Below are 52,344 nucleotides of genomic sequence, written 5' to 3'. Positions count from 1 at the left end.
TCCTCAAAATTGGCACATTATTATTACTGATTCACAAGATTGCTTTTTAAATATACCTTTACACCCTTTAGACCAGGAGAGATTCACTTTCTCTCTCCCTTATCCTAATCATATCGGGCCTCATAAAAGATTTCAGTAGACTATGTTACCTCAAGGTATGCTTAAAAGTCCTGCTACTGCTGCTGCTAAGTCACTTCGGTCGTGTCCTACTCCATGCGACCCCATGGATGTCAGCCCGCCAGGCTCCCCCATCCCTGGGATTCTCCAGACAAGAGTACTGAAATAGGATGCCATTGCCGTCTCCATAACAGTCCTAGTATTTGTCAAAATTTTGTAGCCAAGGCTTTACTTCCTATGTGACAGCAATCCCCTCATGTATATATCATTAATAATATACTATAGCTACAAAAAAGAAAAATGATATTTTTGACACTGAATGGCTATGATATTCTTTAGATTCCGGAGGAAACTGATGAAAATAAAATATTTTTTGAAATTGCAAAACCGGTTCTTCTTGCACGTGCAGTTAGGAAAAGGTTAACTTGTTAAAATTTTTTTTTTTAGAGCTCCAGTTCTGCCTGGGAAACAAAAATAGGCCTAAGAAAAAACCTTAAGTTAACTCTTATCATGTCCTTGGGATACACAGCCCACTCTATGTAGGACTCCAGCCATTAACAAATTGGTGGAGCTCAAAATAAATAAATAAAACAAAAGGATATTTTAAATTTCAAACGGAGAACTATGCCTATGTATTTAAAATTATCTATGTCTCAATGTATGTCTTTGTTTTTAGATAGTGTGGAATTAATGAGCTCTATTTAGATTCAGCTTTACATGAACTGAAGGGTATTCAATGTTGGGTATAATGTTTATTTAAATGTAAATGTGATTTAAATATAATTATTTGTTAATCTAGTTAGGACATGTCTTGAGTCATCAACATTATATAATACTTTTATTATGCCTTGGTTTAAGGTAAACTAAGTTTGTCAACAAAAGGGTAACTCTTTATATATATATATATATATATATATATATATATATATATACATACAAATATATAGATGAGATAAAAACTTTTAGATAAGCTCTATTAGAAATAATTGTATTTTTGATAGAATGATCTATTATCTATAATCTGGAGCCATCTCTTGGGATTGGAGTGACTTAGGTTTCTAGAGTTGTGCTGAACTAAGTAGTAGAAGTTTGTTGAATGGCTGGGTCATTTCCAAATGAAGTAGGATTTTGAAACGTTAATTGCTGAACATTGGCTTACTCTTAAAAGGGGTTTTTCTTGCAGAAGAGCTGAAGAGATTTTGAGCTGTTAATGAATATAAATATACATTTATATATGAATGGATATATATATAATATAATATGATTTGAGAAATATGTTCAATGGTCTATAAAATGCTAACATACAAGACATTTCATGGTTGCTATAGAAAAGTAAAATATATGCTTTTAATAGAAAGATATAAGAAATGGCAAATAAAATGATGAATACAAAAATATTTTTTTAATTGTTGAAACATTTATTATAGAATAAAGTGGTATTTACATAAACTTTACTAGACTAGTTTTTCATTGTCATTCTAGCTACAGCAAATGTTCTTTCTCCAAATTAAACCAAATTGGAAACAAGAAAAATTCTGGGAAAACAATATTTAATAGAATTAACTTTGGTCAGCAGATACATTCAGACTGCAAATATATTAGAAAATGCAGTTGAAATGCTTGGGTGGATCACAATGAAAACCACAAAGTATGGTATGTTTATTTAAAATGAACATTGGATTTGGGGGTTCCACCGAGATTATTATGCTATTATTATGCTATTATGTTTATTATGCTATCATACTTTGTTTTGGCCTTTTAACTTTTAAAGATATTTAGTGCTAGAATTTTAAAAAGGCTTATGACAAATGAAGGAAAATTTTATGGCAAATTGATGTAACTCATTGTCCTGAACTTTCTTCCTCTTCCTTCTTACATGTCTCGATCAATACAAATTCTTCTTTTCTAGGGGCAACACCTCTCTAAGGTAAGACTACACAACATGTTATAACTCACCTATCAACTTACTTCACAATAATGAAAACACCTAATTCTATAAAAACAGACAATGACTCTGCCTATATTTCTAAGCAGTTCAAATAATTTTTACATTCATTCTCTATTAAACAGATTACAGACATTCCTTATAGTCCACAAACACAAGACATGATTGAACAAACACATTACACACTGTAATTGCAAATAAAAAATTAAATAAGAGAATATACACAGAAACACTTTTGTCTTCCTTGTCCAGAGCAAACTTTGCTAGATTCTGGTGTAGTGTAGACTTTAAGCCTATAACTATTGTTGGTGTGACTATTTCTGTTCCCAATGTGTAGGATTCTTAAAGCAGGGAGAAAACAGCATTGAAAAAAAAAAAAAAAAGACACCATTTCCCGAATGGATTATTTGTTCCTAAAAATATCAGAAATGTGGAATGTTTGCCTTCTTTTCAAGTCTGTCTTGGAAGTGTAGTCATCCTCTTTAACACACTGAACAGTGAGATTCAACAGTTGCTAAGCTGCATTTCTTTTTCAAGGACAAGGTCAAATATATTTGGATATGAGCAACATTTCATTTGTCAAGTTGTTCTGCATCACGTTTTCAATAATTTCACTTAGGAAAAAATATTTGAATGGTTACTCCTAATCCTTTGCCCCAAATAACACAAACCACAGCCAAATACCAGTCCCAAACAGATTTCTGAATGATTTTTTTTCTTTTAGACTGAAATATTTCCTAAGAATGTTTTCATCGTTATCGCTTTTCTCTCCTTTTGTAACTGTTGTTAATATAGCCTTATTTGTTTTATAGTTTTTAAACTTACCACAAAGAGATGTTTTGACAAAAGCAAAAAACAAACAAACAAAAAAAGAAGTTTTGAAACATTATAGGACACTTCCTTTCCTTTGCCCATTTGATATCAAGACGGGTTAACTAATCAATAGAAATCTAAGAAACTAATCTTACAGGAAAAAGATATGCTTCTATTTCTCCAGATGGATCCAACGAGCTCACATGACTTCCTCTTCAGAAGATTCAACCTAAGGGGGCCCCCAGCATTCAGACTAGAGATGAAACAGCAAAAAACCCAGGAAGAAAGAATTCCAATATAAGCCATGGCGACATTAAAAATTTCCAAAAACTGCCGCACTCGACATCATCGACCTTATGATCTCCCTATTTGGGGACAGATAAAAACCCTTACTAACTAAACTGAAAACCTGATTTCTCAACAGGGAATGCCTCGGAATCCTAAAAATATTTTTCTTCGCTATGCTTGCTTTGCTTGCTTTTGCTTCCCCCGCTCAGGCTGACCTATTGATCATACTTACTGGGCTTATATACCTAACCCCCCTTTTTTATTGTAGGTTGTAAAATGGACAGATATAAGACCAACCATATCTACTAATGAGTCAACACATATGCCTCCTCCTTAAAACTTGGAGGGGCCCTCTCATCCTGAAGAAAAAGAAAAACTAATTAATATCGTTCTAGGTTATGAAGTCCTTCCTTTATGTATGGGCCCAGCAGAATTATGTATAAACGTTAGTCGACAAACTTGGGCTTTCGTCCTGCCTCCAGAAAAGGATTTTCGGACACTACTTAGATTATTTACTGCCCTTTCTTTGTCAGTAAACCATGTTTATACTACTGAAACTTTAGAGAAAGAATTAGGGAAAGAACAAAGAACAACATGCCAAAGGTTTACTAATAAGAACTTTAAATATATTCCTGTTCACTGGGACAAATGTCAGGCCAAACCAGGAAAATTAATGTTTATAGCTAATCATACAATTGTCAATTGGGGACCCCATAGTATGTGGTTATTGAACTGCTCAGATGATATTAACAATACTATGTATGATTATATTACTCAAGTAACATGGAAGGTTACTAATACTACAACAGAACATTACCATGACAGAGGACTTCTTGGCTAGCTTGATGATGGAATGGCCCCCGCCTCGTCCTCGAATCATCCTTGATAAACAGATTGGGCCTAAACAATGGGACATCTGAAAACTTGCTGCATACACCGAAGAACTTGGGACTTGGACCAGACATTCCACGGGGACCAATCATAGCTATAGCAATTATTTCTTTCACTATAATCAATCATATTTTATACAAGCCTATGTTCCACTTCCTTTTGTTGTAACTATAAAAAATTTACAATTCAATAAGACTATATGTTTTGTAACTTGCATAAATTGCAGATTATATACTTGTCTTAACTCCTCTATTTCCTTAAGATATGATTCTCTTTTAATTCTTTGATCTCGACGTAGTCTATGGTTACCAATAAATCTCCAACGGCCCTGGGAAGAAGGTCCCATGGCTGGACTTGCTTCCCGGTTGCTTACTAAATTGCTCTAGCGATGTAAACGATTCATTGGATGGCTGATTTTTGGCATTATAGGATTAATAACTATTTGCACCATTGCTGTCATCACTAGCGTTACTTTACAAACCTCAATTCAAACACATAATTTTATCCAAAATTGGACTAAAAACGCTTATAATATGTGGGCCACTCAGTTTCAAATAGATGAAGACATTCAAAAAGAAATACAGGAACTGAAAACAGCCATCGAATGGGTTGGAGATCAATTAACAGATGTACAAAAACAGGTGATGCTAAAATGTGACTGGAATTCTACTCAATTTTGTGTTACTCCTGTTCATTTTAATAATAGTACCTACAACTGGGAACAAATCAAGTTTCATTTACAAAACATACATGATAATGCCTCTCTGAATGTACAATTATTACAAAAAGAAATATGTAAAACCTTTTCTAATAATCTGCTCTCTTCCACTAGTATGAGAACTTTAGCTATACAATTGGCTAATCAATTATCTGGGCTAGACCCACCTAGATGGTTTCAAAGCCTTACTCATAGCATTGGGTCTAGAACTATAATTTTGGTGATTGTCTTAACAATTATATTTGTTGTCTACTGTTGCCTTCATGCAAAGATTGTCAAAACTAAACAAACTCTGATGGTCAGAACTCTTCTTACAAATATTATAAATAAATAAGGGGGAATTGTCAGGGAATGTTTGACGGGAGGATTCCTACGTGCTGTCTCTCATGAGTCCTTTGTCCCTCTTCAAGCGGAACAGCACGCTGCTCCCAGGGACTGAGGTCATTGTGTGAGGCAAGCATGAGTCTCCTTTAGTAAACATTCTCCTTAGGACAAAACAGCTTAATCTCCTTCCCCTTACTTGAGATATAGTCTCCTGACCTTGTGACTAACGTTACCCTTTGTTCCCTTGGTAACGGTTGCTGTACATTTGGTTTTCTGATCTCTATCATTCCCGAAAGAAGTTTCTTGTACTGCAGCCTATATATACTCATAGAAAAATCATTAAAGCACCTTTGCTCCATCAGAGCTTAGGTCCCCGGGTCTTTTTTGTCTCTCTCTCTCTCTCTCTTTCTCTCTCTCTCTTTCTCTCTTTCACTTTCTTATCGTCGACTCAGCACCACAAGGTTCCGGTCCATTAAAGGACCCCAACAAGTATGTAGGGATTTGATGTGGGATCAAATGCATGTTCCCTGCAGTGGGGGTGGGCTGTCTTAACCACTGGACCACCAGGGAAGTCCCTACTATTAATCTATATGCCTGTTTGTATTTAAAGTGAGATTCTTGGAGACAGCATATAACTGAGTCCTGTTTTTTGATCCAGTCTGATAATCCTTCTTTTAATTGATGCATTGAGACTATTGATGTTTAACATATTGATACAGTTGGATAAACATCTAACATATTTGTTACTGTTTTCTTTTCACTGCCCTTGTTCTTCCTATTTAATCTTCCAGTCTGCTTTTTGTGGTTTTAATGACGCATTTTGTATGATCCTTTCTCTCTCCTTTGTTAGCATATCAGCTATCTTTGTTCCTTTTAATTTTTAATGTATTTGCACTAGAGTTTCCAATATGTATTTAAAACTAATTCAAGTCCACTTTCAGGTGACACTTTATGGCTTCATGCGTAATTGCTTTCTCTCCATTATATTATTGTTCTCATTTTAGTTTTACATAAGCCTACATATATGAGTGTGTTTAAAAATGCATCATGAGTACATTGTTGCTAGGTTTTTTTTTTTTTTTTTTTTGGTATAAACTGTTATCTGTTAAATCTGAATACACAGCTTTTTGGAATAGATACAAAAATGGGAATCTTCTGCATGAAAAGATGCTCAGCATCAATAATGGTCAGGGAAATGCAAATCAATATCACAATGACATACCACCTCACACCTGTTATTATATCTTTTATGAAAAAGACAAGAAATAAGTATTGGTGAAGATGTGGGAAAAAGGGACCCCTTGTGCACTGGTGGTGGGAATGTATATTGTTGCAGCCACTGTGGAAAAGAGCATGAAGAATCCTTATAAGACAAAAATGGTACTATCATATAATCAGCAATTCCATCACTGTGTATTTATCTAAAGGGATTGAAATAATCATCTCAAAAAGATCTGTACCCCATGTTTATTGCTGCAGTAGTTATAATATCCAAGACTTAGAAACAACCTAAGTGTCCATTGATAGATGACTGGATGACAATCATGTCATATATATGGAATACTATTCAGTTTTATTCAACCATAAAAAAGGAGGAAATTTTCCCATTTACAACAGTATGATTGGATTTTGAGGGCAGTGTGCTAAAGTGAAATAAGTCAGAGAGAGAAAGACAAATCCAGTGGTCCCTCAGTTTCCACAGAGGATTGGTTCCAGTTTCCACAGAGGATTGGTTCCAGGATCCCATGCATATACTGAAATCTGTGGATGCTTAAGTCCTTTCTGAAGTTTCCCATTTGTGGAAACTTCGTTCATGCAACTAAAGATCATCTAGTGCTCTGTATTTACTGAAAAATATCCCTCTGTGAGTGAATCCAGGCAGTTATAACCCATGTTGTTCAAGAATCTTAAATAAAAAATCAACACTACCACCAAACTCAGATGCAAACAACAGATTAGTGATTGCCAGAACAGGAGAAGATAGGTAGATAAAATGAGTGAAGGATATTAGAAGTTATAGATATCTAGTTGAGAGATGACTAAGACTTGTGGATGTAATTCACAACTTTATGACTTTAGTTAACAAAACTAAACTGTGTATTTAGAGGTTTCTAAGAAAGTAGAAGTTGGCTAGGGTATGAAGGATTTGGAACCCTTGTGGTATTGCTGGTGGAAATGTAAAATGGTGGAGCTGCTATGGAAAATGGTATGACAAAATCTTAAAAAATTTAACACAGATTTAACATATAACCCAGCAATTTCACTTTTAAGCATATACCCAAAACATTTTAAAGCAAGGACATGAAGATACATTTGTACAGCCATGTTCACGTCAGTGTTATTCGCCATATCCACAGGTCAAAACAACCCAAATGTCCATGAACCACTGAATGGACAAACAGGTGTTGTATACATACACTCGAATATTATTCATAAAAAGGAAGGAAATTTTGATAACTGCCACAACATAGGTGAATCCTGTGAACAACATAAATGTACTTTATACTTTTAAAGAATGTACTTAGAGATGGCTAAAGCAGCAAATTTATGTATGTCTTTAAAAAACAGTAAAGGTGAGCTAATTCTGCCCACAGGATTAACACTTCAGGAAATGACTTTGGTGTAAATAAAGTGATGAGTTTTTTAAAATTTGGGTACTTCTTATCTGCCTTTTAAGCATTTAAGAAAATGTGATATTTAATAAAAATGCTTGGTCCTTTGAATATCTACCAGTTTTGCATCTGCAGTCAAGCAACCATGGATCAAAAATATTTAAAAATCCCAGAAAGTTCCAAAAAGCAAAACTGGTATCCTCTGTGGGTTTTGGAACCAATTTCAATCAATTACTAAGTCCAGCCAGTTCTAAATTTGAAATTTCCTGAGAAAGCTGAGGCCCCTCTGTTCATAACTGGGCCCAGGCTGCTCCACAAGCCTGGCTGACCTTTTCCTTGTTTACGGGGAGTGTATGTGAGTCTACTGAAAACAGGAGCATCCACATTTCCCAACAATATTTCCATTCCAGGCATGGCTCTTTACTTCCTCCTGCTCTCCCCTCTGGCAGATTCTTCTTGTACCAGAGTACTCCTCCCCACTAGAGGCAGCCTGAGGGAGCCATACTCAGTTCAGTTCTGCCCTTCACCACATTCCTCTTCAGAATCCATCTGACAGTGAAACCTGGTCTCGCACTCTGAGCACCAGGCTTGATTCTGGTCCAGGCCTCAGGGTCCCTCCTCAAAACTCCAGAGCTGGAATCCAGTTGCCTATGTGCCAGCTTCACTTTGGGGATCTCAGAATCCCCATATCCAAAATCCAACTCATAATCTTCCCTGAATCCTGTTTCTCCCACCAAATTCCCCACCTCCATTCTCCTAGGTGTTTGGGCAAAATATCTGACTGGTTATATACTTCGATCATTAAGATCCATCAAGAACCTGCATTAATCTCCAGGCTACTGCCACTTCTAGAACTGTCCACCGCCAGAACTGCCCTCCTGTGGCCTTGTCACTGGTTTTCCCCCTCCACTTTCTCTTTTTTTTTTTTCCCATTTATTTTTATTACTTGGAAGCTAATTACTTTACAATATTGTAGTGGTTTTTGCCATACATTGACATGAATCAGCCATGGATTTACATATATTCCCCATTCCGATCTCCCCTCCCACCCCACCCCCTCCTCTTTCATCATGCCTTGTCCCTCCCAGTCTGCTCGCCCTGAGCAACATCTGAAATACTTTGAAAACCACAGCTCAGAGTCCCTCCTCTCTTCCAATATGATTCCCAGGAGCCCCCTACTGAAGAGGCAGCTGCTTGGACTGCTATCCCGGTGTGCCTCCTTTCACACTGCTTCCTGCGGACACGAGAGGGAACCCAGGTTTCCAGAATGCTCTTGACTCACGTGTACCTCCAAGGCTTTGAATACGCATGTCCCGCTGCCTGTAACACTCTTCCACATTTCATCATTCCCTGTCAGAACTGGGGACCCTATATCTATAACTGCCCGGCTGTTCTGGAAACAGGAGCATGCACTGCTATAGCCCGAGCTGGAGACCCTTCGTTTTTAAGTAGGGTTAAGGCTGAGGGTTTGGATAACCGACATTCACCTGGGCCTGGGCCTTCCGCACGGCCGTGGGAACGTGTGGGCGGAGCAGTGCGGGGGCTCCCCGGGAGATAAAGGGTAGACCTGAGCAGGTCACTGCAGATGCTCAGCAGCGCCCACAGTGAACGTCAGACCCGCCACTGTGCAGTGGGGACCTCTTCCTCTCTACCATTTTAAGTGACCTCGAACCTCTGATCGAGCGAATGGTATCAAAAACAGTCATAATAAGCGCCATATGCAAGATGCCGGAAGTCCCACACCGACACGTTTCACGCTATCGGAAATGCTCCTCTTCTGGTCTTTAGCTCATCCCCCACGCTGTCTGCAACCTACTGAGCCTGTCAGTCTGGGAAGTGTTTCCATCATGGCGGCATCCGCAGGGATGGTCGGTGTATCCTAATATCCAGAAATTAGCTAAGTGGGTAATAAATTAGCTAAGTGGGTAAATAAGCTTGTGGGCAGACAAGGATGAAATACATTAAAGATAAGAGCAAAGCCTACGGTTAATGGAGTAAAAGAAGAGGCCTTAAACTCAGGATTCTCAACGTATAAACGGAGACATGATTATAGTCAAAATGTTGAAAGAGCGTTGGCACAGTGCCTAGTTTTTATTTTATTACATGTTTTGTCTATATGACTACCTCGATGAAAATCTTGGAGAGAACTTTTAACTGCACTGAATCTTAATTGTGTCATATGGGATCTAGGTCTAGCAATGGAACCCTGTCCCCTGCAGTGGAAGCACAGTGGCCTAACCGCTAAGTCCGCCAGGGAAATTCCAGTGCCATTCTAAATATTAGTAGAAATTAATGATTTCCACAGGAGGCACCTGACTCAGATCAACCAACCCCTCTACTTCTTGGGCAGAGGAATACTTAGTCCCGAGTACCTTCTCCTGCCAGCCCCTCCATTTACACCACAATTTCCTGCTCTGTATCTCCGACCATGACCACTCCTTCCCCTTAGTTAAACCCAAATATCACCAATCTTTACATGAACTTTACTAAATCATCATCTTTCACCCTCCCACAACACCACTGCTGGGCCTACAAACTTCCCTTGAGACATAAACCAAGATTTATTGTAGATCTCACAATTTGTGTATACTTTACAACTCTACCAAGATAATATTACTGATCCCCCAAATTACAGATGTTTTCTTGGGTAATGCCATAAAAAAGAGTAAACCTAATTATGGGCCGACCTGTAAAAACTCCTTTTGTCTGGAGTTATGGTCCTTCTCTTCTTCCCTAATGGATACTTTCTTAGATTCTGTATCTGTCAGTTTGGCAGCGACTGATCACAGGGCCAACGAGTTGTGTTTCTACTATAAATAGCCTCCCTGGAGCACACCATTCAAGTGTAGATTCAGGGCTCTGCCACCTTCCACTTACACGCATGCGATTGTTTCTCCTGTCCTAAATCAACCCAGGGCCAGGAACGAGAAGACTAGGAAAAAGGCTTTTAACCCAGCCCTGCCTTGCCTTTAATGCAGAAACCCCAACAAAGCCTGTGTTTTAGGAATTCCCATTCTTCCCCCTATTTCTCCCTCCCGATTACCCTGGTCACCAAATATGGGGATATGGTATTAGAGGTGGAAAGGACCAAATGAACACAAATGATAGGGCAAACTTAATGTCTTTTGGACACAATATTAGTAATTATACAAGTGTCAAGAATGGTGTGAATTCTTCAAACTTTCTGAAAACTGCATAAACTGATACAAAGGAAGATAGAGTATGTGGATGTTAATGGTATTTGTGAGATAGCTTATTTTTTAAAAAACTATTAACCTAATTTAAGATATTAAAGATTCCTATTGCAAGCCACTTAACAAGAGGTGGGCTCTCTTCTGAGTTATCAATACAAGGTTCAAGAAAGTTGCGTTAAAAATAAAAGAATGAAAAAATATAGAAGAATGGTCAACAGAAAAACACAAATCAGTATCATTTTTTTTCCAGGTTAACATTTAATAGAGATCATTGTTTATAACTGATTGGAAAAGGAAAGGGGGCTGCAGAGGATGATGGTTGGATGGCATCACCTACTCAACAGACGTGAGTTTCAACAGACTCCGGGAGATAGTGAAGGACAGGGAGTCTTGGTGTGCTGCAGTCCGTGGGGTTGCAAAGAGTCAGACATGATTAAGTAACAGAACATCATTGTTTATAAATTGGACCTATGACATGCAAATTAATAATTCCTGTATAAGACACTCTGAAGAAGGGAATGGTGATCCACTCCAGTATTCTTGCCTGGAGAATTCCACGGACAGAAAGCCTGGTAGGCTATAGTCCGTGGGGTCACAAAGAGTCGGACACCACTGAGGGACTAACACACGCACACACACACAAGACACTGCTGCACAGCCCACTCACAGTGCCTACCAGCCCTGCTCTGGGACACGATCTCTTCTGGTTCTGTTCTTCACTTCGTTCATATCCTGTGCTTTGTGGGAGTATGTGAAATGCTGCTCTGACATTTCAGTGAGCATTTGTCTTTATACTGAGGCCCTCGCTCACTGCACGTGTCGCTTACAGCAGCAGTTTAATGGGCTCTTCAGGGCTGGAGAGACCATGCGTTCAGGAAGCCTGTGAGCAGTTGATAACAGACCAGTTACATGCCTTATGAAGGTAGTCAGGAGACAGATCTGTAGGTTTGCTTCTCCATATTTTGATACCATGAGCTAATGGGAACAAGGTTTAGAGGGTCTTAGTGTGCTAATGGGCTTCCCGGGTGGCTCAGTGGGCAAAGAAACTGCCTATAGTGCAGGAGACACCAGAGTCATGGGTTCGATTCCTGGATTGGGAAGATCCCCTGGAGGAGGCCATGGCCATGGCAACTCCAGTATTCTTGCCTGGAGAATCCCATGGACAGAGGAGCCTGGTGGGCTACAGTCTATAGGTCGCAAAGAGTTGGACACGAGTGAAGTGACTGACCGCAGCATACTGCTTTTAAATGTTAAAAAAAATAGTATAAAATAAATGATAGTTTTCTCACAGACTTTAAAATAAGCAAAGGAAATCACTGAACATGTGTACATTAACTTTAAAAAACAGCAATAAAATAGATTTGATAATTTTGGAATTAAGTAAGATTAAAGACTCATAATTTAGGTATGTAATAAATGCTATTGGCAGTTCAATATAGATATTTACACATGTATATACATTATATCTAGACTTCACTAAAATTGCTGGTATTTCCAATTACAAAAATTGAGTAAGACTTTAAAAAATAGAGCACACTCAATTATCCAGAGAGAAAGAGATCTTTAAAAAAAAATAAGCTATCAGTATTTAAAGTCAGAAAAATTTGAAATTATTTGAGTGAAAACAGCTGATGAAAATAAGTTTTAATTATTTAAATACTTAATGCTGGCCATTAGAAACTGATAATATATTTCCTTTTAGGGTTAATTAATATCCAGCACTTAAGAGGTCCCCAAAATATTCACAGATGTTGAGATAAATATTTGAATGCCACTGAGAACAGACTCATAGAATGACAATCACGTTAGCAAACTGTTTTCCTTGCCCTACAGGCAAAGCAGAACTGAGAGATACGAGTGTCCTTGATAATGAGCACAAAGGGGCTGAATGCTGGAAAACTTGTGGCCAGAAGGACAGAGGTGTTCACCATCCACTGCCCTCGGGTCGCAACTAGAGTCAACCAAATTGTCAAAACAATGTAGATTGTATAGAATGTAACGAAGGCGCTTACCAGGATCAGGACCGTGCCTGTGGCTCTGACCACGTGAGAGGGTCTTGGGGAGAGTCGATTGCTGCACATGTGTTGGAGTCGCTGTTTGTGTCTGCACAGGAAAAGAACTATAGTGCTACTGGCCCAAACCATAAAACCTAAACTTGTAATATCAAGGGAAAAATATGTGACTGTGTATAATGCGCCTACAGAACCCTCTATCATATGCCAAGAACAGTATCCATAGTTATTTCTCATACTGAAGTTCTTCTCCTTCAGTGGACCCTTTACTACCATAAGAATACATGAATTTATCAAGATGTGCACAACCCAGCAAAGGAAACAGCAGAAGGCAATGAATCTTAGAGCTCTCATCTGGCGTTCCATCCACCTCCAGATACTGGGCTTGAGCTTGATGGCCTGGAAGCCATTGAAGAGGCAGATGGTGCTAAGGGAAACTCCCGTGCCTACTCTGTGGAAATAGAAGACAAGTTTACATCCGGTGTCATCCAGGAAATACCTCCATCCGAAAGCTGCCAGTGTCTGTGGTATGCCTTTAGAGAAAAGAACCGTGGCATTGGCGATGACCAGTTGCATGAGGATTGGGTCTATGGGTCTCAAACTATGTCCAGTGAGCAAAGTGAAGTTATAAAGACAAAAGAGGGAGATATTTCCCATGAGGCCAATTCCTGTCTGAATGAGAAATATAGTCCCCATTTCCAAGCTGGCAGAAAACATCACATCCGTGCCTAGAGGGCACTCATTTTACTGAAGTTAGAGGAATGAAGAGTTAAAAGGATGAAAAGAAGTGTGTCATAATCACCATGTCCCTCAATTTTCAATATTAAGCCTGCATGTCGTATAATCTCACGTTAAGTGGGCACTTAGAATTTTTGCTCATGTGTGCAAAGGCAATAGAAATGAAGACTACAATCCTGAAGTCACCTGCTGAATGAGTGGAAGTGGCCAAACTGACAACAGGAAACTCTGAGGCTGCGGAGATGTGTGAGGGAGTTATCTACGTACTGATACAGCTCTTCCCCCACAGTACACTCTGAGAAGAAAAATGTAAGATACAAAACACGTGTATGTTTCCAGTTTTTTCTTTTTAAGAAAGTAGAGGAATATAAATCGAGGCAAAGATTTCACAGGATAGAAGGATAAACTAGGCTTCGTGAAGGAGTTTTACACATATAAATATGTCACATAATTGTTGAAAAATATTAATCAAAATTAGATATCAAGATTCAAATAAAAAAAATCTCCCTGGTTGTCCATCAGCATGATGTTCTATGTATACTTGTAAAAAAAACATTGCAAGTTACACAGAGGCATATATGAAAATAAAAGTGAAAATAATGAAAAAAATGAAAATAAGATATATTAAACATTTGTCCGTACTCACATTTTGCCAGTTATTTGGCATTAATTATTACAAACATACGCAAAGTGTATTAATAAATTGGCAAATAAGACTTTCATCATAAGGCAAAAGAATATACAAATATTTTAAATGAAAACTCGAATTCCTATACATTTTTCAAAGAAATAAGGCATGTATTAAAATACATAATTTTAAGACACGTTTCTTGCCCCCGCCCCCCGCACTGAGTCTTTTTAGACACTGAACAAGTCTATGGTTAGCAAATGTAAGCTTTTGAATCCATAAACAAGGTCCTACTGTATAGCACAGAGAACTATATTCAGTATACCACGATAAATATAGTGAAAAAGAATAAAATATATATGTTTATATATATATATTTGCTGTACAGCAGTGATTAGCACAACATTGTAAATCAACTATACTTCAATTTTAAAAAATCTGTGGTAACAACCACCTAAAATACCAAGATTATGATATCTAAAGCCATTTCTTGCTAATAATAAAATATCTTGAAGATACATAATGCTTCTGGTGTGGGGCGGAAAACATCCAACATATCCCTATAACTTCTTGTCAAACACAATAGTTAGCCACACGTTTCTTTAAATAATTTCCCTGACATTGGGAGATGTCAGGAGATGAAATGAACCTTACTTTTCTCTAAATAAATATTAACTTTCATTTAATAAGAACAGAACCTTATTATTATTATTATTTTTAGACTAGAACTTTAAAGGCATATTAAGACAGATTGCTTTTAACCCAACATACTCTCTCCCCCCGCCCCAAAACAAAACACAGACACCAGATGTCAGCTCAGCTGCTGGGAGCTCATCTTCTCTTATCTTATTTTTGGCCATTTGCCTGTAGCATGAAACCATGACAGTGAAAACTGCGAGGCTCCCTGTGTTGAGTCAGAGACAAAGGAGAAAGAGAGATGGCAGGTGGTCTCAATACAGGTGAATGAGGGTAGCACTATGCTGAGGGTATCCTGGAAACAGCCTATCCTGCCTGCTGTATAGCACAGGGAACTCTACTGTGTTCTGTAATAAACTACATGGGAAAAGAATCTGAAAAACATATGTGTATGTATAACTGAATCACTTTGCTGTGCACCTGAAACTAGCACACTATAAACCAACTATACTTCAATATGAAACAGAAAAAAAGTAAAAACCTGTCCTGAATGTGCCTGTATTACACGTGTGTGTATGGTTTTATATTCCAGTCCCCCAAAACAGATTTTTTTTCCATATGGATGACTGAATTTTCTAATGAAGTTTGTCTCAAAATCTGACACTTACCTGAAACATATCGCTACTTACCTGACTGGTGTTTCCCGTCAACACAGTAGATGCCTGGTCAGCAGCTGTGCAGGTGTGAAAAAGGGGCATCTCAACCCTGAAATAAGGCTTTGTGTTTCTATGACCTCATCTCCTTGTTGGGAAGTAATTACCATGTCACCTGTAATAGCAGTGACAAGGTCTGCAAAGGGACTGGTGAGTATCTGTGAAAACCATCTGTGAATTGTGCACATGAGCAAAGCTATTAAGGTGAGAAAGTTATCTAACAGAAATGGCAGAAACAGAGGAGTGAAATCACTTGTTCAAAATGAACAATAATCCCAGTGGAAGTTAAATGGAGGACACTGAGGTCCCATAAGTGGGAGAAGTCGTACACATGGCTGTGTGAAACTTTTAGTTCCTTTGTTAGTCTTGTCTTCAAAATACAATTGTTGTTTTTATGCCTGAGACTCTGGGGTACTGAAAATGAAGGGAAGACAGAGAGTGGTTCAAACAGACAGGAATATTACAGAGACACTGAGTGCTTCATGAAACATTCATTCTATAGCTTATGTGGGTCATGCCCTTTCCTGGGGTGCAGAGGCTAGGTCAGTACACAAACCATTACAATGATTTTGCCACCTTGAAATTTTTATCCTGGTTGAGGGAAACTGACCATAAGTGAGGTGGTCAAGTTATTACACTGTACATTATTAGATACTGATGGGTTGTATGCAAAAGAGAAAAGGACAGGAGTGTAGTAAAACACAAGAGTAGGCATGGGTCACAAAACTGAAAAGGATATCCATAGTAGGACTCAAACTGATTACGCTATTTTAGAAAATGCTTTAGTAATGGAAATCAACCCTAAATATTCATTGGAAGGACTGATGCTGAAATTGAAGCTCCAATACTTTGGCCACCTGATGAGAAGAGCCGACTCACTGGAAAAGACCCTGATGCTGGGAAAGATTGAGGGCAGGAGGAGAAGGGGGCGACAGGATGAGATGGATGGATGGCATCACCGACTCCATGGACATGAATTTGAGTAAACTCTGGGAGATGGTGAAGGACAGGGAAGCCTGGTGTGCTGCAGTCCATGGGGTTGCAAAGAGCTGGACACGACTGAGTGACAGAACAACAAGATGAGAAAAAACAGGTTTATTTTTTCCTTTGCAGTTTTCTCTCTATACATATGTGCATGGACTCAGTCGCTTCAGTCATGCCCAACTCTTTGCAACCCTATGGACTGTAGCCTGCCAGACTCCTCTGTCCATGGGATTCTCCAGGCAAGAATATGGTTGCCATGCCCTCCTCCAGGGGATTTTCCCAACCCAGTGATTGAACCTGCGTCTCCTGAACCGCAGCTAGATTCTTTACCTATTGCTGAACCACTGAGGAACCCCCTATGTGATACAGTGATAATTCTTTCATCCCTGAGCTTGGGTGAAATATTTTAATAATGAACCTTTATTTTTGATGTCTGTGGTAGGGTTCTGTTGTTAATACTTATTAGAAGTTTACGGAAGTTTCCTTCTATTTCTAGTTGGTTTTAAAAATGTCAAGAAAGGTTGAAATTGCATAAATATTTAATTCACTTAGGTTGATTATATAAAAGATCTCATTTCTTACTAAGTAGTGAAACACATGAAACAATTTTTCCATTTAAAAAATTTTGATACAATTTCCAACTTACAGAAAAGCCACAAGAATTTTAAATATATATATATGTGTAAACACATTTTCCAAATTTAATAATTATCTTTTGCTGCATTTACTTCTTTTTTCTTTCACCACGCACATATCATATACATGTATGTATATGTTTATATATACATATATATTTTTTCTGAACAACTAGCATATAATTTAAATTTTTCCTATATACCAATGAATAGTTCAGTGCATAATTCCTTTAGGCATAGAAAACTTCTTATACGTAATCAGAGTTCTCTAATAAAATCAGGAATTTCAATATTGACACAATACTATTATTTAAAACACATACATATTACATTATCATTTGTCCCAATATTCCTCTTTGTATTTTTCTTTCTGTAGGACCAAATGAAATTAATGCATTACATTTAGTTTTCATGTTACTTTATAAAAGTCCTTTCACAAAACAGTTCCTCAGCCTTCAGCTGAGTTCTTTAGACTTGTCATTTTTTACATGACAGGCCCACTAGTTTGAAACTTTCCCCTCTAGTTCTCTAATGTTTTCAACTTATCTGAATAAGTTTTTAGATTTTTTGCAGGGAAAATGTCTTTTTTCTTTATTTTTTAGGGAAAATGTCTTTCTCACAGTTTTGTATAGGAGAAAGATGTTCATATTTTTCAAAACTGATTATTTTTGTCACTTAAATTTTGTCAGGCTTCTAGACTTTAAATATAATACTTTTTCTATATTTAATAATTAGGAGATATTTTGAAAACATAAATATCCTGATCAGTGACAATTTTCTATCACTAGTTTTAAAAACCACTGAGTATTTTCTAACTCTCTCAGTCCATACATTTTACCTGATATTCTACTGATCTCCCATTTCCTCTATTAATCACTCATATAGAGTTTCATTAATTTATTCACATACACATGAATTTGTGGATTCTTAAATATTTGATTTTTTTCTCATTGCTCCATTAGGACAATTTCTTGTTGTCTAATTGGTTCAGTTCAGTCACTCAGTTCAATCGTTACCAACTCTTTGCAACCTTATGGACTGCAGCACACCAGGCCTCCCTGTCCATCATCAACTCTCGGAGTTTACCCAAATTCATGTCCATTGAGTTGGTGATGCCATCCAACCAATTTCTCATCCCGTCGTCCCCTTCTCCTCCTGCCTTCAATCTTTCCCAGCATCAGGGTCTTTTCCAATGAGTCAGCTCTTCACATCAGGTGGCCAAAATATTGGAGTTTCAGCTTCAGCATCAGTCCTTCCAATGAACACTCAGGACTAGTCTCTTTTAGGAGGAACTGGTTGGATCTCCTTGCAGCCTAAGGGACTCTCAAGAGTCTTCTCCAATACCACAGTTCAAAAGCATCAATTCTTCAGCACTCAGCTTTCTTTACAGTCCAACTCTCACATCCATACATGACTACTGGAAAAACCATAGCTTTGACTAGATGGACCTTTGTTGACAAAGTAATGTCTCTGCTTTTTAATATGCTGTCTACGTTGGTCATAACTTTTTTTCCAAGGAGCAAACATCTTTTAATTTCATGGCTGCAGTCACCATCTGCAGTGATTTTGGAGCCCCCCAAAATAAAGTCTGTTTCCATTGCTTCCCCATCTATTTGCCATGAAGTGATGGGACCAGATGCCATGATCTTAGTTTTCTGAATGTTGAGTTTAAGCCAACTTTTTCACTCTCCTCTTTCACTTTCATCAAGAGGCTCTTTAGTTCTTCACTTTCTGCCATAAGGGCAGTGCCATCTGCATGTCTGAGGTTATTGCTATTTCTCCCAGCAATCTTGATTCCAGATTGTGCTTCATCCAATCCAGCATTTCGCATGACATACTCTGCATATAAGTTAAATAAGCAGGGTGACAATATACAGCCTTGATGCAGTCCTTTCCTAATTTGGAACCATATCAGGGAATGTTTGACGGGAGGATTCCTACGTGCTGTTTCTCATAAGTCCTCTGTTCCTTATCAGCTTCTGCCAGAAGCGAGTAGAACTGCACACAGCTCTCAGGACTGAGGCCATTGTGTGAGACAGGCTTGGGTCTCCTTTAATAAAACATTCTTTTTACGACAAAACTGCTTCGTCTCTCCCCCTTTCTTGAGATGCGGATTGTCTCCTGACCGTGTGACCATTATTATCCTTTGTTCCCTTGGTAACAGTTACTGCGCATTTGGCTTTCTGATCTTTATCACTGTCGTAAGAAACTTCTTGTACCACAGCCTATATATACTCACATAAAAACCATTAAAGCACCTTTCCTCCATCAGAGCTTAGGTCCCTGTGTCTTTTTTGTTTCTCTTTCTCTCCTTCTCTCTCTCTCTCCCTTTCTGGCTGATTCTCTGGAGCGTGGGGACCCGTCGTGCTCACTTTCCTGCCCGGGCTTCTAAGACCCTCTCAAGAAGGCACTTTGTGCCTTCACCCCCTCGAGGGGGCGCCTGGTGCCTTCGTGAGCGATGCAAGTCCTGTGTCAAGGGCTTTATTGATCTTCTGCGTAAACCAGGGAATATCAGCCTCTTTCTCTCTTTAACTTCCTTATTGTTGACTCCATACCACCAGGTTCCAGTCCATTAAAGGACCCCATCAGAACCAGTCTGTTGTTCCATGTCCAGTTCTAACTGTTGCTTCCTGACCTGCATACAGATTTCTCAGGAGGCAGGTCAGGTGGGCTGGTATTCCCATCTCTTTCAGAATTTTCCACAGTTTGTTTTGATCCACACACTCAAAGGCTTTGGCATAGTCAATAAAGCAGAAGTAGATGTTCTCATGGAACTGTTTTGCTTTTTCGATGATCCAATGGATGTTGGCATTTTGATCTCTGGTTCCTCTGCCTTTTCTAAATCCAGCTTGAACATCTGGAAGTTCATGGTTCACGTACTGTTGTTCATGTATTGTCCATTATTGTTAGTGATAATCTTTCCCCAAAGTGTCCTTGCCATTTCACATTCCCAAATCAGTGACTGTTATATTCTTGCCAATGTTTGGTGTCATCAGTGTTCATTATTTTATGCTTTCCTCTGCATTTGGAATGATCTGTAATTGAGGTTTTAATTTTCTTCTTCTTCTTTTTTTTTTGGTACCAAATTACTTTATTTGAAGGAATGGTACTAAAGAAAGAACTTAAGTAGATGTTTTGCTACAACTTATAGAAAGGTGAAGGTAACCCAGATATGCATGCACTGCCTCGGTGACCAGGAGTCACCCCTGTGGCTGTGGGAAGCCAGCCTGAGGCTTAGCTCTCACTGTGTCCCAGGGTGTGCTTGTCGAAGAGGTACTCTGCCATGCCAGATACAGGGGCCCCCGTCTTGCGCAGGTTGGTTATGTGGTCACCCAATTCTTTGATGGCTTCCACCTGCTCATTCAGGTAATGAGTCTCAATGAAATCACACAGTATGGGGATCATTTTTTTCAGTGGCCAGTTTGTGCAGTTCCAGTAGTGATTGATTCACACTTCTTTCCAAGCACAGCGCACATTCCATTGCATTCAGCCCATTCTCCCAGTCATCACGGTCTGGTTTCTTGATATCCTGAAGGAAGATTCAGCCGCCTCACTGGTTCTGCAGCTTCATTGGTCTCTCAGCACGTTCCCTCTCCTCATGAGATGGGTGAAGGAAGTACTTGGCAAAGTTCTTCAAAGCCACGTCATCGCGGTCAAAATAGTAGGACATGGACAGGGACACATAGGAGGCGTAGAGCTCCAGGCTGATCTGGCGGTTGATGGCGGCCTCCGAGGCCTGGTGGTAGTTCTGGCGCTCCTGCGAGGGGGATGCGGTCGTCATGGCGGGCGGCGGAGAAGGGGCGGCGGCGGCGACGGCTGCGCTGCGCCGGAGCGGCGGCGGGGACCTTGGGGCGGTAGGAGGGCGCTGTCAAGCGGTGACCAGGGCTGGCTCCGAGTGGCCGGCCGGGGTTGGGGGCCGAGCAGCCGGGTTCCGTTCAAGCACTGTTGAAGCAGGAAACCGCGGCGACTCTCCGCGAAGGCTGTCGGTTTTAGTTTTCATTTCCCTTATGACTGATAAAGTGAAAACACTGGAACATAGTTTGTGAAACATATAATGCACTTGCTTCAACATAAAATTTCACGATTTTGTTCACTGTACTCAGAATATGTGAGTTACTGTTCATTTATTTAGGAACTATAACCAAAGTATTCATTGGCCAAAGGTTTAATGTTCCCAATTTACTCTCAAAACATTAAAAAGAAAATGTGTACACATGGAGAGAAAATATTTATAAAACCAAGATAAAAGAGTCTTCACTCATAAAGAATATGAACTAATTCTATAGAAAATATATCTCAAACTTGATTGTAAAAATATTCCCTTGAGATCAGGAATCAAAAGAAGATGGCCACTCTCTGCACTGATACCATATGTTACTGGAGGTGCTACTGGAGGTCTTGCCTCATACAATAAGGCAAGACAAAAAATATGTAACAATTCCTCAAAACTTCAACTACTTCCACAAATGTCATCTTCATTATGAGTCCTACTGGGGACACTATTTATTATTTCAACCCATCCTAATCCACTGTCCCTACTCCTGTTTCTTTTTCTATAGGGTCTTCCATTGCCTTCTGAAATACAATGCAACCTAGTAACTGAGGTGCTCTGTTTATTATATGTTTCCAGCAACTACAATTTAAGTTTCATGAGGGGAATTTTAAGTTTTGGGTACTGATATATGGAAAAAAAAGAAAAAAGTCCCTGATACACAGAAGATATACAATAAATACTTGCTGAAACACAGTATTCCCATTGACTTATACCAATCTGGAAACTCCCTTTGCTCTACTAACACTATTTCTGCTTTCAACTTCAGAAAACTCCCTGCACTTTGGGAAAAAACCAAACTGTATTTTTGTGTCAAAACTCTCCTGATGGTTCAACATCCATTCGACAGTCTTGTGTTTACCTCCATTACCTTACTTGGATCTCAATGTCCTCTGCTTAGCTGCCCTTGAGATTGAGTTTTCCATTTTCATTTTTCCTAGTTAAGGTATTCCCCAGCTACTTTGGTAACTCGCATTGGAAATTTTTAGTTGGAAATTAATAGTTTCCAGTAATACACACAAGTCACAACTGTTTTTCACAAGCAGTCTCCACTCCCCTTGTACATACCACCACTGCCATTATAGGTGAAATGATAATCACTCCCTAGCAGAGGGATGACATCATGAAATCAAAATCCTTTTCCTTGGGTTCAAATATCCACTTTCCACTTCTGCAGAGATGCTACCCCTGTAATGCAGAGTCCTGACAGCAAATACCCATCAAGTAAGTAACACTTCTCTTCAGATAACTTTCACATTCTTAGAAGGAAAATATCTCAGGGAATCTAACAATGCCTATTCGGGCTAAAATATTTATGTCTTCTGAGTTTGAAACAGAAGTATTTTTATATTCGTGTATGTTGGAAGTTTGTTTGATGAGAAAACAAACTATATTACCACCCTTATCCAACTCTCCCCTCCCAATTTGAGCCCTCTCTGAAGTGATCTCTCCCTCAGCGAGATTTGACTAATTGAAATATTAGGGGGGAAAAAGTTATACTATAAAGGCTTATTTCTATAAATCTTATATGAAATACACCCCAAATTGGAGGGGTTTTGTAAAAGAGGTAAAAGTGGGTGAGGGGACCATACACATATAGATATATAAATCTCAGAGTATTCAGGTTTTCAACATCTTTCAGAGTTTAGGCTAGTATAAAGAATTACCAGTTGTAAAATTAATAAGTCCTGGGGATGTAATATACAGCATGGTGACCGTAGTTGTTGTTCAGTCGCTAAGTTGTGTCCAACTCTCTGCGACCCCATGGACTGTAGTCCGTCAGGCTCCACTGTCCATGGCATTCTCCCAGCAAGAATACTGTAGTGGGCTCCCATTTCCTTCTCAAAGAGTTTAATACTGTATTTGAAAGTTGCTAAGAGTTTCTTAGCAAAAGAGTTTCTTTAGTTTCTGCTAAGAGTAGATCCTAATAGTTCTTATCACAAGAAAATTGTGATTATGAATGTTGATGGATATTAACTAGACTTACTGTGGTGATAATTTCCCTATACATGTAAATGAATCATGCTGTACACATGAAACTAGTATGATGCCACATGTCAATTATAAACATTTAAACAAAGAATTGTTAGTTATAAATCATGCTTAATTTATTATGGTTTGTGATAGCAAGTGAAAGATAAGTAAAACTTCTTTCAGGGGAATTTGATCCAAAATAATATATGTTATAGTTGAAAATAATAGAATGTCACCTCAAATTCATTTGTTTTTCTGATGATTTGTGAGTCCTATGTTAAAAGTTTTACTTTTTCTAAGGACTGCCCCATCATACATATTAGCAGCATTTCTAACTGTATAGTGTCAACACTGAGGTGATTATTGATACTTTATGTCTTACTATGTTCTATTCTAATGAATATTTTAATAAATATTTTACTTAAACTAATTTTTAACGTGTGGCCTGTTCCTTCTGCCTTATTTCACTTTTATGAAATAATCTTTTGACTGTAGCATATACAGTATTGATGTACTCTATCAAAGATTGTAAAAATATAGCCTGTATTTTATCTATGAGATTTGTTATTCATCATTTTACGTCCTTTAATTTATTATTATTATTTCTTTAGGTCCTGTTTTGAAAGCTCTCTAAGGTGTGAGATAAAAATTTACCTCTAATTTCAACCACTGTTATTCTAATACTGTGTGACAAAGTGAAATACTTCATTCCCCAAATAATTAAAGATGCTACAGTCCATAGGGTCGCAAAGAGTCAGACAGGACTGAAGCAACTTAGCAGGCACGTGTGTGATCTTAGCTCCCTGACCATAGATCAAACTCCTACCCTCTGCATTGGAAGGTAAAGTCTTAACCACTGGACCACCAGAGAAGACTTTGCCTTTGTTAGGGAAAAGTTCTTTTAATTGCACGTTTCAAATCTTATTAATTTTTTAAAGTATTTTTAAGTTGCAGATAAAATTTAGAAGGATTTTCATTTGAATGATATTAAACCATATATTTTCTCTGGTGGCTTAGAGGGTAAAGCATCTGCCTGCAATGTGGGAGACGGAGGTTCGAGCCCTGGGTTGGGAAGATCCCCTGGAGAAGGAAATGGCAACCCACTCCAGTACTCTTGCCTGGAAAATCCCATGGATGGAGGAGCCTGGTAGGCTACAGTCCATGGGGTCGCAAAGAGTCGGACACGACTGAGTGACTTCACTTTCAAACCATATATTTACATAAATGAAGCTTCCCGTAGCTTAGTCAGTAAAGCTTCTGCCTGCAGTGCGGGAGACCTGGGTTCAAATGGTTCAAATCTTGGGTTAGGAAGTTCCCCTGGAGAAGGAAATGGCAACCCACTCCAGTATACTTGCCTGGAGAATTCCATGGACAGAGGAGCCTGGCAGGCTACAGTTCAGTGGGGTTGCAAGAGTCGGACACGACTTAGCACTATCTTTCTTTACATAAATGAAATGGTTTGCAATATTTTAATTCCTTTTTTAGTCTCAAGTGTACCTCTACTGTCTTCATTTTGTCCCGAAGTCAATATATAAAATTAGTTCTTACTTTTGTTTCAATATCCCTTTATCAATTTATAGAATAAATACTCTATTCCTTAATTTCCTGAAAATTTAACCACTTAGTAACCTAAAGTAATCTCAGGTGTTTGAGAAAATTTCCTTGCTTGATGGTCTGAGAAAATGTTCCAGGCAGCTTTTATTTTACTTTTTTTTTAAGATACACATTTTTTTTCAGTGAGGAACTGTTTTTGTGAATACAGTTGTAGTAATGGGAATGGGAGTTAGTCAAAGTATGTAAATATGTTCAATGGAGTGGTATACAATATATATTTATGCTTCAGATAAAATACAGATCAAGTTAATGATAATCCTTTCAAACAAATGTAAAAGTATAAAATTTTCTCTTAAACTCTTTGCAGTTTTGTTTTTTCTTAGTTTTACAGGAAGCCTCATTTTCCAACAACCTTAAAATACTAATTTCAAAATATTTATATCCCTGTTTTTATTAATATGGTCATAGGAAATTTTAACATCTTTGAAGGTATTTTTGCTTTGATATTATAGTTCAGTTGAAATATATAGTACAAAAAAAAAAAAAGAAAGAAATATATAGTCCAGCTGTGATCCTATAGTGGTTAGTACTCTGTGGTGTGAAATATAGAGACCAAACTTCTTTTTCTTTTCGCTGTACCAAGCAGCTTGCAGGTTCTTAGATTTCTGACTGGGGATTGAATTGGGGTCCCAGCAGTGAAAGCATTGAGTCCTAACCACTGGACAACCAGGGAATTCTCCCCATTTTTTTTTTTTTAATGACATGTTTTTATTGCTATATTTGCAGTGACTTTTTAGCATACTCAGGGTGTCCCTGCTGGACCCCCACCCCAACCCTGCCCCAACCCTCCAGCCCACGTCAGAGTATGAGGGAAGCCTTTCCAGGACTCCCTTGGCTTTCTCATATTGGACATGACACAGATGTGGGCTAAACGAAGCTGCTTCAAGGAAGAATTGAGTCATAGAAAGTGCATATGCCTTCAGTTCGAAGGCCCCCAAACATTTTTAAAAGTATTTATTTATTTGACTGAGCCAGGTCTTGGTTGCAGCCACAAGATCTTTAACTGCAGCCTGTGAACTCTTAGTTGCAGTATGTGGGATCTGGTTCCCTGACCAGGGATTGAACCTGGGCCTCCTGCACTGTGGGCATGGAGTCTTAGCCAGTGGTCTACCAGATATGTCCCCCCCAAACATTTTTTAAGTTAAAGTCTTACTTTGTTGTAAGGATAGGACACATACCTATTACATAATATACTGAGCCATATATGTTTAATTATAGATTTGCCTTTGAATTTTAGTAATGTTTTAATTCCATTTTAAGTGAAATAAATTTTTAGTTTTTAAAAAAAATTTTTTTTTAGTTTTTAAAACTGTAACACAAGATCAATCCATATATATCTAGCTTTCATTTCTGCCCTTCCAGCTTCTACTTCCTATGCATTGCTATGTCATTCATCTTAATATGGGTTTGGGGTTTGTTCTTACGTGGATTATTAAAGCAGTTTAATACACATACATGTGTATTCATTCGGAAGCCTAAGAAAATTGTAGCCTACTATGCCTTCTCTTCCCTATCTCTTCTTTTACTTAAAAACTATATTCTGGAAATAATTTCATACACGTGTATAGAGAGGTTCCTCATTCAGTTTTACAGATGTCAGTATTCTATTGTGTGAATGGTGCATTACTTATTTCAGTGCAGTTCAGTCGCTCAGTTGTGTCCAACTCTTTGCGACCCCATGAACCGCAGCACACCAGGCCTCCCTGTCCATCACTAACTCCCGGAGTTTACCCAAACTCATGTCCACTGAGTCAGTGATGCCATCTAGCCATCTCATCCTCTGTCATCCCTTTCTCCTCCTGCCTTCAATCTTTCCCAACATCAGGGTCTTTTCAAATGAGTCAGCTCTTCTCATCAGGTGGCCAAAATATTGGAGTCTCAGCTTCAACATCAGTCCTTCCAATGAACACCCAGGACTGATTTCCTTTAGGATAGACTGGTTGGATCTCCTTTCAGTCTAAGGGACTCTCAAGAGTCTTCTCCAACACCACAGTTCAAAAGCATCAATTCTTCAGCGCTCAGCTTTCTTTATAGCCCAACTCTCACATCCATAGATGACTATTGGAAAAACCATAACCTTGACTAGATGGACCTTTGTTGACAAAGTAATGTCTCTGCTTTTTAATATGCTGTCTAGGTTGGTCATAACTTTCCTTCCAAGGAGTAAGCGTCTTTTAATTTCATGGCTGCAATCACCATCTGCACTGATTTTGGAGGCCCCTCCCCCCAAATAAAGTCTCTCACTGTTTCCATTGCTTCCCCATCTATTTGCCATGAAGTGATGAGACCAGATGCCATGATCTTAGTTTTCTGAATGTTGAGTTTTAAGCCAACTTTTTCACTCTCTTTCACTTTCATCAAGAGGCTCTTCTTCACTTTCTGCCATAAGGGTGGTGTCACCTGCATATCTGAGGTTATTGATATTTCTTCCAGCAATCTTGATTCCAGCTTGTGCTTCATCCAGCCCAGCATTTTTCATGATGTACTCTGAATATAAGTTAAATAAGCAGGGTGACAATATACAGCCTTGACGTACTCCTTTTTCTATTTGGAACCAGCCTGTTGTTCCATGTCCCGTTCTAACTGTTGCAAGCAGGACTAGGGCTTAATACAGCTCTCTCCACTCCTACCCCTGCATTGCCAATATGCCTGGAGTTAACAGGAGAAGTAAATTCTTGAGAGAGCTCCCTGAAGCATCAAATGCCTGTCAGATCCTGCTGAACATCATATCCTGTAAAAATCCTAAGTATGCAAAAGGAGCGTCAGGCCCCTACCCATCTCCGCATATCCGTGACTACATCCAGAATTCACGGATACAAAGGCTTTCCGGTGAACTTTCTTGTGCGAAAGTCCTTGTACACGTACTTACAACGCATTTAGCGTTAAATCCCTAGGAATGTAAAGTGTTAAGCACAGGAAAATACGACAACCATCGTCTCTGCGCGCTCCGCGCAGGCGCGCTGTGACAGCTTGTCTCGCGAGATAACAAGGTCTCGCGGAGGATGTGAGCCCTCCCACCACGGAACGTAGCGAATCCCGGCTCGAGATGGGGTGGGGTGGGGCCTGCGGCTCCCGGAAGCAGTTTCTGCCTGGAAACTAACTTTCCCGCTTGAATGGATTCTCGCTGTGTCGCTGGGCTTTACATTAACTACATTCCCATCTTACATCCGGAGAAGGCCTTGGCAACCCACTCCAGTACTCTTGCCTGGAAAATCCCATGGACGGAGGAGCCTGGTAGACTGCAGTCCATGGGGTCGCGAAGAGTCGGAAGGGACTGAGCGGCTTCAGTTCCACTTTTCACTTATTCATGCATTGGAGAAGGAAATGGCAACCCACTCCAGTGTTCTTGCCTGGAGAATCCCAGGGACGGGGGAGCCTGGTGGGCTGCCGTCTACGGGGTCTCACAGAGTTGGACACGACTGAAACGACTTAGCAGCAGCAGCAGCAGCAGCATCTCACATCTTCACTTGTAAGATTATATTATGTATTGAGGGGACTTCTCTGGCGGTAAGGTTAAATGAGACTCCACTCTCCCAACGCAGGGGGCCCGGTTGATCCCTGGTTGGCGAAGATCCAACATGTCGCATAGCGCGACCTCCCCCCCCCCCCCAAAGGGGATCTTCATCTCTATTACAAATTATGACAGGGTTTTAATTTCCTAAAGTTGTGTTTAGGATATTCTGTGTCTATGTTCATGTGGGTGCTGGTCTTCAGTTCTAATAGTACTGCCTGATTTTGGTATCAAGTTAATTTTGGTATCAAGTTAATCTCCTAAAACTAGTTGAGAAGAGTTTCATCCTTTAAAAAAAAAAAAAGATTTGAGTAATATTGGAATTACTTCTTCCTTAAATGTCTAGAAGAATTCACTAGTGAAGTCATCTTGGCACAAAATCATAATGGGAAAATTTTAAACTACCAATTTAGTGTCTGTAATAGAGGGCACTTCAGAGTACTCATTTCTTCCTCAGTGAACCTGAGTTGTTGGAGTATTTCAAAAAGTTTTTTGGTCTGTTTCTAGTTTTTGTAGAGTTGTTGGAAAGAGTTGTTAAAAATATCGTATACTCCCTGGCGTCCTGCCTGAGAACTGTCTTCCCTGCTAGAACTCAGGGTGAAAGACGCATCGCCTACAGCAGATTTGAGGTCAGGGGCCAGGGCACAAGGGGCCAGGACGGGACGTGTCAAAGGGCTGCAGAGGCTCTGCCCTTCTTTCCTGTATCCTGTGGACTCACTCTTCTGAGTTACCTACACTGGCCTAAGGTAGGCCACTGTTCATCCCCAGTCAGGAAATTTAAGATCCTGCGTGCTGCATGGCAAGCCCCCGTCCCCACCCCCACCCCCACAATCTAATTTTTCTTGTGATTTCTTTTTCTACCCAAACATAGTTTGTTCTTCCCAACTTTTTATTGGGCCAACCCTGAGAGAGAGGAAACCCAGTGTTGTGAGATGACTGGAGTGGTGCAGCTGCTATATAAATCAAGGTTTTGTTTCATTTTAAATAAATAAAAACTGAAATATCACATATAACCTGGACTTCCCTGGTAGTCCATTGGTTAAGACTCTGAACTTCCAGTGCAAGGGACACGGGTTCAATCCCTGGTCAAGGAACTAAAGATTTCACACGGGGCAGCCAAAAATCACACTTAATTCTTTTTTTGGCCACACCATGCAGCATGGGGAATCTTATGTATAATCCTTTGAATGTTTTTTACTATATCTAGTGCTACCCCATCTTTCATTCCTTATATTGGTAATTTTTTTTCCTGATCAATCTACCTAGAGATACATCAATTATTTGATCCAATCAAAAGACAGCTTTGGAGTTCACTGATTTTCTATATTTTAATTATTAATTTCTCTTCTTTATTCTTTCCTTTTGCCTACTTTGGTTATGTTTATTTCTATAGTGTCTTAACTTGGATATTAAATGTTTTAGTTCTTCCCTTACTTTCAAAATACTTATATCTATACCTTTTCTTCTAATCTCAGCAATAACAAATCTTGATATGTTAGGTTTCATTACATTTGGTTCAAAATATTATCTAATTTCTCAGGGTCTTCCCTGATGGTCCTGCATTCCCAATGCAAGAGGGCATAGGTTCAATCCCTGGTCAGGGAACTAAAATCCTGCATGGTACATGGCATAGCCAAAAAAGAAAATTATGTTTTAACTTCCAAATATGTTAAACTAGGGATTTTTTTCTAGCAGTGTTCTTTAATAAATTCTAGTTTAATTCTCCTGTGCTTAGAGTATATATCTTCATGATTTTAATTTTATATTTATTGACATTTTTTATGTCCTAGAATATTGTTTATTTTTGTGAAAATTCTTTGTGGCCCTTAAAGTTCTCTAAATGTTAATAAGGCAAAAGGTGGTTGCTAGATTAGTTCCCACAAACTGAGTGGTTTAAACACCATTTTATGCTCTCACAGTTGTGGAAGCTAGAGGTCTGAAATCAAGATGTTAGTAAGGCCATGTTTCTTCTGTTCTAGAGAAGATTCCTTGAACTTCCTACCTTCTGGTGGTTGCTGTCTGGTTTTTAAACAAAATAGGGAAATGTCTCAGCTCTTCCTTTTTTCTTTCTTGTTATGCTCTCTCTTCTGGCCTTCCAAACACGTGCATATTAGATCATGTGGTATTTTCCTACAGGTCACCATTGCTGTTATTTTTTCACTACGTGATTTATTTTGCATAATTTCTGTATCTTTAAATTCACTGATTTTTTCCCCCCTTTTGTATTATCTCATCTGCTTTTCATATTACACAGCATTTTTCTTTTATGGCTGTGCCCTGCAGCATGCGGGATGTCAGTTCCCCCACCAGGGACTGCAGTGAAAGCCTGGAATCCTAACCACTGACCACCTGGGAATCACCATGGTCTTTCCTCTGTTTTTTGCCCCTCCCCTTTCTCTGTACCCCTCATCTCTAGCTCCCTCCTCTCCCTTATTATGCCACCTGAATTCTACTCACATTGCTCTCATGTACCCTGAGCTGTGTCTCTAAATAGACAAAATCATAGAGCTCTACTCCTGTTTCCCTTCTGGAAAGCCAAGTATCCCAGGGGGTACTTCTGATTTTCCTAAGACTCACTGAACTGCTGGAAACAAAGACAAAAAAAAAAAAAAAACTGACCAGAAAACAGGAAACAAACAAACAAGGGTCTTTGCCCGGGGGGGGGGGGGGGGGGTGTGTGTCAGAATGAAAAACTGTCACAAACTATCACATCAGAGCTTTTTTTCTGACAAGAAAACTTAAGCATTTGCCCAAGTATGGGCCTCCTGTTTCTAGGGAGTCATTCAAAATGCCCAGAAAAAAATGCCTTCCCTAGAATTCACCCTGAATTAGGTATACATTGGTACTACACAGCCCTCAGTCTCTCACAAACAACCCCATATATCACCACCTGAGGATGTCCACAAATCCTAGGTTCAATTGGACTACCTTCTCTCACGCTAGACTTAATATAGCTACACTTATTTCAGTGTTTCCTCTATGATGCAGGATGATGGAGTGATTTTGTAGCAAGGCCAGGATTTGAGGCACTGGAGACTTGGGCATAGGGGCCTGCAGAACCAGGTAGATGCCTGGTAGGTTACTGGGGCCTGAGGCAGAGTAGTGGGTGTGAGAAGTAATCTTGGCAACCAGGGGAGAGGGGTCAGAACCCTTGATTCTCCAGGAGCATTGGGTGTAGGCAGAGTGTGGAGCCGTTAGGTGAGATGGTGGAAGCAAAGCACTCAAGCCATGCTGCTCCCAAATACATTGTAGGTTGTTCCAACAACAGCACCGTCCTCAAGGTGATGTCTGGACCTTCCAATAACTCTGAAATCCAGATAAAATCAGGCCCACAAAGCCCTGAAATCTCACCTATTAAGCTTTTGTCAGCAGTGAGAAGTGTTCTCTGCCAACCTGTTGTTACACTTGAGTCACCCAAAGTTGAAAGCCCCTAAAAACACTGTTTACCTCCTCAGTTTGGCAGAGCCTAAGAGTTTCCAGACCACTCCAATAAAAAGAACCTCCATGGTTAAAGGTGGCTTAAATAATAAGGTATTTATTATCATAAGGTATTTGTCATCACACAAACCAGAGCAACATGAGGCAAATAATTATCTAGGTTGGGTGACTTGGAGGCTGGAAAAATGTTACAAGTATCACATGAGAGTGAAACCAACAATGTCCATGAAGAAAGTAAACCTTTTCTGTTACCAGAACCTCAGATCCTCTTGGCTAAAGATGGGTCATGCCCACACCTTTGCCAGTCAGAGGGGAGAAAATGAAGACCTCCATTTAATTCAGGTTTCCATTTACTTATTTATGGCCACATGGCTTGTGGGATTTTATTTCCTCAACAAGCAACTGAACCCGGGCCCTCAGAAGGAGCACAGGGTTCTAACCACTGGACCACCAGGGAATTCCAGAACTCAGGTTTCTTATAACTCCCTCCAGGGACTAGACAGAGAATACAAAGTTCTGCCTCCTCTGAGGATATTAGGGTAACTAAGCTGGTAGAGTTGAGATGTTTTCAGCCACAGGCACGAATACTAAAAAATTCAGCAAAGAACCTGAGCAGGTCTGAAAGTGCAACATAGCTTCTGAAAGCTTCCCCCGTACATGGCATTCATAAACTATCTCTCAACTGTCAGTGTCTAGATACACATGATTTGATGTCTCCCTCTCTACAGGAAGTCACAGAGCTCTTCCCCGTGAGTCCTGCTGTGTTAAAAGCACTCCTAAAGCCTTCCTGCAGCATGAACTTTCTGGTGCCTAATGAGGTGGGAGCTTAAGCTATATGACTTCCCACACTCATTGCATTCATATGGCCTTTCTCCAGTGTGAACTTTTTGGTGCCGAACAAGGTGGGAGGTTCTGATGAAATCTTTCCCACATTTGCTGCACACAAAAGGCCTTTCACCTGTGTGAACTCTCTGGTGTGCAATAAAGTCAGAACTTCGACTAAAGAATTTTCCACATTCAATGCACTCAAAAGGCCTTGCCTCAGTATGAATTCTCTGGTGTTTAATGAGGGTGTATTTGTGGCCAAAGGATTTTCCACAGTCACTGCAAACATAAGGATTTTCTCCAGTATGGATACTCTCATGCTGAACAAGTGTGGATTTGTGCCTGAAGACTTTCCCACAATCGTTGCACTTGTAAGGCCTTGCTCCATTGTGAACTCTCTGGTGTACAATTAGGTTGGAGTGATGGCTAAAGTATTTGCCACACTCACCACACTTATAAGGCATCTCTCCGGTATGAACTCTTTTGTGCTGAGTAAGGTTGTCTTTGCGGCTAAAGGCTTTTCCACATTCGCTGCACTCGTAAGGCTTTTCTCCTGTATGGATCCTCTGGTGCTGGACAAGTGTGGCTTTGCGGCTGAAAGCTTTCCCACATTCGCTGCACTCATAAGGCTTTTCTCCAGTGTGGATTCTCTGGTGCTGAACAAGCGTGTCCTTGCGGCTGAAAGCCTTCCCACATTCGATGCACTTGTAACGCATCTGTCCAATGTGCAAGGCCTGGCCACTCTCAGGACTCCGTGCCTTCCTCTTGCTGTGGGTGGCCTTTTGCTGGTGACTGCCCAAACTGGCCTGGAAGTTCTTCTGCTCCTCCTTACATGCAAAGGGCTTCTCTGACAGTGGAGGTTCTTCACGAGCTCTACAGTTAGTTACAGATGAGGTCTTGCCTTTGTCACCTCTTAGGAATTTCTCTACATCATACAGCTTCTGATGCTGGTCAAAGTTTGCACTGAACCAGAATTGCCTCCTACACACCCCACATGTGTAAGGTTTCAGTCCATGGCGTGTTTCTTTGTGTTCGTCCAGGTGCAAAATATCTTTCAAGATTGGGCCACATAAGTTACAAGGATGAGCCATCTGAGTCAATGAATCTGCCTTGGAAGTATGAATGTGTGACACTGCTACAAAAACACTCCGCTCAGAAGGTGCCTCTTCCTTGCCCACTCCATGCCAACAACCTGAAAGCAAAAAAATGTCACTGAACAGCATGTTGACTTCAGTGGGAGTGGACACCCTCATCACAAATGTGTGCCCAGCATAGCCACGACAATAGATTTAGGGTCAGGTTAAAGAAACCTGCCGTGCAGTACTGGACTCTATGGGTCACAGGATGGGGAAAGCCTCACAACAGCAAAGACACAGGGATGGGGTGTGCCTCAGGGATATAAGGCAGGCAGGATCTTCAACTCACAACACGCAAATGACTTTCAGCAGGGCCTTGGCATGACTGAGAGGGGACCACTGTCCAGAAATATATGTCCAGGCCCAGAAAACCTGACTTAAAGTAAGTAAGTAATTCATATTCAAAAACTATTTTAAGGACATGCTTATGTCTCAAGACATATGAACACTGTCCAAAAGAGAAAAGTACCACAGAGGGGGCAGTAGAGAACACTGGTGAGTGGGGTGGGCAGCCCTGGGCCACAGATCAGAATAAAAATGACAAGTGAAGTGTCCAGAATGGGGAGGAAAAGAGAAATAAGGTATGGCCTGTAGCCTGGGCACCAATCAGTAGTGGGCACAGGACAGGTTTCTAGTGCTATTTGAACCCATCCTTGAAGTTACATTCTTTCCAGGTTCCCACTCACCAGGACCTGTCCAAGCTCCCTCTGCTGTGGCTTGAGTCATGACCTCTCAGAATTGAGTCACAACATCTCATAGTTCTACAGAGGATCTAGAACACACAAGTCACAGAGGAAAGGCAGGGCAAGTGAGGAGTAAAGCACTGGCCAGGGGAGTCCGCCCAGGGGTGAGCAAAAGAAAACTAATTATAACAAAATGAATGTCTTAAAGCAACAACCAGGTGGGCCCCACGAGCAGTGACTGTGACTGTACTTCATGACAGAGGTATGCCCAAAGGAATGACAATTAAAGGAAGCGAACGTAATCTGCAGTACGTGAACATGAAAGTCACTCAGTCATGTCCAACTCTTTGCAACCCCATGGACTATACAATCCATGGAATTCTCAGGCCAGAACAGTGAAATGGAGAGCTGTTCCCTTCTCCAGGGGATCTTCCTCACCCAAGAATCAAACCCAGGACTCCCATACTCCCATAGTAAAGGTGGATTCTTTACTAGCTGGGACACCAGGGAAGCAGAGAGGTGCCCTAAATGAAGACAGAGACATCCAACCAGGAAGAGGCCAGGCAGGGTAGCATCCACTAGGTTGACCACAAGACCCTCGACCTTCCTGGCAATTCTGGGGCAACAGAAGCTGGGAAGCAATAGGGAATTCCCTGGTGGTCAAGTGGTTAGAAGTCCACAGCTTCAGTGCTGGAGGGTGCAGGTTAGCACAGGGAGTGAAGAAGGCAGTGTACACATTGAGCCCTGGCACCCAGAGGATCTATGTGAGGGAGTGCCCCTGGTCCACTTGCAGGAAGGAAATCACAACTTCTAGGGGAAAAGGGGGAAGGGGAGAACATGCAAAACTAGGCGATGTGGGGCCTTACCCAGGAAAACTGTAAGAGCGAAGCATAGAAGGCACTGCACTGCGATATGAATGTGTCAGAGCCTTATCAAGAAGTCCCCATTGCTCCCAGGAAAAATACACAGATCCTCAAAGGTCACGTGTTCCTGCATGAAGTGGACAACTGAGCAAAAGGGCAGCCTCTCTCCCCAGGTTTCCTGGCCTATCTGCCACACATTCACTTTTTTCTCAGGCTCCCCAACTCACAAGAAGACAGCAGGCCCTCATGTGACTGACACCTCCTCTCTCATTTCCCATCGACCACCTTGTCCATCCTAGAGCAAGTAAGCGGACAGACACGGTATAGTCTGGGCCTGGCAAGAAGGGACCAACCCTTCACTGCCAGCTAGTTCCATGGGATCCAAAGATGATGCCCCTCATACACAAATTTGAGCTTCGCATTCCTTCTAGAGCCCTCAGTACCAAAGCCCCCAGGCAGTGACTTCAGATTGCACCTCAAAGGGCATGTCACTCTTTAGACTACACTTCCCTTGTTACCTAAGAAGGCTTACAGCACAAGTACCTCCCAGACATAAACCTGCACACAGCATCCAGAGAATGCTTGGTCACTGAGTCCAGGATCACCTCCGGCCCCCACTGCCATAGGTATATCCAAACACAGCTTTTAAATTCTTCCTTCCTTGATTCACCTTCAGCAGTTCAGAACCATGTGCAGATTATCAGATAAAGCCAGCCCTTTCCCACCTTGCTATAGCATGTTTGGGATACTATATCCTCATCAGTCACAGGGTTCACACTTAGCACTAAGTTCTCATTCAAAGCCCACACCCACTGGCTTTCCACTCCAAGTACAGTGGCTCTGTCAGCTGACCCAATTTAGCCCTGAACTAACCAATCAGCCTGACTGAAACCTGCCAGTGCCCACAAAGGTCACCACAAAAGCCTGAGAAGCACAGGGACAGGGGAATAAGCACTGACTTTGGTCTCACTTTCGCCTCGTCTCCTTTACTGCTTTACCCCAGCATTCATCTCGTGTCCACTTTCTCCCTAGAAGACTTCAACCGCCACATCCTACTTTCCTTACTCACCATGCATACTAACACTAACCTCCCTTTTCCTGCCTTGAAGGTAACTCTTCCACTCCACTGTCCCCACCTCCTTTCCAGACCCCCATGACATAAAGGTTCTCTCTCTATACGTGATACACGACTCTACCCTAATAAGTTACTGGCTGTCATCTTGTGAATGTCTCCAACTTGAATCCCACCTCTGAACTCCATACCCATGGGTCCAGCTGTCCACTTGATACCTCAATTCAGAAGTCTTTGGAACATCACAGATCCAACATGATCAAAACCTAACTCCTGATACTACTTCTGAAAGTTACTCTCACCACCAACTTCACAAATTCAGTTGAGGCTTTTTTCTCCCGTACATCTTCTCAGGCAAAAAAAAAACTGTGGAGTCATCTATGACTCTTCCTCTTCTTTCTCACACCCTCCACATCAGAAAATCTGGTTGATTCTACTTTAAAAAACAAAACAAAACCCACCAGAATCCAAGCACTTGTCTCTTATCTCTGTGGTCACCACTCTGGCCCAGCCAACATCAACAGTCCTCTTTCCTATACCCCCATAGTCTTTTCTTCACTGTACAGCCAGAGATATCCTGTTAAGGACAGAATCGGATCACTCCCTTCTCTGCTCCAAACTTTTCATAGCTCCTACCACTTTCAAAAGAGAAGCCCAGGTCCAAAGGTTCCCAGTCCAGAGCTGAATCCTGTCCCCTGCTCTCTGATCACCAAACATAATGGAGACCTTGAATTCCTGAACACAACCTGTTCAGTCTTAAGTGATGCATCTGCACAGGCTGGTTCCCATGCCTGGGACACTGTTCCATACTTCACCCCACTGCTTGCTGGAAATGGAAACCCTTTCACATAATTCCAGACCAGTTTTCAGAGCACAAGACCTTTGGGGACACAAGGGTCTCCAAACCCAATGGCAGGCAGAAGGGTAGGTTAAAATTCCCAAGATCCCACTATTTGCCATATAGGTCACCAAGAACATGGAGGGGTGGGCTAGGCTGACTGAGGACTGGCACACTTTACACTCATTTATGCAGGGATAATAATCACCTCTGTCACTACAGCAACCTGGTAGGAAGAAGGATCTGGGAATGCTAGGTTACCCCAGTGGAGTCTCATGAACTTAACTGTTTGCCTCATCCTTGCTCTGCCCTTTGGTGAGAATGATTTCAGGATGTCTGACTTTAGATACTCAGACCTTAGTGCTGCCTCCTACCAGCTATGTGACCATAACCCAAGCTCTCTGTATTCTCACATATAAAGCAGGGATAATGGTGATATCCACCTAATAGGGCTGTTTGTATCATACGTGTTAGTACACATCAATTTAGTAGACATCAACCTCTGAATTAACTTTTACGGCATATGCTTAACAGTTTTGCAAATATTTTCAGTGCAAATGAAGTAATACGTTCTGAGTTTTTAAAGCCTTTAATTTGTAACTGTCTACTTATGTCTACTTGCCAAGGATACACTAGGTCCTCTCACCAAACCAATCTGCCAGGTATATATCCCTCTGTAGGTGAGCATGCTGTTGGCTCTTCACCTCTTCTCACCTGAGGAGCTGGGGAACTGATGTACCAGTGCCCTGGAATGGGGTGAGGCTGCTCCACTAGCCTGGCTGACTCCTCCTCTGTGCCACAGAGGGGCATGCTGAGTCCACAGGGTGGCAAATTTATAGTACCTCACACCTTGCTCTCCAACTCAGGTCAGGTCCTAACACCCTATTGCCTTCTCCTTCTGCTGACACCAGCCAGAACCCGTTCATATTCCAGGACTTCTCCTTTCTGGAGGGAATCTCAGGGATGCCCCCCTCTTCTTCCCTGTACTCTAATATCTCACCTCAGGGACCACATAAAGTAACATCCTTAACATTCTCCCCCTAAATCTCATCTCCAGGCTTTGACCTTTCGGGCCTCAATCCTCAGAGGTCTACAGCGTAGCTTGCTCTGCATAACTCTGGACCAAATTAACCAAATGCCCCTGTGACGCCTCTACTGTGAGACACTATGGATTTACCATGTCCATGTTCTGATCCTCCCCCACGAAAGGTGCTCCCTGTTCCAATCTACCCACTTTGATTCTCTCAGATGTTCAGGAAAAAAACCAAAACAAAACTTGGGTAGTTCTTCACACTCTTTTTCACTTAGTCATATTTGACGCAGCAGAAAACTCTTAGTTCTATCTTGAAAATCTCTCCAGAATTTAATGACTTATCCACTCCCAACCCTTCCTGCCACTGTTCTGGAACAGCCCCCACAACATTCCTGGAGTTTATAGTCTCCTTACCGGTGTGCCTGCCTCCATCCTCATCACCTCCACCCCACCCTAGTTTGTCTTCCCCTAAGCTTTGGCATACTTTTAAAAACTTCTGATCAGATCAGATCCCTTCATGGCTGAGAACGTTGTACTCGTACTCGCCTCACCCTGCCATTCCAGGAGACTACTACTCACCCCCGACCCCGCCCTGCTCCCCGAGGATGTGAACACCCACGTTTCGCGAAAGTTCCCGGCTCATTCGCTCAAGCCTTTGCTCCTGCTAGTCGCTGGGCCGGTAACACTCATCCAAGTCCCAACACAAAAGCCGTCAGAAATGGCGGCTCCATCTACAAACGCTCCGGAGCCTAGACCACAAAGACCTCAATAAACACCACTCATTCAGGGTCCTACGATTCTGAGGTGGGGGTCGCGACCCGTCAAGATCCAGGGAACGCAGCACCCACCTACGCGGGTCCACTGCTGCCGCCGCCATCAGTCAGGACCACAGAGTCCGGAAGGATCTCACGTCGGAACCGCGCACCGCTGTCGACTGGCGTGGTGGCGGAATCCTCGCGAGAGTTGCCGCCGCCGAGCCTCTTCGTAGCGAAAATAGGGTCTCCTCCCGCGCCTTCTCGCTTTCTGTCACCTCTGAACCGGACCACAGGTCCCGAGTTTCTGCTCGGACAGGTCGACCAAGAACTGAGAAGATGTCCGCCGGGAGAAAGATGCCGGAAGTCCCTCCCAGACGACCTCGCACGTACAGAAACACCGTTTAGCAGTGCCGCTGCTCTGTGGCGCAGAGGCGCAGAGGCTTCTGGTTAGTGTAGTTTCCGCTGAGACAACAGTTGCAGCGACTCGCAGACGCCCTTGCGGCCTGGGCTAACGCCGATTGTTATCACAAGGAGCGCTGGGGCGTCGCGGCTCCGAGGATGGGGCGGGGCTTCACTCTTCAGAAGCCCGCACCCAGCTACCATGTAGTGTACTCTGTAGGGATGGAAGAAACGTTTAGAAATGTCCTCTCGGATATTCCCCAAAGCTCTAAGACCTAAAGGACACACCAAATGTCACTCTGAGTCCAGTCACACTCCACTCATATTTCCGTTTTTCAAAAACACTTACAGATGGAAGCCTTAAGTGGTTTTTGTGAGTTTCAGCTGTGTTAGGGATAAGAGAGACTTATCACTGAAGGCTCAGATGATGGTTAGCATTTTTTTTTTATAAAATATCTTTTGAATAAAAAGTATGCCAATACTTTAAATAAAGTAGTCCTTTTTTTCCGGATTATACTGCTATTGCACACAATAGGCTACAGTATAAACATAACTTTTATTTTAGCTGGGAGACCAAAAAATTATGTGACTTTCTTCCACTTCTCCAAATGTGAGAAATCTTTTAACCAAAGCTCCAGCCTCATTCAACACCGAAGAGTTCACACAGGAGCAAGGCCTTATGAGTGCAGGGAATGTGAGAAATCCTTCAGAGAAAGATTCAGACTCACTCTACATCGGAGAATTCACATTGGAGAAAAACCTTATGAATGCAGTTGAATGTGGAAAATCATTTAGCCAAAACTACAACCTCATTCAGTACCATAAACTTCACACTAGATGAAGGCCTCGAGAGTATAGCCAACATGAGAAAGCCTTCAGTTAACAATCTGCTCTGACTGACCACCAAAATCTCAACTCAGGCCTTAAGTTTTGGGAATTCTGCTTATGTGGGAAAAAAAAGCTTTCTGCATGACAAAATCTACATGAGGTAATGGCCTTTGACCTTCAAGGAATGTGCTCTCTGCTCAGTGTGAAAACACTAGAAGGCCTCTATGAGGAGACATCTACCATGGGTTCCAGGTATGTGAGGAATCTTCAGGAGCTGTGTTTCATATTTCACCTGCTCAGGACCCTTGCCGTAATTAAGTCACTGCCAGGTTTTATGGTGGAAGTCATCTCACCTTTGCCACCAGACAGATCCTCATAGAGTGTATCAGTCACCACAGTATCCTCAGAGAAGATAGTTGTCTGTCTACCTACAGAGGCAGCAGTAAAAAGGAAGGGGTAACAGGTGGAGGCAGAAAAGTTGGGTGAAGCCAGGAACTAAAAGTCAGAGTTAAAATGACAAGTTGACCAAGTATAAAGAATGAGGCCAAAGATGTAAACGAGGTGTGGTACCCAGCAATGGCTCCAAAACACTAGTCTAAACAGGTTCCTGGTAAGATGTGAACTCTGATGTCATGTTCTTGACCCACCTTAGCCCAGGCCTCTGTATTCCATCTTGCCATGGTAGGACTGATATCCATTCTGTGAGACACCCAGGTCTCCCATGCAGTCCATGCTGAGCAACTACATGGAACCTAGAAAACTAAAGTCCCGAGGGAAAGGCAAGACAGGTAAATGGCCATTACCGGCCCAGAGAAACTTATCCCATGACCGATCACAGAAAAGAAAACTAAATGTTACAAAAGAACCTCAGATGAGGGTATCAGGAAATAGCTCATTGTGCACCTAAGCAGTCCCACCTCAGTGATGGCAGTTCTCAGCACAGGCAGGTATGAAAGTGTGAGAAGAAGGGAGCCAAACCAAGCAATCATGGTCTGCAAAGTGATCCAACCATGGAAAGGACAAGCAAGATGGGATCCATTCAGCTTCCTACTAGGCTTCAGAGCAGCAGGTATTGACGCTCCAAGGAGAGAAAAGGGTAGCGCAAACAACTCAGCCCTGGCAACAACAATATCTACCCAAGGAACTAGGAACAAAAGTAATTCCCATGGTTTGAATGCAGGAAGGACAGAGCAGCCCCTAAAGAAAAGCAGAAAGGCAAAGTCTAGCCCACATCACAGGGGTGATTGTGCAGGCCTCACCCAGTGAGGATATAAGTGCAAAGACCTGCAGCATCACGTCATGGTACTGGCGTCTCTGAGCCTCATTAAGGAGGCTCCATTCCTCCCAGGAAAAGTACACAGCCATGTCTTCCAGAGTCTCATTGCCCTGTCATGATGGGGACAGATGAAACCGCTGGTCTTCTCTCCTGAGGATCCACAATCCATCCTGCACACACCTACCCCACACCCAGGTTTCTCTCGGGCTCCCCACTTCAGATGATATACCAAAACCTGAGGCCACCAGTACTGCTCTCCACTCATGGTTCCACTCATCACTGTGTCCAGCCCTCAACAACTACACACAGGGAGGCAAAGAGATGCCATCGGAGAGATGCTCAGGGACAGAATTGCAGGACTCAATCCCTTCCTGCCAGGGCTTCCCTGGTGGCTCAGCCAGCAAAGAATCCCCCTACAATGAGGTTTGATCCCTGGGTCGGGAAGATCCCCTAGAGAGGGAAAAGGTAACCCTCTCCAATATTCTTGCCTGGAAAATGCCATGGACAGCGGAGCCTGACAGGCTACAGACCATTGGGTTACAAAGAGTCAGACATGACTGAGCAACTAAACATCCCTTCCTGCCAGGCAATTCCCATGGGATCTTCCATATCGCGCCTCACAATAAAATGTGGAGTTACCCATTACCCTTTTATATCCTATACCAGGGCCCAAGAGCCATCAATTCATGCTTCCTACCTCCACTTGTACCTCTCTCACATCTCCAGACCCCACAGCTGCATTCCTGCAGCCACTATCAATTCCTTGTCCCACACCATAGTCATCTCCTTGGACTCACCCCAGAGAACAGGGCAAAACCAAACAGTATCCAGTTCTACCCATGACCTCTCATGGATCCCAACACCATTTGAAAACCTCTTACCTGTCTCTAATTCTCGCTTTAACATTAATCATACTGAATCATAAGTGAATTTTAGATACCTATTACTCTCTACCAGGCTTAGCAGGTGGCTCAGTGGTAAATAATCCACCTGTCAAGCACGAGACACAGGTTCAATCCCTCGTTGAAGAGATCTTGGAGTAGAAAATAGCCAACTTCCCCAGTACACCTGCCTAGAAAATTCCATGGACAGAGGAGCCTGGAGGGCTACAGTTCGTGGGGTTCCAAAGGGTCAGAAGCAATTGAGTTCACACACACCTGCTGAACCGCACCCCAGATTCCCAGACTTCTCTGTCCAGCTGCCCACCTGATGCCACCACTCATTTGTTCTCTGAAAAAAAATCTCAGAATGGAAACCCAGCCAAAAACAAAAACTTCTGATATCTCCACAGAAAATCACTCTTACTACTGAACATCTCGTCTCAAAGTTAATGAAGCTTCCAGGCTTTCAGTCGCTAAGACCAAAGCTTTGCCATCAACCCTGACTCTTAGCTTTCTCTCTCTCACCCTCAAAATGAGAAAATCTGGGCAGCCCATCTTAAATAATGAACCCAGAATCCAACCACTTCTTCCACCTCCACAGCCACTACTCTGGTCCGTGACCATGCATCAGGACTTCTGCAGTAGCCTCCTCCCTGGTCCGCCTTCCTCCCCCCAAGTCTGTTTTCCACTCTGTAACCAGATGAAGCTGGAAGTAAGGTTATCTCCCTCCTCTGTTCCAAATCTGCATTACTTCCACAGCAGATGCCCAACTTCACAGGCAACCACATTACAAGAATGACTCCTCTCCCCCTACACTCTGTTCCTAAAAGAAAGATCTGTGCCCTGTTCCCAGCTTGTGGCCACCCAACCAAGCACTTGCACATGCTGGTAGGTGTTCCCGAGATAATCTTCTACACCTTTTCTCATTGGTGGCAGAAAGAACAATTCCTCCAGAAAACCTTTTGCCCTGGACTCAGAATGAGTCTAGATGATTTCTCCCAGGTCCCCAGACCCAAGGGCTGGGGAAATGGCAGGCGAAGAGTCCTAGGACACCACAATCTCAGGTTCTATGAATGAGATCCAAACCAGTGAGGGCCTGGGACACCCTTGACTTCTCTGTGTAGGTTCCATTAAGTGATTCTTCAGCCATGGGGGTCTGTGAGTAGAAGCAAGCCATAGAGGTGCATTCCAAAGGGTTCAAACCTCCCCTGTACCTCTCCCCAGCCCTGGAGACCAGATAAGCTGGGGTTAAAAGACTGAACTCTCTGCTTCAGTCAGCAGACCTGCCTCTTTGCAGCTATGCTGGACAAGGACTCACCCTCCCTGCACCTCACTGCCAGCATCACTCCCATTTCAGTCTGTTCTCTGAGTAGCTCTTGGAAAACGTTCAAAATCGTAAGTCAGACTGTGTCTTTCTTCTCTTCACAACTCTCCATGGCTCAATGGGTTATTAGAAGTGAAAGTGAAATTGTTAACTGCTCAGTCCTGTACGACTCTTTGTGACCCCACAGACTGTAGCCTGCCAGACTCCCCCATCCATGGAATTCTCCAGGCAAGAATACCAGAGTGGGTTGCCATTCCATTCTCTGATGAATTTTTCCCACCCAGGGATTGAACCCAGGTCTCCCACATCGCAGGCGGATTCTTTACTGTCTGAGCCCACTAAACTCTCAGCTTGACAGTCTAGGTGAGACTCCACCTCACACTCTCTGCTCTAGGCAGATACAAGACAGATTCCAGTTTTTTCTAACACTGCCGCCACAGTCCAACCTCCAAGCCTTTGCGCCTGTGGGTCCCTTTCCCACTCGCCATCACACAGTCCATCAGACACAGCCCATCAGTCCGTCCCATGCCTCATAGACAGTCCGTTAGTCCACATACGACCACCTCACCGTCCTGGACCCCACTTTCTGGGCTGCAGGCACATGAGCAGGTGCCTCGGACTAAAAAGGAACTAAAGAGCCTCTTGATGAAAGTAAAAGAGGAGAGTGAAAAAGCTGGCTTAAAACTCAACATTCAAAAAACTAAGATCATGGCATCCAGTCCCATTACTTCATGGCATATAGATGGGGAAACAATGCAAACAGTGAAAGACTTTACTTTCTTGGGCTCCAAAATCACTGCGGGCAGGGACTGCAGCCATAAAATTAAAAGACACTTGCTCCCTGGAAGAAAAACTATGACAAAACCTAGACAGCATGTTAAAAAGCAGAGACATTATTTTGCCAACAAAGGTCCATATAGTCAAAGCTACAGTTTTTCCAATAGTCATGTATGGCTGTGAGTTGGATCACAAATCAGGCTGAGAGCCGAAGAATGGATGCTTTTGAACTGTGGTGTTGGAGAAGCCTCTTGAGAGTCCCTTTGACTGCAAAATCAAAGCAGTCAATCCTAAAGGAAATCAACCCTGACTATTCATTGCAAGGACTGTTGCTGGAGCTGAAGTGCCAATACTTTGGCCACCTGATGTGAAAAGTCTACTCACTGGAAAAGACCTTGATGCTGGGAAAGATAGAAGGCAGGAGGAGAAGGGGACAACAGAGGATGAGATGGTTGGATGCCATCACTGACTTGATGGACATAAGTTTGAGCAAGCTCCGGGAGATGGTGAAGGACAGGGAAGCCTGGCAGTGCAGTCCATGGGGTCACAAAGATTTGGACATGACTGAGTGACTGTACAACAAGAAAACACTAGAAATAACTCAAATATCCATAAATAGATGAATGGATGAACAGTCAATTATACATGGAAGAGAAAAGTACTGAGAAATAAGAATGTTCTTGTAAGGAACATTTAATGAATTAATGAACAATTAATTCATTAAATGAACATTTAATGAACAATTAATGAGTCACAAAGTAACTATATAGCATCGATGAAATCAGAAAAAGATGTAAACATTTCATGATCCATCATAAAATTCTAAAAATACAATCGATTGTAAAGTAATGTACATAAATGGTTGTCTGTACAGCCAGGGCGAGTCAGGAGACTATAAAATAGCATGAGGAAAATATGCAGGTAACAGGTACACTCATTATCATAATAATGGTTTCACAAGTGTATACAGATAAAAATTTCTCAAACTGTACACTTTGAATATTCACAAGTTATTCCATACCCTCACAGCAGTTAAAAAACTGGTTCCATAATAAAAATCCAAATAAAAATCTAAATGCCCAATTCTTCAGAAAATGACTCCACTATCTCGATTCTCAAGACTTGAGGTGGCATCTCTTCTCAGTGGCAGGAAATATTGGCAAACAATGAAGGCCATCTCCCACTGAGTCAAGAGGACTGCTGACTGGATCACAAAATCACATGTCTGGACACAGTATCTCTCCACACTGCTTCTGTTGCCTGTATAGCAATGGCCTTGAGATGAACAGCTCAGAAAGGCTAGAAGAATCCCAACTCCTTATTTTGTCTGCCAATGACTTCACAACATAAACATACCTGGAGATTTCTGGACATACTCATCCTATAGTCACTCAGTAGAACATCTGTGGCTGTATCTTAGAAGAGGTACCTTCTTCCACACAGATTGCTGCAGTCTCTTCCCCTCTCTACTATCTCTACTAACCAATGTTTTCATACCAACTGTGGTCTCCCCTGCCCCTGCAGTCTTACAACCATGGACACTAGCCTACAGAATTCTGGGTATCAGGGTACATGGCTCCTTTGGAGGAGAACTGGGGTTAAGATTCCCCTCAGCAGAGCTTGACATTGTGCATTATCCCCTTTAAGCAAGGAAAAACAAATTCATGTTGTCTCCAGTAATAGAATCCACAGACCTCTGGCATCCAGGCAGAAAAGTATAATACAAAGTAGTCTTTCCTAAGAGGCCTTGGCAGCAATGCAAACTGCTACAAAACAAGAGTGCCATATTCGGCCATCTCAGGCACCTGAAGTTTGGATCTCCACTACAAAAGTAATTTACCCCTCAGGCTGACAGTCCTATTGTGCTTTCAAACTATTCCACACAGTGAAGAGCATTTCCAAGACTAAGGTGCTTAAACAATAAGGCCTTTATTATTATACAAATCAGAGTAACATGCAATAGGCAATTTCTGGTTTGGTGACTTGAAAGCCGGAAAACTCCCAACACAAGCACTACCTGAGACCAACTGTGTCCCTATAAAAGCTAGTTCGCTGCAAGGACTCAGATAGCAGTCTTTGAGCCAACATAGGGTCAGGTCCAGGCCCTAACTTGTCAGAAAAAAGGGAATGAAGACTCCTTAAGGGCTGACAGTACTCATAATTTCCTCCAACGCAGGGGAGAGTACAGAGGCCAGTTGCTGTGAACACACCAGGGTGGTGACTATGCCAACCATCAGGACATGCCAGATGCTAGAGGTGAGATGGTTTCTGGCAAAGAAACTGGCAGTGAACCTGGCAGGTTACACGTACTTCCCACACAACTGTGAAATTTACAGTGAGTCAATCTCCAGTCTGTGGACATCCCAATATGAGATTTAACTTAGGTGGATGGTTCCTCACAGACACTTACCTCCACCACAACTATACTAAGGAAGGAAAAAGCATACATTCAATGTGTATACAAGGCCTTTTCCCAGTGTGAATTCTTTGGTGTTGACTGACGTTAGATTTGCAGCTAAAGGACTTCCTACACTCACTGCACATGAGCTCTCCTGTGTCGAAGGAGACTAGAGTGCTGAGTAAAAGATTTCCCACATTCATTGCATTTACAAGGCTTTGCTCCAGTGTGCACTGTTCGGTGTCGAATGAGATGGGTTTTGTGGCTAAAGGATTTTCCACATTCACTGCATTCATAAGGCTTTTCTCCAGTGTGAACCCTTTGGTGTTGAATGAGGATAGATTTCTGACTAAAGGATTTCCCACATCCACTGCACTCATAAGGCTTTTCTCCAGTGTGAACCCTTTGGTGTTGAATGAGGACAGATTTCTGACTAAAGGATTTCCCACATTCACTGCACTCATGAGGCTTTTCTCCAGTGTGAACTCTTTGGTGTTGAACAAGGAGAGATTTCTCACTAAAAGATTTTCCACATTCAAGGCATCCATAAGGTCTAACTCCAGTGTGAACTCTCCAATGTCGAATGAGATGGGTTTTACTGATAAATGATTTCCCACATTCACCACACTCATAAGGCCTTGCTCCAGTGTGAGCTCCTTTGTGTCAAAGGAGGCCAGAACTTTGGTTAAACATCTTCCCACATTCACTGCATTTATAAGGCCTTTCATTAGTGTGAACTGTCTGGTGTTTAATGAGAATGGATTTCTGGATAAAAGATTTCCCACATTCACTGCACTCATAAGGCCTTTCTCCAGTGTGAACTCTTTGGTGTTGAATGAGATCAGATTTCTGGCCAAATGATCTCCCACAGTCACTGCACTCATAAGGCTTTGCTCCAGTGTGAACTCTCCAGTGTCGAATGAGGTGGGTTTTATGGCTAAAGAATTTTCCACATTCACTACACTCATTAGGCCTCTCTCCAATGTGAATTTGCTGGTGCTAAACAAATCTGTATCTGCATTTGTCACACTCATCAAGACCCTCTCCATTGCAAACTCTCTGGTGGTGAAGTGTATGAGTGTTGCCAAAAACTTTCTTGCATTCAATCCACTTCTGATAACTTTCTCCATTCTTCAAGGCCTCCTCACACTCAATGCTGCTGGGTGGCTTCTCACTGTTGAGAGTGGTGTGGTGCTGAGGAAGGCCCAAGGTAGCTAGGAAGTCCTTTCCACTCTCCTCACTAGGGACAGGCTTCCCTGACACATGGAAAATGCAACTCGTCACAATCGAGGCCCTGTTCATGTCCATTTTAAAGACTTTGTCTCCACTGCCATGCTCTTGGTACTGGTGAAGGTTTGGGTTCAACCAGAAGCCTCTGGACCACCCACCAAAGTATGGTGTCTGCCCAGGATATGCTGCTTGGAGCTCAGTCAGCTGCAAAATATCTTTCAAGACTGGGACACATTTCTCACAGAGATGAATCTTCTGGGTCAATGGACCTGACTGAGAAGTCCTGACCTGTGACTCTCCTACAGAAAGGCTATGCTCAGAAGGTATCACCTCATCCTCCTCCGTTTCACACCAACAATCTAAAAGCAGAGAAACACTAATAATGTGCATGTGAGCTTTAGTGGGATGTGGAAGTCCCACAGAAAGGCATGTCACACACATACATTCAGGCCAGAGAATGAAGCCATGTAAATGTTTTCAGGATGAGGCACTGATTTGAAGGGAGGGCTGCTCTGCAGTGACATGCCTCTAAAGATCACAGAAGGGAGACTTTCCAGAACAAAGGGCATAAATATGAATGCCACATGAGGAGGAGAGGCAAGATCAATGACTCACTCGTCTGCCAACAACCTTCAGCAAGATCTTGTCAGCTGAGAACATGTCCATACTACGCAGAAGGATGGCGGTGTCCAGGCCCATGGAAATACAACTGGAACTGAGCAGCTGGGTCCAAGGACTATTTAAGAATATGCACACACCTCACTTTACAGACATACCTCATTATCATGGCACTTTGCCCTATTGCCCTTTGTAGATACCACATTTTTTACCAATTGAAGGTCTGTAGCAATGTTAAGTCCAGCAAGTCTATGGGTGCCAATTTCCCTATAGCATTTGCTCACTTTGTGTCTCTGTGTCACATTCTGGTAATTCTCACAATCTTTCAAACTATTTCAATATTATTATAGCTGTTATGGTGCTCTGTGAATCAATGATCTTTGATGTGACAACTATGAGTCACTGAAGGCTCAAATAATGGTTAGGATTTTTTGGCAAAAAGGTACTTTTTAATTAAGGTAGGTATATTGTTTTTTAGACATAATTTTATTGCACACAATATACTAAAGGATGGTATAATAACTTCTATATGAACTGGGAAACAAAAAAACTTGTGTGATTCACTTTATTGCAGTGATCTGGAAACGAATCCACAATATCTCTGAGGTATGTCTAGTAAGTGTAAGTCACTGTGGGAGAACTACAGAGGGTGCAGTGGAGACAAAAGTGATGCATGCAGATCAGAAAGGTGGGGACAGTCAGAAACTGAAATGACAAATCAAGAAAGTGTCAAGTATGCAGAAGAAAGTGTTGAGATGATCTGTGTCCAGTGTCATTCGCAACAAAACACTGGTGGTCACACAGTAAGTTCCTAGTATGATTTAAACACAATCTCGTTTTCATGCCCTCACCTCCTTTGACATGCACTAGGGCCGGGCCTTCTTTGAGACCATCTTGCCCTGTTCATACTGTAAAGCAATCAGGGTTCCCCCCACATCCCCCCCCAGTTACATTTCTGTAACTACATGAGACCTGAATGAAACATGTCCTTAGGGAAAGACAGGAAATGTCAGCACTGGTCCAGAGGAAGTCAGGAAATAAGAGACCATAGGAGAGGAAAGAATATTACAATGAAATCTCAAGACAGGGTCTTTCAAGAAAAACCTCCATATAGATAGTGACCATGACAAGGTCTAGAATTCCTGATATAGGCAGTCAGAAGGAAGTCTTAGAATTAAAAGTTCTCATCACAAGGGGAAAAAAAAATGCAACTCTGTGTGGTGATGGATGTTAACCAGACTTACTGTTGTGAGCATTCTGAATATATACAAACATCAAATCTTTATGTCAAACACCTGAAACTAATATGTCCTATGTCAGTTATATCTTAATTTAAAAAAAAAAAAGAGGAAAAGAGAAGAATCTGGGTCACAGGGTGTCATAGATATGGACAGTCATCCAGCCAAGGAGAGGGCAGGAAATGTGAGCTCTGTTAGGCTGACTGCCAGACTGACTCCCAGACACTTCCCTGCACGCCTTGGGGCAGCAGATGTTGGGGCTGCTTCAGGAGCACAGTGCTTGGGGCGGTGCACACAGCTCAGCACTGGCACCCACAGCACATATGCCAGGAAGGGGGGAAGGTAGCAGAGACCACGGCCCAGCTGTGGAATGGACAGAGCTGTCTCCTGGAGAGACGGGAAGATGGGAAAACACAGAGGTCAGTTGAGGACACTGGGAGGAATATGAAGGCCTTACCCAGGGACGCTGTAAGTGCAAAGTTCTCCAGCATCACATCACAATACAGGAAACTGTGTCCCATTAAGGAGCCTCCACTCCTCCTGGGAGAAGTAAATGGCCACATCTTCAAAGGTCACACAGGCCTGCCATGATGGGGACAATTCGTTCCATGATCAGCTTCTTCCATAGGACCCCAAGTTCATCCACCCACCAGTCAAACTCTGCTCACCCACCTCCCCATTTCCCCATCTCAGAGGAGATATCAGACCTGGTGACTCTGATGTCCACATTCTTCTCATGGTCCTGTTTGATTACTTTGTCCACCCACAGCAACAGGCAGGTGGGCAGACAGATGATTCTTAAGCTCTGGCATGCAGGGACTTCTCAGCTTCCAGAAATGGAAGTATTTTAACTCCAAACTTCCCACCGACAGGTGGGGTCCCTCCACCTGTCACCCTCTCCCAGGAGCCATCAGTCAGTCACAAGATCCCACCCACAGCCACCTCACCGTCCTGGACCCCGGCGCCTGGGCTGCCGGCACGTGAACACTCGGGGCTTTAGTGTCTGGTGGGATGAGGGCGGTGCGGGCCCTGAGGACCAGCGTTTACCTGAGGTGGGTCCCTCAGCGCTGCCGCCGCCATCGGACTCTGCGGGGGGAGCGGGGCTAGGAACGGCTGGAGAGGCGGCGGGACGCGGGAAGAGCGGTTTCTCCCCTGGGCCTGGGGCGGCAAGAGTCTCCCTTCGGACCCTCTCGATCTGCACTCGCCGCTCCGTCACCCGAGACCGGGCGATAGCACCCAAGGGCCGACAAAACGACCGCCACCAGGAGGATGCCGGAAGTCCCGGCCCAACGCGAAGCTCACATAGGAAGTGCACTTCTCCTGAATTCTGATCGGGCGAAGGCGATCGGGGCAGAATCCTCTGGGAAATGTAGTTCTCCCGGCTCTGTGCCTGAGCTAGGAGCGCAGCTTACCAGGACCTCCAGGTAAACTCGCAGGGTGAGGGCCGTAAGTGCAAAGAAGATTCTGGAACCCTGAAGTTTGGGACATCAGCCTTTCTCTTTAAACAGTCTTGGAGTCCTGCTGGGAAAAAGACTTCTGAAAGGACACATATATCTGGAAGGCTGTGATCCAAGGCCGTTTATGCTGGATATAAATAAGCCCAGTCTCTGGAACCAGAGGGAGCATGCAGCTCTTCTTAAAAATGTGTTCTCGAAATGAATTCTAAATATCTAGGTAAAAGATGTGCTCATGTGTACAGAGCAAAGAACAACAACGCAACACCTGATGGAAAACAGAACAAAACCAGAGTAATCTGGGGGGAAATATCTCGTGTTCACAGAGACAGTGGCATGATTTGTTTCAAATCCCTAAGCAACCTTCTTGCTAACACCAGTGGACATAGAATCTGTGTGATGCTATACTCCTCAAGGATATAAACCCATTCAAACGTAAATAAATAAAAGTGTGGAAAGAACAACCAAAAAAAAAAAAAAAATTGGGGTCACCAAAATCTGATCTCTTTGATGAGAAGTGATTATTGTCATAGTCTGGGTGCAGGATGGAAAAGAATTTCCAAACATGAGACAGAATGAGCAGGAAATAAAGTTTATTAGAATGGGAGATTCTGTTAGAACAGCAGGCCAGCTCAAGGGAGAACTGACATTGAACAGGAGTTCTTAGTCCACTTTTATGTCTAGGGTACAAGGAGTGGGATAGGGGTCTTGCCGGTCATTTGCTGATTGGATGAGGCATGTATACGTGGGGGAAGAGTAGGGCAAATACCTTCTCTTTATGGGGTAGGAGGGAAGACAGGTTATACAGTTCCGTTAATAGTTACAACATGGGGGAGGGAAGGACTATAAGGGTCTGGTTTTTCCATCCGGCATTCCAAGA

At 42.1% G+C, this 52,344-nt stretch overlaps 2 protein-coding genes and 2 pseudogenes across 2 annotated transcripts; all 4 read right to left on the bottom strand.

Annotated features, from left to right (window-relative positions):
* Window positions 1–12,692: 12,692 nt before the first annotated feature.
* On the bottom strand, window positions 12,693–13,610 carry LOC122692893 (vomeronasal type-1 receptor 1). Its single transcript, XM_043900707.1, has one exon. It carries the CDS (start codon window positions 13,608–13,610, stop codon window positions 12,708–12,710), a length of 903 nt encoding a protein of 300 aa, XP_043756642.1. The 3' UTR covers window positions 12,693–12,707.
* A 6,690-nt stretch (window positions 13,611–20,300) lies between these two features.
* On the bottom strand, window positions 20,301–21,230 carry LOC122692667 (annotated as a pseudogene).
* A 10,682-nt stretch (window positions 21,231–31,912) lies between these two features.
* Window positions 31,913–39,271, bottom strand: ZNF134 (zinc finger protein 134). The gene is made up of 2 exons (XM_043900461.1): window positions 39,135–39,271; window positions 31,913–33,853 (listed from the first exon to the last, which is right to left on the bottom strand). The coding sequence occupies exon 2, from the start codon at window positions 33,750–33,752 to the stop codon at window positions 32,613–32,615; it is 1,140 nt and encodes a 379-aa protein (XP_043756396.1). The 5' UTR covers window positions 33,753–33,853; window positions 39,135–39,271; the 3' UTR covers window positions 31,913–32,612.
* Window positions 39,272–46,695: 7,424 nt separating this feature from the next.
* On the bottom strand, window positions 46,696–48,633 carry LOC122692665 (annotated as a pseudogene).
* Window positions 48,634–52,344: the final 3,711 nt, after the last annotated feature.

Source organism: Cervus elaphus, chromosome 4 (genome assembly GCF_910594005.1).
Source record: "Cervus elaphus chromosome 4, mCerEla1.1, whole genome shotgun sequence".
Lineage (NCBI taxonomy): Eukaryota > Metazoa > Chordata > Mammalia > Artiodactyla > Cervidae > Cervus > Cervus elaphus.
The sequence above is the reverse complement of the archived record's forward strand: the minus strand, read 5'-3'. Positions and strand labels throughout refer to the sequence as shown.

Excerpts from the sequence above, each read along its gene's own strand:
- LOC122692893 (XM_043900707.1), bottom strand. The coding sequence starts at position 13,610 with ATGGGGACTATATTTCTCATTCAGACAGGAATTGGCCTCATGGGAAAT.
- ZNF134 (XM_043900461.1), bottom strand. The coding sequence starts at position 33,752 with ATGGCTCATCCTTGTAACTTATGTGGCCCAATCTTGAAAGATATTTTG.